At 50.7% G+C, this 60948-nt stretch overlaps 6 protein-coding genes and 1 pseudogene across 7 annotated transcripts; 5 read left to right on the forward strand and 2 right to left on the reverse strand.

Annotated features, from left to right (window-relative positions):
• Positions 1-8984: 8984 nt before the first annotated feature.
• On the reverse strand, positions 8985-9953 carry LOC116237105 (olfactory receptor 14J1-like; annotated as a pseudogene).
• A 4705-nt stretch (positions 9954-14658) lies between these two features.
• Positions 14659-15794, forward strand: LOC116237114 (olfactory receptor 14J1-like). The gene is made up of 2 exons (XM_090130317.1): positions 14659-14668; positions 14893-15794. Exons 1-2 carry the CDS (start codon positions 14659-14661, stop codon positions 15792-15794), a joined length of 912 nt encoding a protein of 303 aa, XP_089986443.1.
• Positions 15795-20688: 4894 nt separating this feature from the next.
• LOC116237102 (uncharacterized) lies at positions 20689-24161 on the forward strand. The gene is made up of 5 exons (XM_090130444.1): positions 20689-21991; positions 22091-22768; positions 22867-22938; positions 23038-23109; positions 23209-24161. Exons 2-5 carry the CDS (start codon positions 22180-22182, stop codon positions 24051-24053), a joined length of 1578 nt encoding a protein of 525 aa, XP_089986570.1. The 5' UTR covers positions 20689-21991; positions 22091-22179; the 3' UTR covers positions 24054-24161.
• Positions 24162-25981: 1820 nt separating this feature from the next.
• Positions 25982-31174, forward strand: LOC116237113 (uncharacterized). Of its 2 annotated transcripts, none has more exons than XM_090130446.1 (6): positions 25982-27243; positions 27534-27657; positions 27914-27976; positions 28227-28313; positions 28554-28613; positions 28717-31174. In XM_090130446.1, exons 1-6 carry the CDS (start codon positions 27202-27204, stop codon positions 29847-29849), a joined length of 1509 nt encoding a protein of 502 aa, XP_089986572.1. In that variant the 5' UTR covers positions 25982-27201; the 3' UTR covers positions 29850-31174. The 2 variants fall into 2 exon arrangements, with proteins under 2 accessions (XP_089986572.1, XP_089986573.1); XM_090130447.1 differs by having other exon boundaries at positions 28557-28613.
• A 255-nt stretch (positions 31175-31429) lies between these two features.
• Positions 31430-39883, forward strand: LOC149913204 (uncharacterized). The gene is made up of 4 exons (XM_090130480.1): positions 31430-31617; positions 32615-32746; positions 32885-33062; positions 33325-39883. Exons 2-4 carry the CDS (start codon positions 32652-32654, stop codon positions 33394-33396), a joined length of 345 nt encoding a protein of 114 aa, XP_089986606.1. The 5' UTR covers positions 31430-31617; positions 32615-32651; the 3' UTR covers positions 33397-39883.
• Positions 39884-47989: 8106 nt separating this feature from the next.
• Positions 47990-52092, reverse strand: LOC116237103 (olfactory receptor 14J1-like). Its single transcript, XM_090130468.1, has 4 exons — positions 51372-52092; positions 50880-51238; positions 49675-49794; positions 47990-49014 (listed from the first exon to the last, which is right to left on the reverse strand). The coding sequence occupies exon 4, from the start codon at positions 48989-48991 to the stop codon at positions 48056-48058; it is 936 nt and encodes a 311-aa protein (XP_089986594.1). The 5' UTR covers positions 48992-49014; positions 49675-49794; positions 50880-51238; positions 51372-52092; the 3' UTR covers positions 47990-48055.
• A 4305-nt stretch (positions 52093-56397) lies between these two features.
• LOC116237108 (olfactory receptor 14C36-like) lies at positions 56398-59630 on the forward strand. The gene is made up of 3 exons (XM_090130318.1): positions 56398-57133; positions 57267-57625; positions 58660-59630. Exon 3 carries the CDS (start codon positions 58674-58676, stop codon positions 59628-59630), a length of 957 nt encoding a protein of 318 aa, XP_089986444.1. The 5' UTR covers positions 56398-57133; positions 57267-57625; positions 58660-58673.
• The last annotated feature ends 1318 nt before the right edge of the window (positions 59631-60948 follow it).

Here is a 60948-nt window from a genome sequence, read left to right on the forward strand (position 1 = left end):
ACTGTGCCAAGGCAATGCTGTGGATCAGTTCTTCTGTGAAGTCTCCCATATCCTCAAGCTCTCCTGCTCAGAATCAGACTACCTCAGGGAAACTGTATTTACTGTTATACTGTATATATTGTAAACTGTATTTATTGTTGTATTTAGTGTTCTTGCCGTATTTGTCTGTTTTGTGTTTATTGTTTTGTCCTATGTGCAGGTCTTCAGAGCTGTGCTGAGGATGCCCTCTGAGCAGGGACGGCACAAAGCCTTCTCCACGTGCCTCCCTTACCTGGCCGTTGTCTCCCTCTTTCTCAGCACTGTGATGCTTGCCTACCTGAGATCCCCCTCCATCTCCTCCCCATTTATGGATCTGTTGGTTTCATTTCTGTACTCGGTGGTGCCCCCAACACTGAACCCCCTCATCTACAGCATGAGGAACCAGGAGATCAAGGATGCAGTGAGGAAAATGATGTCATGGTCACATTTCAGCAGGGATAAACTTCTCACCTGTGTGAGAATCAGTGTGTGCTTGTCCTAAAACTTCTGTGTTTAGCTTTGATTGGTGTGTGAACAGCCCTGTTTTTATCAACAATCCTGTTTCACAGAAGCACTGAAATCACAATGGACTGCTTTTTTCTTTGCCTGCACCAGGTGCAAAGATGTGTTCTTGGGTTTGGTATCAACTGTTTGCAGTTATAGTGCACCAAGATAGAAAGTTGCTGATTGTGGCAAAACAAGCAATGGAAGTTTGACAAATTGGGGGAAAAGAGCTAAAAGGTGAGCCAGGGTGCACCGTGATGAAGACGAAAAAGAAATAAAGGGGAGGAAGTAGGTGCTGTGAGAAGGAGGACGTGCGGTGTCAGGGGCTGTGCTGGGGGCACGTCTCTGTACCACTGCATGCATGCTGCCCCACACAGTGCCTGCACTGAGCTGCCAGGGGCTGCCTGTGGGGCGGTGGGGCCGGGCTGTCCTGCAGAGGGGAAGGCACATGGAGCCTCATGCTGCAGGGCTGGGACCCAAATCACCCTGGAACTCAGCACCCAGCTGTGCTGTGCTCACCTTGCCTGGCTCCCAGGTGCCCCCTGTGCTGCTCTGTCACTGCCCCTCCTCAACAGGATGGGGGAGAAAACACATCTCAACGATTCCTGGGTTGAGGCATACATGTGCTTTATTCTTTCCTTGCTTAAAACCCAATGACAACAAGTTGTGAGTGTTAGTGGCTACGTATTAAATGCAGTGGGTTTTTTTTTCTTTTTTTTTTTTTTCTTCACACTTTGGAACAGGTATTGCATTCAGCGTCCCTTTCACCTTAATATATTATTGGCAACTACACCTAACCCACAACACATTTGACTGATATTCTATCTATCTTATTTTATGGTTCATCTTCCTTTCTGTCCATGAAATACCCAGGCATATGCAGCTCTTCTTCTCTTCTGAGAACCAGGTGTCTGGAACGTTGTCGGTCCAGTGAACTTGAATATTAGCTCTTTAATTACCAGTGATTTACATGATGCTATGATGTATAATACCAATAAGAAAAGTATAAAGCCATGACACGGATGCAGCTAAAGGGTTGTGATCAGTGGTTCTGTGTCAGGGTGGAGGCGGTCACAAGCATTGTCCCTCAGGGGTCTGTCTTGGCTCTGCTGCTCTTCACCATCTTCATCAACAACATGAATGATGGCACTGAGTGCAGCCTCAGCAGGTTTGCCGATGACACCAAGCTGAGCGGTGCAGTTGATCCATTGGGGAGAAGGAAAGCCATCCAGAGGGACCTGGACAGGCTGGAGAAGTGGGCCCATGTGAAACTAAAGAGGTTCATCAAGCACAAGGTGATGAATTTGGCCCAGGACAATCCCAGGTGTTTATACAAATTGGGGGAGGATCTCCTTGAGATCAGCCCTGCGGAGAAGGACTTGGGGGTACTGGTGGACAAGAAGCTGGACATGAGCCAGCAGTGTGCGCTTGCAGTCAGGAAGGCCAACTGTGTTCTGGGCTGCATTAACAAAAGGAGTGGCCAGCAGGGAGAGGGAGGTGATTGTTCCCCTCTACTTGACTCTTGTGAGGCCCTATGTGCAGCACTGTGTCCAGCCTGGGGCCCCCAGTACAGAAAGGACATGGAGCTCTTGGAGCGGGTCCAGAGGAGGGCCACTAAAGTGATCAGGGGGCTGGGGCACCTCTCTAGTGAGGAAAGGTTGAGGGAACTGGGCTTGTTTAGCTTGGAGAAGAGAAGGCTGCAGGGAGACCTCATTGTGGCATTTTTCATTCAGAGGATCGTGAAGCACAGGGACTGGTTGTCCGAGGAGGTTGTGGATGCCCCAGTACTGGAGGCATTCAAGGCCAGGCTGGATGTGACTCTGGACAGCCTGGTCTGGTGGTTGGTGACCCTGCCTGTGGCAGTGGAGTTGAAACTAGATGATTGTTGTTGTCCTTTTCAACCCAGACTGATCTATGATTCTATGATTTGATGATAAACTGTGTGTAAACACGGAGTAAAGTGTGAGAACACCTGGAGTAGAGTGTGAGTAAAACCAGGAGAAAAGACTGAGTAAACCAGAAGAAAAGTGTGAGTAAACCCAAAACTGAGAGTAAGCCCAGAGTAAAGAATGAGTTAACCTGGGTTAAAATGTGAGAAAAACCTGGAGTAAAGTGTGAGTAAAATCCAAAGTAAGGTGTAGGAACACACAGTATGAAGTGTGAGTACAGCCGGAGTACAGTGTGGGTTAACGTGGAGTAAAGTTAGAATAAGATCCAATGTACGGTGTGACAACACACTGAGTAGTGTGTGAGTACACCTGGAGTAATGTGTGGGAAAATCCAAAGAAAAGTGTGAATAACCCTAAAGAAAAAAAACTTAAAGTAAAAACCAGAGGAAAGCAAGAGTAAACCCAAAGTAAAGTGTGAGTTTACCCAGAGTAAATTCAGAGTAAACCTGGAATAATGTTTGAGTAAACACAGAGAAAAGTGTGAATAAACTTGAAGAAATGTTTGAGTAAACCTGAAGTGTGTGTACACTGGGAGTGAAGTGTGAGTGATCCTGAAGTAACTGTGTAAACATGAAATCAAGTGTGAGAAAAACCATATTATGAATGCACCCAGTGCAGAGTGTGAGAAAACCAGAACTAAAGTGTGAGTAATCACAAAGAAGAGTGTGAGTAAATCTGGAGAAAAGCATGAGTAAACCTGGAGAAAAGTATGAGTAAAACTGGAGTAAAGTGTGAGTAAACCCAGAAAAAGAAAGTGTGAGTAAAAGCATTAAAATGGTGAGTAAAACCTGAACTAAAATGTAAATAAACACAGAGAAAGGTTTGAGTAAACCCAGAGTAAAGTGTGAACTTCACAACACTTGAAGAAAAATTCGAGTAAGCCTGGAGTAGAGTGTGAGAAAAAATGCAATAAAAAGTGTGAGTAAACCTGGATGAAAATGTGAGTAGACCAGGAGTGAAGTGCAAGTAAAGCCCAGAGTAAAGAGTCAGTAAACATTGTAAATTTTGGGTAAACACTGAGTAAAGTGTGAGTAAACATTAAGTAAAGTGTCAATAAAAACCAGAGTAAAGCGTAAAACTCAGAGTAAAGTGTGAGTAAACCTGAAATAAAGTGTGAGAAAACTTGGAGTGTGAGCATATCCAGTTTAAAGTGTGAGTAAAACCCAAAGTCAGAGAAAACATAGAGTAAAGAGTGAGTAAAATCCAGAGTAGAGAGTGAGTAAAATCTGCAGAAAGGTAAGAGAAAACCCTACACAAATTGAGAGTAAACCTGAGATAGTGTGAAATGTGTGAGTAAATGTGAGTAAAACCCAAATAAAAGTGTCAGTAACCTGCAGTAAAGTATAAGTAAACTTGGAGTAAAGTGTGAGAAAGACCTGGTGTAAAGTGTGATAAATCCTGGAGTAGAGTGTCAGTAAAATCCAGATAAAAGTTTGAGTAAACCCAGAGTAAAGTGTGAGTAAAATTGAAGAAAAGTTTCAGTAAACCTTGAATAAAGTGTGAGTAAAAGACAAAAATACGTGTGAATAAAACCAGAGTAAAGTGTGAGTAAACTTGGTGTAAAGAGTGTGGTAACCCAAATTAAAGTGTGAGTAAGCTCGGTGCAAAGTCTGCACAAACCCTGAGTAAAGTGTGAGTGAACATGGTGTAAACTGAGTAAAAAGCAGAGTAGATATGAATAAACCTGAGTAGGCTGTGAGTACACTCAGAGTAGAATGTGAATAAAAGTCAGTGTAGCATGTAAGTAGAACCTGGATTATATTGAGGGAAAACCTACAGTAAACCGTGAGTAAATCCTGGAGTAAAGGCTAAAAAAACCCTAAATGTAAGACTGTATAAACTGGGAGTAGTGAGTGAGGAAAACCCATAGAAAATTAAGAGAAAACTCGATGTGAATCGAGAGTGGGAGAAACACGCTCAAGATAAAAAATTCTCATCAGGCAAAGATCTCTGTGAAGGGCATTTTATAATTAATGCAATGATGGGTGCACACCCTCTAGTGACAAGGGAGAAATTGCACAACTACCCAGTGTAATCCTTTCTGTTATGTACCAAGGATCTGACACAGGTAAAGCCTCTCCTGGCACTCCAGGTATACTCAAACTTTACTTCAAGTTTTCTCACACTTTACTCCTTGTTTACTCCTACTTTTCTCCAGGTTTTACTCACACCATACTCCAGGTGTACTCTCACCTTCGTGTTTTACTTACAATTCACTCCAGGTTTACTCTTACTCTACAGTAGATGTGCTCAGACTTTACTCGGGGTTTTACTTGCAATTTCCTCTGGTTTTTACTCACTCTTTCTTCAAGTCTTACTCACACATTACTCTGGATTTACTCTTACTTTTCTCTTGGCTTTACTCCCAACTTACACTGGGATCACTCACACTTTACCCTGGGATCACTCACTATTCACTCCAAATTTAGTCACACCTTATTTTGGATTTATTCAGATCTTACTCATAGTTTACTCACTCTCTGTTCCAGTTGTGCTCACAATCTACTCCAGGATTACTCACACTTTCCTTCAGCTAATTTCAGATCTTACTCAGGGTTTACTCACTCTCTACTTTGTGTCTACCCAGAATTTACACTAAGTTTTACTCATACTTTTCTTCAGGTGATCTCAAACATTACTCTGGGTTTAACCTTACTTTTCTCCTGGTTTTACTCACATTTTACATCGGGTTTACAAACACTTAACACCTGGTTTAACTCTCACTTTACTCTGGGTTTACTCTTACTCTACTCCATGTGGACTCACCTCTTACTACTGGTTTTACTTCAACTTTGCTCAAGGTTTACTCTCACTTTACTTGTGGTTCACTCTGTCTTTTCTCTGGTTTTTACTCACTCTTCACTCCTGGTTCACTAACACTTCACAATGGGTTTACTCACACTTTACTTCAGGTTTACTCAGACCTTACTCAAGGTGTACTCACTGTCTACTCTATGTACTCACAATTTACTTACACTTCACTGAACATTTATGTACACTGGGTTTTCTCACTCTCTACTTCCAGGTTTACTCACACTTTTCATGGGGTTTACTCAAACCTTACTCAGAGCTTATTCATTCTCTACATCAGGTGTACTCACAATTTACTCTGTGTCTTCACACAGTTTACCCCACATTTACTATCACTTTCCTCTGGCTTTACTCATACTTTACTTTCGGTTGTCTCACACATTTCTCCATCTTTACCCTTACTTTTTCTCACACTTTGAACCAGGTTATGCACACTTTATCTTAGGTTTACTTTCCCTTTACACCAGGTTTACTCTTACTCTATTCAGGTTGTACTGACACCTCACTGCTGGTTTTGCTCACCCCTTACTTCTGGTTTTACTTACACTTTACTCAAGTTTTGCTCTCACTTACCTCGTCGTTTACTATGTCTTTTCTCCAGGTTTCACTTACACTTGACTCCAGGTTCACTCACAATTAACTTTGGGTTTAATCACACTTTATTTCGGGTTTACGCAGACTTTACTCAGGGTTTACTCTCTCTCTCTACTCCAGGTGTACTCACATTTTACTTCAAGTTTACATACAGTTTACTCCAAGTTTACTCACACTTTACTCGGGGTTTAGTCAGAATTTCCCCCAGGTTACCACATACATTACTTTTGCTTTACTCTGTCTTTTCTCTGGCTTTTACTCACACTTTACCCTGGGATCACTCACATTTGACTCCAGGTTCACTCACAATTGAAACCGCGTCTACTCAAACCTTACTCAAGGTTCACTCACTCTACTCCTGGTGCATTCACACTTCAGGTTTACTCACAGTTTACTCTTGCTGCACTTACATTTTACTTTGTGTCTTCCCACACTTTACTCAGGATTGTAGTTCCAATTTATTCTGGGTTCTACTCACACTTTACTCTGCGTTTACTCTTTCACTGGTTTTACTCATACTTTTCTCCAGGTTTGCTCACATTTTATTCCAGGTTTATTCACACTTTGGTTTTACTGACACTTGCACTGGTATTACTCACAATTTTATCTGGCTTTTACTCACATTTTACTCCAGGTATAATCATTCTTCAAGCTTACTCACAATTTACTCTGGGTTTACTCACAATTTACTCTGGCTTTTTCTCACACTGTACCGAAGTTTTCCTCACACTTTACCCCAGGTTTACACTCGTTTTACTCAGGGTTTATTCACATTTTAGACAACATTTATTCACACTTTTCTCTGGGTTTTCACTTTAGTCTGGGTTTTGTCACAGCTAACTCCATGTCTTCCCACACTTTACTCCGGTTCCATCCACACTTTACTCCATGTTTACACACACTTCACTACACGTTTACTCCTACTCTACACTGGGTGTACTCATGCCTTACTCCAGGTTTTTACCCACACTTCTCTCCAGGTTTACTCTGTACTATGGGTTTTACTATCACTTTACCCCAGGTTTACTTAATTATAGAAAACGATTTAGGTAAACGTTATTTGCCTTTATGGGTGTTGAATTGGCAGCTGCAGATTTGACTTGGCTAAGCCAGGTTTTCACTGCCAATAACAGATGCTTTTCTACAGCATCCTTTTCTACAGGCAATTAGCACTGACAGTGGTTCTCTCATTTTTCCAAGTAACATTGCTAACTATCCTATCTCTGGAATGCAAGGTAGCAGGCTCAGAAAGTAAAACCACAAATTAACGAAGAAGCAGCAGATTGGTGAACGGAGTTGTGGTCGATGAGATGACCAACTGGAAGAAGCCAAGCATCCTCCATCCTAACCCAAGCTTAAGAAAGTAACATGGTGGCTTTCATCACAAAGACAGATATTTAATGAAGTTTTGGGAAAATACTGATTTCTCATTTAGATCCTTAAAATATTGAGCTAAACAAAACATAGTAAATCTCAGGACTTAGGCTGTGTTATAGTAAAACACATCTTTTTACAGCACACACAACGAAATTGTTTATTAGATTGTTTCTTTGCTTACAACTGGCACCTGGTAGATAAGTGTGTTTCTGAAACTTAGCAACCTTCACTTTGGGATCCAAAGAGCTGTTATTGCAATGGTCAGCAAATGACCAAAGCATTCAGAAGTGAATCATTACCAGAGCCACAGTGACACAACAGACTGGGTCTGATAGCAAGAACAGAAACAACAACTTGTACACAGGGGTAATTTAGGAAGTTATCGTTAAATATTAGGAAAAAAGTTCAGGACAAGAGACAACAAAGATGAAATATAAACATAGCATATCACTTTAATTAGAGTAAATAGATAAGGAAGAAGAGGGATGTGAAACCCTAACTAACAGTGAGCAGATTTCTGTGTTGGAAATAATTTATATTAGATAGAACATGAGTCAAGTGTTGTGGGTTAGGTGTAGTTTCAATTAATATATTAAGGTGAAAGGGACGCTGAATGCCATACCCATTCCAGAGTGTGCAGAAAAACCTGTATTTGATATGTAGCCATTAATGCACAAAATCTGTTGTCATTGGGTTTTAAGCAAGGAAAGAATATAGCACCTTTTGTCTCAACCCAGGAATTGATGAGTTGTGTCTTCTTCCCTGTCCTGATGAGGGGCAGTGACAGAGCAGCATAGGGGACACCTGGGAGCCAGGCAAGGTGAGCACAGCACAGCTGGGTGCTGAGTTCCAGGGTGATTTGGGTCCCAGCCCTGCAGCATGAGGCTCCATGTGCCTTCCCCTCTGCAGGACAGCCCGGCCCCACCGCCCCACAGGCAGCCCCTGGCAGCTCAGTGCAGGCACTGTGTGGGGCAGCATGCATGCAGTGGTACAGAGACGTGCCCCCAGCACAGCCCCTGACACCGCACGTCCTCCTTCTCACAGCACCTACTTCCTCCCCTTTATTTCTTTTTCGTCTTCATCACGGTGCACCCTGGCTCACCTTTTAGCTCTTTTCCCCCAATTTGTCAAACTTCCATTGCTTGTTTTGCCACAATCAGCAACTTTCTATCTTGGTGCACTATAACTGCAAACAGTTGATACCAAACCCAAGAACACATCTTTGCACCTGGTGCAGGCAAAGAAAAAAGCAGTCCATTGTGATTTCAGTGCTTCTGTGAAACAGGATTGTTGATAAAAACAGGGCTGTTCACACACCAAGCAAGCTAAACTGGGAAATCTTACAATGATCACACACACTGATTCCTCTTGCTAACGTAGTTTACTGATTCATTAGCTAATTGATACCTTTTGCTAATCAGGCCTCTTTCAGCTCCACGGAGCCTGCTAGCATCTAATTTGCTTGCAGATACAGGAATGGAACATAGAGGCTGTGGGAGAGTCAGCACGGATCCAGAGTTCATACAGGCTCCAGGAGAAAGAGAGTGGAGTGAAGTCCTGCAGAAATGGAAGGAATCAAAACGTGTTTAGGAACATGATAATCACTAATGATAATTACACACATACATAGATAAATGAACAGCAAGGAAAAATGTAACTATTAATACAAATAAAGAATAATTATAAACAGTAAAAAACACAATGAAAGCCTGTAATGGAGTAGACTGTGAGTCATTTATAGAGACAGATGAGAAGTTTATCCCTGCTGAAATGTGACCATGACATCATTTTCCTCACTGCATCCTTGATCTCCTGGTTCCTCATGCTGTAGATGAGGGGGTTCAGTGTTGGAGGCACCACCGAGTACACAAATGCCACCACCAGGTCCATGGATGGGGAGGACATAGAGGGTGGCTTCAGGTAGGCAAACATAGCAGTGCTGAGAAACAGGGAGACCACGGCCAGGTGAGGGAGGCACGTGGAGAAGGCTTTGTGCCGTCCCTGCTCAGAGGGCATCCTCAGCACGGCCCTGAAGATCTGCACATAGGACACAACAATGAAAAGAAAGCACCCAAATTCTACAAGGACACTAGCCATGATAAGCCCATCTTCCCTTTGGTAGGAATGTGAGCAAGAGAGCTTGAGAATCTGGGTGATTTCACAAAAAAAACTGATCCACAGCATTGCCTTGGCAGAGAGGCAGAGAAAATGTATTGGCAGTGTGCAGCAGAGCGGTGAGAACCCCAGTGCCCCAGGCAGCTGCTGCCATGGTGGCACAAGCTCTGCTGTCCATCAAGGTCCCGTAGTGCAGGGGCTTGCAGATGGCAACATAGCGGTCATAGGACATGATGGTGAGAAGATAAATTTCTGTTGTGAACAATAAGACAAACAAGAACACCTGTGCAGCACATCCTGAGTAGATGGTCCTGGTGTCCCAGAGGGCATTGGCCATGGCTTTGGGCAGAGTGGTGGAGATGCAGCCCAGGTCGAGGAGGGCGAGGTTGAGGAGGAAGAAGTACATGGGGGTGTGCAGGCGGTGGTGGCAGGCTACGGCTGTGCTGATGAGGCCGTTGCCCAGGAGGGCAGCCAGGTAGATGCCCAGCAAGAGCCAGAAGTGCAGGAGCTGCAGCTGCCGCGTGTCTGCCAGCGCCAGCAGGAGGAACTCGCTGATGGAGCTGCTGTTGGGCATCTGCAGTTCCTGGGCATGCAGTCCTGTGCAGAGTGCAGAAGATAATGACAAGACCATTCTCAGAGGCACTCCATCTGCTACACCGTAAAAGTTTTTATTTCTTTTAAGGAAATGTTCATTTTACACCATAACTTGATTTTTTTTTTTTTTTAATCTTTTCTTTTCATGAGATTCAGCATCCCTTTAGAAGTAGAAGCTTAAGGAACTCTTACTTTCCTCTAATTTCCTTATCATATCTCAGCTGCCTGGATATTTTCCTCTTACCATCAGTTTCCACATTTCATATTTTTACCCTGTCTGCACCCAGAGTGCCCATCCCAACCTGTGTGCACATAAATTTCTCATACAGAGAGCTGTCTGTTTCAGGATGATGCACTAGTCATCTCTGCAGAGAACGATGATAATTACAGCTGGTGCTACCCTTTGGGAGGGAAGAGGCTGAAAACACATAAGAGTATTGTTCACATAACGGCAGACTGAGAAATGTACAGAATCAGAGAATCACAGAAACACTAAGATTGGAAAAGACCTACAAGACCATCCAGTCCAACTATCCACCTATCACCAATAGTTCTCATTAAAACATATGCCTCAACAAAAAATTCAAACGTACCTTGAACACCTCCACGGACAGTGATGAATTCAGGGCAATTCAGCACAATTCAGGATTCTCAGAGATGTGTTCATATTTCACAGCTCCTTTCATATTTCTGTCTACAACTCTTTCCCCTTCCCTAGGAAAAGGAAAATCCCTGCCTTGTCTCTCCTCTTGCACGGTGCCCTAGACAACACCTTATGGTGCAGTGTAGCTGTGATCCCCCTGCCCCAGGCAGCAGCTGTGTCAGCAGTAGCCCCCTGCCCTGCCATGCCGCGGGGCTCCTTCCCCCCACACGTCTCCCCACAGCGCCCTGAGCAGCTCCCCGGGCAAGCTGAGTGCTGAGTGCTGAGCCTGGCAGGCGGCAGAGTCCCTGCCCCGGCACACAGCCCCTGGGGCACAGCAGGGACCTGCTCTGCAGGACAGCCCTGGGCACCCGGCTGCAGCCCCAGCTGCACAGCCTGCAGCCATCCTGGGACACGCAGCCCTCAGTGCTGTGCTCTGATGCTGCAGCACGGAAAACCTCAGCTGGAGCAGGTCTTTTTCCATGATAAAGAAGCATGAAGTTTATACATCCTGATCTGCAATGGGATGTCCCAGATTTATTCATCCCATCAGTTAAAGCAGATGCATTGTCTGCAGCAACTTACCTTGTTGAGGTCTGGGAGAAATGCTACTTCAGTGAGCTCACAGCCTTCTCACACTGTTCAAATCCTGTAATCTCACTTCCATCTCTCCTCTCCCTCTCACCTGCAGATCATGCCAGCAGCCCAGCTGCATGGTGCATGGGAGCTGCTCCTGGGCACAGCTGTCTGCAGCTCTGCCCACTTGTACGAGCTCCCTGTGTCCCAGGAGCCCAGACTAACTCTAAATTTCTAAATTAATCTCAGTAGCTACACTAGGACAAACATTCTGCATTGCTCCCAGCTGACCACTTCTTGTTTCCAATTCCTATATATGCTTTCTTTCTGTACTGTACACCACAGACACTTGAAGAAGACAAGGTGTGCTCTCCTGAAGCCAAAAGATGTGAGCTCGTCTTTTGTCCTCCCATTCAGACTCCTCAGCTCCACCATCCCATGGCCACTGCAGACCAGGTTCTCTTTGATCTTCACATTCCACATCATCCCTGCCTTGTTGGTGAGTATGAGATCCAGCAGAGCACCTCTCCTCTTTGGTTCCTCCATGGCTTGGTCAAGAAGCTGCCAGCTGTGCCCTCCAGGGACCTTCTTGATGGTATATGTCCTGCTGTGCTGTCCCTGCTGCAGGTAGTGGAGAGAAAAAGGCCTCCGAAGGGGACAAGGGCCTGACAACATGAGGCTCCCATCTGTCTGCAGAGGGCACCTTCCACTTGCTCTTCCTGATCAGGCAGCCAGGAGCAGACACTTTTGGTCTCCTCTGTTTGTCACTGCCATTCGCTCTGACCTGGCTGCTCTGCCATCCCCATCAAGAGCTCAGTGCATTCTCATACTTCCTTGTCTCCTTGCCCATCCATCGTAAAGACTCTGTATCCCCCTTGTGCTACAGTCCAGTTGTGGATGTCATTTAACCATGTCCCTGTGATCCAAACAAAACCTCAGGCCTGCAACTGTACTAACATTTCTAGCCCAGTGAGTATTGGTGATCCATTAGTGTAAAAAGACATACAGAAACATCCTAATTGGGAAGCATCATTGCTCTTAGCCTAAGTGGATAGCTCATCTATGGTATTTTTGTCCAGAAGGAGGCATATGGGCGTTAGACCCACTGTGGGACTCAGAATTGTCCAAGCAGCCACGGACACTCCTGGGCATGGCTTTCCTAGAGGCTCTGTGCAGCATATGCAGCTGCATGTGAGTGTGCTGGACAGCCCAGGGAACTGGCATGACACTAGGCTGCTTCTGATGCCATTCACATGAGAGCACATAGAAAACTGAGGCTTCTTCAGGTGAAGAACACAGATGTGTGTCAGCTCTGTAGTGCCTGGAGCTCCAGAATAGGCAGCAGATGGAGAACAGAGGAAGATCTGCCTCTTCTTTTGTGAGCTCATCCATTTAGACAGCTGAACAACTCTGCATGCTCCATGGAGATGAGTAAAAAAGACAGTGCCCTAAATGCAGTGGTCTGTTGTCATTTAGGATGGCCAAGAATACCTCTGTTCCATCTCTTGCCCTCAGCTGATGCTCAGGAAGGAGGTGTCTATCTCAGGAATTTCCCACACACTTTACAAGCACTAGCACACATCCAGGAGCACCCCAGGCACCTTGGTCATCACCCAGGGTCTGTGTGTGAGCAACTGACTCTCCACTGGAGGACCAAGGACTCAGAGCAGGAGCTCACATGCAGGCAACTCTTTGTGCATATCTGAACTGAACCAGAGAAATCCCAAACCTATTTCCGCCATAGGGTTTCTATCCAGGGATGAGATGCCAGCACTGCCTCAGCTGGATCACTGCCCTGCCCAGTGGAAGTCTACCCCTCCCTGTCCTTGTCTGCATGCCCTTTTTGTTACAGCAAACACTCACTGAAGGACTAACTGTATGTCCGAAATTAGTTACTGTCCACTGGACATTTGGTGGTTAATGCAGCAGATTTCAGAGTACAATCATGACACTGTTGTCTTTCAGGAGCTGTTGGCCATGGAGACCCAGGCACATCTCCAGAGAGATCATTGGGAGGATAGAAATCACATCCTCTGCTGCTGAGCTGTTCTGGGCTCCTGGGACACAGGGTGCTCCTACAAGTGGGCAGCGCTGCAGAGAGAGAGCTCTAAGAGCAGCTCCCATGTACTGTGCATCAGTACTAGGGGCACATTCTGAGGTGACATGAAGATAGAAGAGAAAGGAGAGAGGGATTACAGGATGTGTGGGGTGTGAGCAGACTGCGACCTCACTGCAGGAGCATTGCTTTTAGCCACTGACACGGTAAGTCTCTCACTATAGGTAATGCAAACACTTTTCCAAGAGGGATCACCAAATCTGGCACATCCCAGTGCAGATCAGGCTGCATACACCCAGTGTTTCTTTATCATGGAATAAGAGCTGTTCCAGATGAGGGCATCCCTGCTGCAGCGTCAGAGCACAGCTCTGAGGGCACATCAAAGTGCATTTTACTTCTCAGATATATCAGAGATATATATATATCTCTGAGATATATCATATCTCAGAGATATGATCAGGGAATTACCCCCTTCAGTGCAGGGACCTTCTTCTGAACAAGCTCCCACCCACAAACGCCTCCGCCCTCATGACCATGGGGTCCGATGTGTGAACCACCTCCTGTGCAGGCAGAGCTCCAGCAGAGCAGAGCAGCATCTCCCCAGGCACGTGTCCATCACCCTCTGCAGTGCACAGGGGCTGAAAGCCACTGCATGGTGCTGCGGGCAATGCAGTCTGTGAGGCTGGGAAGGAGCTGGCTTTCCCTTAATGAGATGCCATCATTAGAACACATCTCCCTGAACTGTCCTTCAGAGCTGTGAGCTGACCTACAGGATGCAAATCTTTCCCATAGCCTGGAGATCAAAGTGCAGAGAAGAAGCAGAGAGATGCAATATGCAAGGAAATGCTGGTGAAATGAACATTAGGTTTCCTTTGCAAGACGTGTGGTGATGAGGCACTGCTGAAGTAAGTTGAGAAATGGTGAATGCACAGTGATGAACAGTGGACTCCAGTTTTCTGAGCTGGGTCTGACTTCATAATTTTATGGGAATGCAATTGTCTTACATTTGCAAAGTAATCAAGCTCAGAGCAATTGGAAAGAAACCCAGTCAGCTCTCTTTACCCTGCACTAAGCAGCAGTGAATCCCTTTGCCTTTCAGGTCTTACAGCTGTTCAGACTTCAGCAAACACTCCATAGGCATGGTGAGCAGGATGAGAATTTGTAGGAAAAAGCAATTCCTAGAACTTCTATTTTTGACCAACATATTTTTGGCACAGCTGCAGCAGAGCAGAGTAGGATCTCCAAAGGCACGTGTCCATTGCCCTGTGCAGTGCACAGGGGCTGAGAGTCACTGCCTGGGGATGTGGGCAATGCAGTCCCACATATTTTTGGCATTTATGTTCAGATGCTGACCAGCACTTCTACATTAGAAGTGATTTTATCTGATACTTTCTGAAATGGAAATCTGTCCACGCACAATCACCATGTTCCCAAGTACCCATAGGGACAAGTCTGCTTCATTGAGATAAAAAGTGCAGAGTCCCTCATGCCAAACTCAACCTCATGAAATGTAGATTACATCACGGAGCTGAATGAACACAGCCTACATACAAAGACTTGTCCTTGACTTTTTCCTCCTTGAACAGGTCCTGGTGCCAAGAAGTACCAGATGCCCAACAGCAGCTCCATCAGTGAGTTCCTCCTGCTGGCGTTGGCAGACACGCGGCAGCTGCAGCTCCTGCACTTCTGGCTCTTGCTGGGCATCTACCTGGCTGCCCTCCTGGGCAACGGCCTCATCAGCACAGCTGTAGCCTGCCACCACCGCCTGCACAGCCCCATGTACCTCTTCCTCCTCAACCTCGCCCTCCTCGACCTGGGCTGCATCCCCACCACTCTCCCCAAAGCCATGGCCAATGCCCTCTGGGACACCAGGACCATCTCCTATGCAGGATGTGCTGCACAGCTCTTTTTCTTTTCTTTTTTGCTTTCAGCAGAGTATTCCGTTCTCACCATCATGTCCTATGACCGCTACGTTGCCATCTGCAAGCCCCTGCACTACGGGACCGTGATGGACAGCAGAGCTTGTGCCATCATGGCAGCAGCTGCCTGGGGCGCTGGGGCTCTCCATGCTCTGCTGCACACTGCCAGTACATTTTCAATACCACTTTGCCAAAACAATACCGTGGACCAGTTCTTCTGTGAAGTAGCCCCGACCCTCAAGCTCTCCTGCTCAGAATCTGACTACCTCAGGGAAATTGTGAATGTCTATTTTAGTCTTTGTTTAATCATTGGTTGTTTTGTATTCATTGTTGTGTCCTATGTGCACATCTTCAGGGCCGTGCTGAGGATGCTCTCCAAGCAGGGACGGCACAAAGCCTTCTCCACGTGCCTCCCTCACCTGGCCGTGGTCTCCCTGTTTCTCAGCACTGCTATGTTTGCCTACCTGAAGCCACCCTCTATGTCCTCCCCATCCATGGACCTGGTGGTGGCATTTGTGTACTCGGTGGTGCCTCCAACACTGAACCCCCTCATCTACAGCATGAGGAACCAGGAGCTCAAAGATGCTCTGTGGAAACTGATGGACAAAGGCCATACAATGACTTTGTCTTCCTTCCTGTAAGACATTGCTGGAGCTTTCGGGGTCAGCTGTTCTCAGCACCCTATAATCCAGCAGGAAGCATACAGCTGTTAATCAAACTGTGTGGTGACTGCAGCCTGCAATAGCTGACGGGCCATCCCTTGGCGCCTGGCTGGGGTCTGTGCTTTCAGGCTCACATCTGTCAGTGCCTCTGACAGGCCAGCAGCAGCACCTGGTTTGCATGTTGGTTGTCAGATCCCCGCTTCCTCAGTTCCTATGAAGCCTTGCATAGGAAAATGTCTTGGTTATGGGTTCTCATCTCAGCGGCTCAACATATTACATGAAGTCTCCCTTCAGTGCATCTTTCCATTTGCCACACAGAGGTGGGCGCTGCCTCCACAATGCCCTAGGGTAGCTGAAGCACACATGAGAGCCCAGGAAAGGTTGCCCAGGTCTCTCATGAGACATTCTGGAGCATGAATTTGTAGGTAGGAAGTGCAACTCTGCGGTAGCGCAGAGCTGCTGGGCAGGTGGTGCAGGTCCTCCTGCAGTATTTTGTGTCCTTCTCCTTCCTGAGTCAGGTGCCACTTCCATCTCAGGAATGGAACAGCCAACAGAGGTGAGACAGAAACTTTTCAAGAAAAGGCTCAGTGTTGCACTGAGAGACAGAATTCAGTGGTGTGGTGGCACTGTGTTGAGCTGAAGCTCAATCCCATAGACCCTCAGCATTGCAGCTCCTGTGGCTTGGTGACAGTGCTGCTGTGTGGCTGCAAACACAAGCAAGGACACGCAGTGGGCACTTCTGTCACACAGTCTGTTTCCACCACAACAAGTCCATTGTTAACGGAGATCTCCTCATGGCAGTGCCTGAAGGCTCTGGGCTTCATTAAATGTTGCTGACAAGAACATTCCCAAGGATTGGACTGCACAGATTCCCAGTCTTACTCTCCCACTCATGCTAAAACCAAGTTTTAGTTGCTAGCATTACAAAATTGTATTTAACAATTGTTAAATACCCTCACTGCAGCCCAAAACAGAACGCTAATCCGTAATGCTTACCTGTACCCTTACACTGTCCTGAAAACCTTAGCAGAACACCAAGCCCTCTTACTACACATTTGCTTAAACTCTGCCTCAAAAGGTGAGTTCTAACCCTTAATCCCTATCCTGAACACACAACGGCCACAGACCCTGCTCCTCTGCTCTGCCTTCCTCACCTTCAACCCCTCCCCTAACGCTAAACTTTGGGTACTTGGCTCTGCAGGGCAGAGCAGGAATGGTGGAGTCTTAGTCCATTTAATGCAGTGATGAATGTGAGGTGATGTGTGTACAGGAGGTGACGTGTGACTGATCGGCTTGAGGCCATAAGGAGGAGGTGGGTAGGAATGCTGCCATGAGCTCAGCTCTACCTCAGGCCCTCATGGGCCTGCAGGTGGCACGAGGCTGTGAAGGTGGCTGTGAGATCACAGAGGAAGAAGGAGGTTTGTGTAAGGGATTGTGATGGCTCTTCTGTGTGAGTACACAACTCGATAGCAGGAGGGACACATGGCTTTGTGTTTCAAGGGACGTTCAGAGGGGCTTGAGAGACATCAGTGACATGATTGCAGTGCCAGGGTCAGAGCACGGCGGAGAGGAGAGGTGGGTTTCTGCAGACCACAGGGAAATAGGGGCTGGGCTGGAAAGCATTGGAAATCCTGCAGAGGAGAAGGCAGTGGGTGCTGGTGAGGATGGAGGGCCCCAAAGCAATAAGGTCTTTGTCCCCTTGGCTATGGTTTGTGAGGAGATTTATTATGCTTATGGTAATGGGTCCTCAATGCCTCCTTGCATCTCTTTGCAGAGACTGGGAGGTGTCACACCACTGTCCTTCACATGGAGTACACAATCCGCCCCACCACACCAACCCCAGGATAAACTCTGAGCTCATTCCCTCAGATACGATGGATCTCCCCTTCAGGGTCTGGATGTCAGGCCTTGTCTTTCTTCATCAAACAAACCAGGAGATTTCTCAGCACAATGCTTTAGCTAACTTTAATCATTACCTCCAATTCCCTGCTCTAACAAGTCCAAGGGGAGGCTGTGTTGGTAATGTCCCTCAGTGGGCCCCATTAGTACGCCAAGATCCCTCATCTTTTTCTTCCAACTTTACTTTCTCAAGTGCTTGCAACATTCTCCACTCAATACCTGAGGTTCTTAGACCTGACGTCAAATGTACCACGGGTCTCTCTGAAGTACAGCAAGTTGCAATGAGCCATGTCTGTTCCATAATGTGTTTGAAGTCAAGATTTATACAGACAGTTGGTGAGCTTTCATAATGTAGTAAAGAAAAAAGACTTCAAAGTGCACCCAATAAAAATGTTTTGTGATTTAAAGTAGTGCATCTTGTTGTTTTTGGAGCATCATTCTTTTGGAGAGGATCCAGAGGAGAGCCATGGAAATGATCAGGGTGTTGGAACACCTCCTCTACTAAGACAGGCTGAGGGAACTGGGCTTGTTCAGCCTGGAGAAAAAAAGGCTACGGGGTGACCTCATTGCAGCCTTTCAGTAACTAAAAGGAGCCTACAAACAGGAGGGGAAAATCATATCTTTGAATCTTTCTCTAGGTAACAGTAGGACAAGGGAAAATGGTTTGAAGTTGAGGGAGGGGAGATTTAGGTTGGATGTCAGGGGGAAGCTCTTTACTATGAGAGTGGCGAGGTGCTCGAGCAGCTGCCCAGAGAGGTTGTGGATGCCCCATCCACCCTTGGAGGTGTTCAAGGCCAGGTTGGATGGGGCCCTGGGCAGCCTGGACTGGTATTAAGTGTGGAGGTTGGTGGCCCTGCATGTGGCAGGAGGGTTGGAGATTCACAATCCTTGAGGTACCTTCCAACCCTGGCCATTTTGTGATTCTGTGATTCTCCAATTGATGTTAATCCAGAGAGTCTCCTAAGGAGATCTGCATAGGCAGGAAAAGCAATTGCTTGAGGCAGTACGGACAATCTGACTGCTCACCTCCCCAGGCCTGACGTATCTGCTGTATGCCACCTGGCACTTGCATCACTTTTCCCTACAGCAGAATTCTCCACTGAAGTCTGCAGCTGGATGTTACGGTTTCTTTACACCGTTCCTTCACCTGCTTTCCTTAGAGAACTGACTGCACACAGGCACAGGATGTTGCTTCCTACTTTGAAACAAACAACAGTAAAACAGTACAATTTCCCTGGAAAGAGAACATACTCATCAACCATATCCCAACAGCATGGTTCACCTTCCCAATAGGATAAGGTAGATAGGAAATGATAAACATTAATAGGAAAAACATTCAAATTGAAGGATAAATGATAAGGAGCAAAACCCCACTGTGTGATCACAAGCATCCCATGCCATCTCCAGGGGCCCCAGAGGTCCTGTCTGGGACAGGCAGCTTTCTAAGAGGACCTGCAGGAGACCCCTAGAACTGCAGATAGAACTTGGGAAGAAGGTCTCAGGCCAGTAACTGCCAACAATTGTCTTTGTCCCTGTAGCTGCAGCCCAACCCAGTGCACTCAATGCCCCCCGACAAGTCAGTGGAGCCCTGAGAGTGACCCAGCACTGAAATGGCCACTGGGAAGCCAAGAAACTCTGATTTATTCTCAATAAACACAAACATCCATGAACCATTGTGGGTCATTGGTGTCAAACTCAGCCTGAAAGACTCAAGTATAGGTCACAGTCACTGCGGTGAAACCCATCACATTCAAGGAGGAGAAGTTAAATAATTTAAAACATACAAATAGGCTACTAACAACTTATGTATAGCCAGCATTGAAAATAGATGTCACACACTGCAAGAGTATCCTGCCCAAATTAAAAGGACAATTTGTTACATGGCTCAGGGAGTGCCTGAAGAAGGTATTGAGGAAGATGGGGCACCTCCCCTCCGTACCCTTTGTTTAACAAGGACTCTGAAGAAAATCACCATATCAGTATGAACAAGAAGAGTGTTGAGACATCTTCAGGGCTGACACCCGATAACAAACAAAATAACAGTAATTAACAAATGTGAACCTTTGATACGATGGTGAACCTGGGGTACCCAGCCAGTGGGGAAACAGGGGAGGCAAGGGGGGAAGAACAGGGTATGCAGACTGTCATGTTGTGTCCATAGGTGCTCCTGCCTGTGGGACGCCCACCGTTGCAATTGCGACTAAAATCTGCTTTTCTCAGAGATCCCGTCCTGACAAAAATCACTGGGATGTTTCCAGCATCTGCAAGGGGTGCCTGTGTGTGTGTCTGTGTGAGCGTGCTGAACGAAACTGACAGGGCCGTGTGCTGCTCTGGGTGCGTGGTCTGCTCGCCTCTGCTCCTGAGACAGCCTGTCTGTCAGCTCCAAACGTACCCTGGGACGGAAAGACAGACAGACAGCTAAAGGCGGTGCAGAGCAGTGGGATCGCACACGTGCACGCGCACAAGGATATTTCCTCGACGGCATCTGTGTGTGAGCGTGCAAAAGGGCTGCGTTGCACACGTGTCTGCACGCGCGTGTGTGCCTGCATAACCACGGCTGGGAGCATCGGGGTCTTTGCACGTGGCTGCGTGGTTTTGCACACAGCTGCACGCTCGTGGGTGGTGCGTGCGCATGGGTGTGTGTGAATGCAGAGGGGTGTGTCCGAGTACCTCTTTGCACTCGTGTGCACGGTTCTGCACACACGCGCATTCCGACGCTCCCAGGGGCCGTGGAAGCGGAGCGGGCGCACGGCGACAGGCATCGCCGCGGGCAGCCGGGCCGGGGCCAGCCGAGACGCCCGCGGTGATGACGCAAAAACCTCGCGACCGCCCATGCAAAGGACCCCGCGCGAAGCGCCCACCCCGTTCCGCGACCCGACCAATGGCAGTGCGGCGGGGGCGGGCCGAGCACGGGCTCTCCGCCAATGGCTCTGCGCGTGCATCGATTAAACATCGAACTTACGTTTCCCGGCGGTTCTGCCCGCGGTCGTTTCTGCAGCTCCGATAACCCGCCCCGTCCCCGCGCCGGGTGAGGACGGGGCGGCGCGAACGGCTGTGTCATAGGATGCGAGCGCCGGCCCCGTCGCTGCCCCCGCATCCCCTGCCCTCCTCAGCACCGCGTGGGAAATGGCTGGGCTGGGATTCTGGGAGAGCCGGGGCGGCTCAGCCCGCAGAAGAGGAGGCTCGGGGGGATCCCGGGCACGGCCGTCGGTCCCCGCAGGGAGGCGCGGAGAGGACGGAGCTAGGCTGCGCCCGGCGGTGCCCAGCGGCAGGACCGGAGGCTCGCACTGCAGCACAGCGAGTTTCCCCGCGGCGCGGCCGCCGCCGCGCCGCTTCCCCCTGCTTGCACCAGGCAGGCTGCACAGCCCGTGCAGACGGCGCACAGTCAGAGGTGCCCGTGCCATAGAGCGCGTCCAGCAGCTGGGGGATGTTGGGGTGGTTGCAGCGGGCCGAGAGCTGCGGCTCCTCCAGCTCCTCCTCGCTGCTACCGTCAGTGCCCCCGTCGCCCTGCTTTGTGCCCGGGGAAGGAGATGGTCACGTACTGAGCATTGCGTGTGTTGGCATGGGGGCACTGGGCAGGACTGGTGGCCCTGGGAGGCTGCCAAGGGCCGCAGGAAGCGCTGGGCACGTGTGGAGCTCTAGGTCAGTTCTGGGCTCTGCAGCTCCAGGCAGCCTCTCCTGTGCAAGCGCTGCAGGGAAGCTGCTCAGGGGGAGGTTGTACTGCGCTCATCTCCAGAGGTCCCTTCGAGCCCCTGTGCTTCTGTGACAGGCGGATGTGTGAAGGGAGACGGCCAGCAGGTGGAAGTTTGGTGGCTTTGCAGAGTGAGAGCACCACAGCCCTGCGATGCCACCGCGTGTTTGAGCGTCATCAGCCACGTCCCTCCCTTTGTCTCCATTCACTGCAATGGGAGCTGAGTCGAGTGCACCTGCAGGGCTGGGGCACCCACGGCCTGTCTGGGCAGCAGTGCCAGGGCCTCGGCTGCCTCTGCGATGCACTTCCCTGACATCTAATCCAAATCTCCCCCCTTTACATTAAAACCATTCCCCTTTGTCCCATCACCATCTCGACACGTAAAAAGTTCATTTCCATCATGTTTATCATCTCCACTGAAACAATGGAAGGCCACAATGAGCAGCCACAGCAAGCGTTGGTGACGGGGCAGGCAGAGAGCAATGCCTGTGACAGTGTCACAGAGAATCCTTGTGAGCTCAGGGGAGAGGGGCTGACCTCAGCGGTCACGGAACCCCCCGCTGCCACTCTCGAGCTCCCGCAGCAGGTAAGGCAGCGGGCTGCTCTGTTCCTGGCACTGCAGCCCTCTGGGTGATCCCAGTGCCCCAGATCTCACCCCGGCGCCCATTTGGGCATTTCCCCACAGAGAGAATCCCTTCAGGGACTTTGACAGTGCTTCCAACACCCAACGCCGCTTTCTTTGGATCCTTTGTGCCACCACCGGCCACTGCTGCAATGCAGCCCAGCATTGGCAGAGCAATGCTGGTGTCACCGCAACCCCTCCCTGTCCCCAGTGTCACCCACGTGGCACCTCAGGCCTCTGTCTGGCCTGGGCTACCAGGCGTCCAGGGACAGGGAGCGCAGCTCCCACCTGGGGGGCTGCCTCCAGCTGTGGTTCAGCTGCCACCCGGGGGGCAGCACTTACCACTGCTGCAGCTGCTACCTTGGGAGCTGCACCCAGGCATGGCTCCCCCCATGGCCCCTGCCCACTGCTGGGGACATTCCCTGCTGGCAGGGACACCGCAGCCCCAGCAGCCGATGGGGCTGTGGCCTGGGGCTGTGTTCCATGGGGAGCCCCCGCAGTCCGCAGGCAGCTGCCTACTGCAGGCCTCCAGCAGCCCCGTCCTTCTGCCAGCACCTTCAGTGCAGCAGCAGGTGCTCCCCGTGCCCTGCACGCTGCCCACCAGCTGGGAGCAGGCGGTGGGGCCCTTTGGAGATGCTGTGGTGCTCACGGAGGACCAGGGGCACCCAGTGCCCACCGACGTGTGCCCCCATCCCACCACGGCTCCGCTCACCTGCAGCACCGCAGCGCTGGAATCAGGTGGTGAGTTTGGGGGCTGCAGAGTGGGCGGCAGGCTGTCCGCACCGGCTGGCTGTGGGAAAGCTGGCATTGCCCCACTGGGGGTTTTCTTGCTTTTCTAGCAGCGACAACAAGCGCAGACATCTCGCAGGACATCACGGACATTGATGAGCTCCTGACATGGATGAACAACGGTGAGTTTGGGGGCAGCAGAGCTGGCAGGGAGGTGTTCGCATTGAGTGGGCGTGGGAAAGCTGGCATTGCCCGTGTGGGGATTTTCTTCCCTTTTCCAGGAGTGGAATCCACCACAGAGATCCCAGATGACATCCCAGACATGGATGACCTCCTGTCGTGGGTCAACAATGGTGAGTCTGGGGACTGCACAGCTGGCCAGGGGGTGTCTGCATTGGGTGGCTGTGGGAATGATGTGATCATCATTCTGGGGGATGTTCTTGCTTTTTCAGAAGTGACGAGTCCTCTGGAGGTCCCCCAGCAGAACCAGGACCTGGTTGATGTCCTAGCAGAGGGAACAAAACACACTGAGACAGTGGAAAATGGTCACGATGAGCTGCTGCCAGAACTGAACGCCCAGGAAAGGGCAGAGCTGCTGCAGTGGATTGATGCCACGCAGCCACCGAGCCCAGCTGTCCCCAGCAGCCTCAACAGCTCTCCTTTCATCGCAGCGCTCCCTGACTTTCCCTGGGCCAGCACGGAGCTCAGCAGAGAGGCAGAGGCTGATGCCAGGCCCATCAGCGACCTGTTCTGGAGGCAGCCAGCATGCTGTGGGCAGCTCTCTGAGTTGCTGCCTTTTGGGCATCTGATGGAAGAGGCACGGCAGAGGCAGCCCCGGGTGGTTCTCACCCGCCTGGCGCTGCCACCCGGCTGTATCTCCTGCCACGTGCCAGACGACCCCCACGGGGATGGCACCGGGCCAGCCGAGTGCCCAGCGCCCGCCTGCACCACCGGGAAAGACAGGAGCAGAGGGCACGAGCAGCGCGCTGGCAGCGTCCCAACCAGAAAGAGGAAGCTGCCCCTGGGCCAGGACGCTCCAGGACAGAAACGCCGGCTCCAGGTGAAGCTGGGTGGGCTCAGCACGAGCGGGACCATCCACAGAAACCGGCCCACGTGGTGCAGCAGGAGGCACAGCCATAGCCAACAAACAAGGCTACCTGTAGCCCTGGGCTCCTCGCCGGCCCCAGTGGCACACAGAGAGCAGCAGCAGTGCTCCAGGGGCACCAGCACCGGCCCCAGCCCTACCCCTCCAAACCTGGGCTTTCCACAAATGCCATCTTGGACTAGGACGATGTAGGACTGTGTTAAATTACGTTGTGTTAAATCCTGTTAGATTCTGTTCAGTTATGATCAATTATGTTATTTTACATTATGTTATGTTATTAAATGTTTTGCATTCACTTTCCTACGCCTCCACCTGCAGTTGTTCATGCAGCACCAAAGCCCCCCCAGGGCCCCTGCAGGCACCTGTGGGCAGGATGGGGCAGCACAAAGGGCCGTGTACCAGGGCTGCCCCTGATGGCCCCATCCCGCCCCTCCAAAATCCCCTCTCCCCCTCAGTCAGCACTGCCTGGGAATGTAGGGATGGGGAATGGTTGGGGTGGGATTCTGGGAGAGCTGGGGCAGCTCAGCCTGCAGAAGAGGAGGCTCGGGGGATCCCGGGCACAGCCATCAGTCCCTGCAGGGAGGTGCAGAGAGGACGGAGCCAGGCTGCACCCAGCAGTGCCCAGCAGCAGGACTGGAGGCTCGCACTGCAGCACAGCAGGTTTCCCTGTATGTCACCACTGAGCCCCCAGCTTGGATCAGCACTGTTTGATATTTTTGCCCATGATCAGGATCACACAGAATCACATACAGAATTGCCAGGGTTGGAAGGGACCTCAAGGATCATGAATCTCCAATCCCTCTGCCACATGCAGGGACACCAACCTTCCCACCTAATGCTAGACCAGGCTGCCCAGGGCCCCATCCAATCTGGCCTTGAACACCTCCAGGGACGGGGCATCCGCAACCTCTCTGGGCAGCTGTTCCAGTACCTCACCACTCTCTCTGTAAAGAATTTCCCCCTGACGTCCAACCTAAATCTCCCTTCCCTCAGCTTAAAACCATTTCCCCTTGTCCTGCTGTCACTCACCCTTTCAAAGAGTTGATTCCCCTCCTGTTGTAGGCTCCCTTTAGGTGCTGAAATGCTGCAATGAGGTCACCCCGCAGCCTTCTTTTCTCCAGGTTGAACAAGCCCAGCTCCTTCAGCCTGTCCTCATAGGGGAGGTGCTCCAGTCCCCCGATCATCTCTGTGGTTCTCCTCTGGACCCTCTCCAACAGTTCCCTGTCTTTCTTGTACTGTGGGCTCCACACTTGGACGCAGTACTCCAGATGGGGCCTCACAAGAGCAGAGTAGAGGGGAACAATCACCTCCCTGTCCCTGCTGGCCACCCCTTTTTTGATGGAGGATGCAGGAGATGAGTGCATCCTCGTGAAATCCAGCGGGCATCCTAAGGCACGAGGTGCTGCTGGCACTCCCGAGGTTTTTAAGGGGTAGCAGGGAAGACTGGCGGGCTCAGGGCAGTAGCTGGGGGCTCTCGAAGGGACTTTGAGGTGCCGTGGGTTCAGAATCGCGGTTTTTCCTCCTGTTTCACACAGAAGGTGGCAGTTTGGCTCCGCACCTCGAGGTGGCAGCAGGACCCTCAGCAATGGAAACGTCCGCTGCCCAGAGCCCCGTGTCTGGCTGTGGGAAAGATGGAGGGTGGAATAAACGTAGAACGTGCACAGGAGGTTATCAGATGAATTCAGCGTTGGCACCAAGCTTCCCCCAGCAGCTCTTTGCAGGCAGCTCAGTCATCGTGTTTTATTCTCTCCTCACCTCTCCAAAGCATTATCCTCATCTGCCAGCAGCTGTTACCCCCGACCTTGTCACTGGGCAGTGCTTCAGCAGCACCAAGTTGCCTCTGTGGCTCTCATTCACCTCACTGCATTAGCACTCAAATGCTATTCTCATTAAACTACTTTCTTTCCTTCCTGTTCCAAATAAAATATTTGTCAGGCTAGAGAAATAGAAGGCTGAATTTGGCACACGACAGTTTGCAAAATATTGCACCACAGGGAAGCAATGCTGAAGGCCGAGAGGTCTGTGCTAAGGAGCGCATCTGCAAGACAAAAGGGAAATACCACCCTGCAGCCTTCTCCTTTAAAGCACAAGGGAACACCTTAGAAAGACAGCACACTTCATAAGCTCAAAATCCAGCATGTCAAGCTGGCAAGAGAGGATTCTGAACTGCCATCCTTTACGCTTCCCTCCACAGTGGGGTCTGGCACGCAGAGCTGGGTAGGAACTTACTGGCACTGGCAGGGCCCTTTCTTGCAGCACTCCTTCTGATATTTAGGATTAAAATCATAAAGAAATCATAACAGAAGTTCTCTGTGAAAACTACACGTAATGTTGTTCCTTCCACAAGCAAACAATCCCAATACATGCTAGTAAAAATTCCTGCACCAAAAATCAGCAAAGATGGCATGCAGGACAGAAATAGGTAGTGTGCGTGTTTAAAGGCATTTTAGAGCCTGATGGCTCTTGCTACAGCACACCTGGCTCACGTTAAAAGCTGAACAGTCACAAGAATACCTGTTTCCATCAGCAGCCATCATCTAGAACAGCCAGACTTCTGAGGTCGCCTGGCCCAAACGTTCCTTTTTCTCAGCACTTTATTCCTGCAAGAGGGATTTGATCACGGCACGTGCGTCAGTCTTCAAACAGCCCATCCTAGCAGCAAGGAGCAAGGAGTGGCACTAATCCTTCTTCACTGGTGGGAATCTCAACAGAAGCTGTTGTGCTAAAGGTGTGAGGTTAAGGGAACATCCCTATCAAGATACAAGTCTTAGCATGGAAGGTTTAGTTATGGCATGCTGACCAGGAGAAAAAAATATCACTGTTACCTCGTACTTTTTTCTTTTTCTCTCTCTCATCATGAAGATCTGAGGATGACCAAAGCCTGTTGCCGTGAGCTTTGCTGAACCCATCAATGCTGTGGCTTAGAGGTATGACATCAGCACATGGCATAGGAGAACTCTGTAAGCTAAGTGACAAGGGAAGACCCCAGGGCCTGAATCCACAGCCAGGGATGCTGACGGCGGCCATGGGGCCTGGAGCCGAGAAGAGCACTTGCTGACACAAGCCATGCAGTCAGACACAAGCTGGAGCTAGGGTTGGGCAGCTCTTGCAGCCAGCTGATTTCCAGACATTGCCCTCCTCAAGAGACTGAATTGCGTGGCAGAAGAAAGGTGGGAAAATGCTTCTTCCTCACAATTTGTCACTTGTCGATACTTTCTGCAGGGTTCCTGTCCAAAAGGCGAGTTTGGGGATCGAGGCAGTCTGAGGAAGAGTGAAGCCAGCTCTTTCCAAGAGCGGGGGTGCCCTCGGAACTTCAGCTTCCTCTGACACTTCACTGGTCATGTCTCAGCGAGGAGAGGACTGCTATTCCTATTTCTGCCTTGTGAGTGGAAAGATATGGCTGGATGTCTTTTTCTTGGTATTTTTTTTTTTTTTTCTCATTTGTAAGGGAAGGGCTGTGGCAGGAGGAGCCCTTCTGGTCCTTTGTGACCTCAATAAGTGTTTGGATTCTGCGCTCACTGGGCTAATGATGTGCACATGGCTCAGGCTGTATTTTCCCTTAGTGATAATTAACATCTCAGCACTCTGATATCCTATCTCCGGCACAATCTGGAAGCTCTCTGCAAACCTTGGCTGCTGTTCCCTCCAACATTTCTTCCTTTCTCTCTTCAGAAGCAGTGCTGCACGGTTCCCTGTGTTTGGGAACAGCAGCCAGCAGGCTGCCAGAGATCCAACTGCGCCTTGCAGCGCAGAGAGGGACGCGAAGGGGATGGACCGTCCTTCCTGCCATGCAAGAGTGAGTTTCTTCAGTCCTCTGTCATGAAGGATGGAAGGATGAATTTTGAGTATTGCTTCTGGGTGGGTGCAATGCTGCAGGAGGTGTCGAGCCACCTTCCATTTGGATGCAGGAAGGAGCAGTGAGAAGTGAACTATCAGTGTGTGTTTTGGCTGTCAAAGTAGCATCTTTCTGTTTTCTGGGGGGACGTGGGCTTACTGGACAATACTTCTGCTGCTTGCTGGTGTCTGTGAAATCAACACACAGTCTGTTGTAGGGACGGAGCCTGCGCGCCCATGGAATGGTGCAGGGCAAGGAGGGAAACAGAAAGCCTCCGCTGGTAAGAAGCTCTTGTGAGCTGTGATGTGGGTACCTGCCTTTAAATAGGGCTGCGTGAAGGGCAGTGTGTGTGAGGGAGGGGAGAGGAAAGGGCATGGCAGTTCTGTGCTGACTGCAGAACTGGCACAACATTGGAGCAGCGGAAAGGCAACTTGAAGAAGCTCTCGAAGACCTGAATTTTGTGGCTGGCTGGGCTCAAACCTTCCTCCACGGAGATGCCCTTCATGTCTTTGTTGTCTCCTTTCTGTCAGAAGCTGATGCAAACTGCCTTCCAGCAAAGCGCAGCCATGTGGAAAGCCAGGGGAGGAGCACAGAGTGTGGCACAGCACCCAAGAGAGGTACAGACACACAGCAGGCATCTGGGTTTGGTGCACTGCATTTCTAGTTAGGCTTTGTGCCTGTTCTTTCCTGGGACTGATCTCATTGCGTGTTGCTTTGGACCTTAATCCCTGGGCTTTGCAGTTACCTTTCCTGTCCTGATTTGTAATGGGAACCCAACGTTCACCCGAGATCCCTTACCGTGAACATGGTATGGGAGAGCTGGCATTGAGCCTTTGGGACTTTCTTGCTTTTCCCAGCAGTGACGGATGTGCCAGAGGACATCACAGACATTCAGGGTTTGCTCTCTTGGATCAATGGTGAGTTTGGGGGGCTGCAGAGCCTGCAGGCGCGTGTTTGCACCGAGTGGGTATGGGAAGGTTATCATCACATTCTGAGGGATTTTTGTTCTTGCTTTTCCAGAGGTGGCAAGAGCTGTTGAGGTCCCCCATGAGAAGCGCAGCAGCTCTGCCCCAGAACGCCTCATCGCTGAGCTTCCTGACGAGCCCAGGGACAGCAGAGAGCTCAGCACGGAGGCACAGGCTGCCACCGGAACCCCCACTGACCCCTTCTGGGGGCTTCCACCATCCCCTGGGTTCCTGCCTGAGCTGCAGTGTGGGTTGTCACAGCTGCACCCCGTCGTGCCACCAGCGAGTGCCCGGCTCAGCCCACGGCCGACCACCCTGGCTGTCAGGACACCTCCCAAAGCAGCCCAAAGCACACAGCCCATCAAGGAGGTGCAGAAAAGGCAGCCCCAGGAGGTTCCAGCAGAAAAGAAGAACAGGGGCAGCACCAAGCGGGCCAAGCGCCCTGTGCCTGCTGGCACCTCCCAGAAAGGGGAGAGCTCCCAGCAGGAGCAGCCCAGCAGCAGCGCCCCAGCCAAGAAAAGGAAGCTGCTGCCATGCAAAGAAAGAAGAGAAAGACAAGGCCGCAAACACCTGGGCCAAGCGAAGCTGTCTGGGGCCAGCGCAGGAGCCAGCAGCAGTGGGCAAGCGGGCACTGCCAGCGAGCTGCGCGTGCACTTGTGCGAATCCATCCGGGCCGTGCACCCGCTGGGGCAGAGGGTGACTGCGGTGGGGCCGGTGCGCCAGCCACCCTCTGTGCAGCCCCAGCCTATGACCAGCGCTAGCCCTGCTGCCCCCCAGCCCCAAGCTGGCGGCACGGACCGGGCAGCGCCGGCACCTCCAGGCGGCACAGCACGAGAGGAGGGCACCGCCAAGAAGACGGCGCCGAGCTGCCCGCGCCCATCCTTGCGGAGGAGCTCACCGCTGCCGAGGGACCCACCGTCACAGCAGCACAAACCTCAGCCTGGACCACGGCGCCCCGTGGAATTTGTGCCCTGCGTGGGGCCCCGGCTGCGTGGCGGCGCGGCACCCACAGCGCTGGAGGAGTCGCTGCCCATCACAGCCGAGCAGCGGCCCGAGCGGGAGCACTTGAAGAAGCTGGCCCAGGAGGAGCGGCAGCGGGCGGCCCGGCAGATGAAGATCGGCCCCGTGCAGTTCCTGCTGCAGCGGGAGATAGACATGGCCATAGCCGACCGGTACGGCTACCCGTAACCCTGCGCTCCTCACCGGCCCCGCAGCACCAGGTGGCAGCCGCAGCGTTCCAGGGGCACCACCAGCGGCCCCATCCCTCCCCTCCTGAACCCAGCCGTCCTCCACAGTCAGCAGTGCGGTGGGATGGGACGTTGTCTGGGCGCTCAGCTGTGGTGGGATGGGAATTGTAGGATTTCTGTCGTTTCTGTTTCTCGTTGTATTCTCAGATAGGTTATTAAAAGCTCTGTGTTTGTGTTTTGCTACGTCCCTCTGCCTGCAGTCATTTCTGCTGTGTCACAGCCCCCCCAGCTCCCCACGCCCACCTCCGGGGCACCACAGATGGCCACGGTGTCCCTCAGCTGCCACCAGCAGCCCCAGCCCTCCTCTCTCCCTGCAGTCCTTTGTGCAGCGGGATGCAGAGGGCGTTTCACACAGCTCACCTGCGCTGCCCAGTGCTGTGAATTGCCGTGGGGATGGGCAGCAGGCAGGGCACAGGTGGATGGAGGGGAATCGCATCAGGTCACCGTGGCCAGCAGAGACTCCGGCAGTGGCAGCAGGGGCAGTTCCCATGGAGGGGGGAAGCAGGGGCAGCTGGGCCTGCCGTGCAGACGGACAGACAGGCATCAAGATGCCTCCCACGTCACGGCTCTTCTGCCCCCACGCTGTTTGGCTCCTGGCAGTTTTGTCTGCAGATGGGGACCCGGCCAAGTCTGTACACCCAGACCAGGATTTTCCAGCTGGCGGCCGCTCACGAGTGCTGTCCCCCAGGGCTGGGGACTGGGGCCACTCCTACTGAACACCTTTATCAATGACTTTGAGCAGGGCATTGAGTGCACCCTCAGTGCATTCACAGACAGCACCGAGTTCAGAGGGAGCACTGCTCTGCCAACCTGAGCAGTTCTGTGCTTCTACGCTTCTACGCTGCCATATCCATTCCAAGTCCATCCCGTATCCAGAGCCCAGCCCATATATATCCCATTTCCCGATATCCCATCCTGTATCCACCCCATATCCATATTCCCACACCCCACATCCCAATCCCACATTCAACATACCAACCCCACACCCCAATCCCACATCCTATATCCCATATCCCAACCCCACATCCTATATCCCACATCCTATATCCCACATCCCAATCCCACATCCAACATCCCAACCCCACATCCCAACCCCATTTCCTATATCCCACATTCCAACCCCACATCCTATATCTAACATCCCAACCCCACATCCTATATCCCACATCCCAATCCCAATTCCAAATCTCATTCCCCATCCCTCATTCCATCCCCTTCTCACACCTGTCAATCCCAATCCCGAATCCCAATCCCAATCCCAATCCCATCCCCTACAGCAATAGGGAACACTCCGAGCCCCGCCCCCACCGCAGCTCCGTCCCGCCCCCGGCCTCTCATTGGTCAGGGGCAGTTCCGGCTTGTCGCAGCATCTCATTGGTCAACGGCAGCTCCGTCCCGCCCCGGGCTCTCATTGGTCAGGGGCATTCCGGCTCATTCGTGCCTCTCATTGGTCAACGGCAGCGCCGCCGGCTCCGATTGGCTAAGGCGCAGCGCGCGGGAACGGCCGTCGGCAGCCGGCTCTCCCCTCAGACGGTGCAGGTCCCACAGCTGCTGCGCGCCGGAGCTGTCCGGGCAGCACCGAGACGGAACTGCGGCACGACGGGAGCGGTGCTGAGGACAGCGGCGCCGGAGGTGCGCGGGAGAACGGCTCCGGGCCGGGGCCGGGGAGAGGAGCCGGCAGCGCTGCTCGCGGTGCCCCCGGGGCTGAGGTGGGCTGTGGGTGCAGGGGACGGTGGGGGAGATCCGGAGGGATGTGGGAGTTTAGGGGCTGTGGGGATATTGGGGGGTGTTGGGGGATGTGGGGTACTGTGGGGCTACAGGGGGGGGCATGGAGTAATGTGGGGATATTGGGGGCTGCGGGGGGTCTGTAGGGGTGGATATGGGAGGATATCAGGGGCTGTGAGGAAACAGGAAGTTCTGAGCGGAATATTGGGGATGATGGGGGCTGTCGAGGGCTCTGGGGGATATGGGAGTATAGAAAGCTGTGGGGGACTATAGAAGGGGTATAAGAGGATATGGAACAAGAGGGGGCTGTAGGGGTGATATAGGGGACTGTGGGGAGGCGTGGGGAGTATAGGGCCGATGTGGGGCTGTGGGTGGCTATAAGGGCTGGGGGGGCTGTAGGGAGGTTTTAGGGCTATAGGGGGCTGTTGGGATCTCAGGGGGCTATAGGGGCGAAATGGGGCTGTAAGGGGCTATACAATTCTATTGGGGAGGTACAGGGAGTTGTGGAGGGATATAGGGAGATATGGGGGAATAGGGGAGGTGTTAGAGGGGGATATAGAGTTATAAGGGGTTGTGGTGGGCTGTGGGAGAGTTTGGGGTGATAGGAGGCTGGGGGCAATAGAGAGGGATGTTGTGCTATAAGGGGTTGTGAGAGGGGCTGTGGGGGGGATATAGGGTGGCAGTGGGAGGCTATTGGTGGATATAGGGAGAATGGGGCTATAGGAGGTATATGGGGGATATGGATCTCTACGGGGTTGTGTGGGTCCGTAGGGTGATACGGGGCTATAGGGTGGGCTATAAGGGGATGTGGGGCTAAAAGGCTCTCCCTTCCTTTGCCCCCTTCCTTTCCTCCCTCCCTTTTCCCTTTCCATAGTAGGTGGGTGAAGTGCTGGTCATGAAACTTAAATCAGAATTGAAGTTGTATTGGAATGGAATATGATTGTTTTGTGGTCTTAAATCTGAAACGTGTTTTCTCCTTAGATGCAGGTATTGTTTAATAAGGACTGAAGGTTTCAGTATGAAGTCTCCTTATCAGGAAGAAAGAGGAATGTTTTTGGAGGACTTAATCACGAATGGAGCTGCTGCTGAACCTCACTTGCAACCAGCAAGCAGGTGAGGACGTTGTGCATCTCAGCCTTTCCTCGCTGCAAGGTACCAGCGATTCAGTCTGTGCTGTGCGGTGATTTTCCACCAGCACTTCTGCTCGTCTGTGAGCACCAGGCATCCGCTGATGTTGTCTGATGGCTTTAGGCTGGGCAGACACGGGAAGCACTGCCTGCAGCAGCAGCAGCTGAGCTCCGTGTGCCAGAGGAAGGAACGCGGCATCTGGAGGAGCAGGAAGAGGAGACCCCGCGTGACTCTGTGTGTTCTGCAGGGCCGTTCCTCACAGACTGCCGCTGACAGACGCTGGGGCACTGCAGAGGAGGAGGTAAAGCAGTGTTGGTGTGTAATGCCGTTTGATCTGTGTGCATGCAGAATGTCCCCGTGTTTGTATTTCTCAGTGTTTGTGGCCCTGCTTTTGTTCAGAGGTGTCAGACCTCTATGCGTCTGCTCGGTTGCTCCCCCTCCAGCCAGTTTGAAGAAGTCTCTTATTGGAAGTGTTTAAGATGGTGAATTTTGCTAGACTAATGTCTAGCTTTCTAATTTTGCTTGTCTAATGCAACCTGTTATGTGCAAGGTTTGTTCTGCAGGTCCTGATGATGGCACAGGCAGTAAACAGCCCGGAGCTCATCGCTGGGGAGAGGCTGCGCATTGCGTTGTGAAGGGAGAGATGGAGGAGGGGTTTGAACAGCGTCGTGCAGGAATGGAAAGCTAGTAAGAGAAGAGGGCTGTTCTGAGAGCAAGGGCTGTCCGGCTCATCTCTGTGTTCTCCCAGGAAATGCAAGGCAGAGCTCTCTGCTCTCTGTTTTTCTTGCAAGGCTGCGGCCCTTCAAAGTGCGCTGTGGATGGGTAGCGCGATGACAGCCCAAGGATGGCAGCAGGAGATGCAGCGCAGCCCTCTCCAGCAACAAGGTGCATTGGTTTGTCTTGCTTATTCTTGAAGTAGAAGGTGTGTTTAGCTTCCAGTCGGTGGCTCGATAGCATGTTTTGAAGGCTTTGGAGCCCTTCCTCCGTGTTACTCACATCCTAAGGCAGTGAAGTACTTCCCTTGCTCTGTAGGAATGGTTCCTGTGCAAGGGCATGGTCGTCTGCCTGTACAAGATACTGAAGGTGATGGTTTTGTGACTGATATTATGGAGTTGGCATTTTGATGACAGTTGCACCTGCTAACGTGCAGCTCTTTCTGACACAGGCAGGAGGCGGGCAGCGGTACTGCAGCTCCTCTGGCAGCTTTGCAGCGGAGTTGGGAAGCAGAAGATGTGCATTTGAAAGAAGAACTCAGTTCCTGGGACATTCCCCTGTTCTTCCCCTAGCTGTCCCCTTGCCTCAGCCCAAATTCCCTTTGCATTCCTGTAGGTTTCCCTTTCATGCCCCTGGCTGCCACTTGTTTTCCCCAAGTTTGCCCTTTCCTTTCCCATGAAGCTCACCCATAATTCCCTCAGAGCCCCAATAACCCACTCAGTATTTCCCCAGCAAGATCCCTGTAGGCACTCCGCAGCCCCCCACAGACCCCCATAGCCCCTTCAGGACCTCCTCAGTCCTGGCACACCTCCCCCATAGCTGCCTGGAAACATCCCATACCTCCACAGACCCAGCAGCACTCCTTGTCCCTTACTGGACTCCCACTGAGCCCTCTTATTTCCTCCCTCTGTCCTCCCTTGCCACTTCCAGGATCCCCCTGGGATCTCACAGACCCCCACAGTCCCTGACAGGACCCAGGTCACCATTCCAGGAATCCCGTAGACCACCTGGGGCCCCTCCTCACCCCCATGTCTCCCCAGATCCCATACAATCGCACAATGATGGGTCAGGGCTGCCTGCTGCAGGAGAGGAATTTGGAGCTGGAGAAGGGGTAGGGTACAGATGTGGGTAAAAGTGATGTGTGGGGCATTGGAGATATGGGGGCACAGGAACATGGGAGGACATGGGGATATAGGAGTGCTGCACAGCAGAAGGCAACGTGTGAGGTAAAGGTGGGACTTGTGGGCACGGGGACATGGGGTGGCATGGGGACGTAGCGGGTCTGGGGGCATGTGGGGAAGGGTTTGGGGTCAGAATGAGGGATGTGGGGCAGTGTTGGAGTGCACGTATTGATTTCTTCCTGAGAGGGGGTTGGGGTCCCCTGTGGCCCAAAGGTGGAGCCCTGATCCATAACCCCACATGACCCCATAACCCCATAGAACTCGGCATGACCCCAAGGCTCCACATGACCCATAGCCCTGTGAGCACCATCAGCCCATATGAGGCTGTGGACAGTGATGGGTCTGTTCTTGGGTTCTTCAGGGGGTACTGTAGGGTGGCTGTTGGGCTGTTGTCTCTATCTGCTCCTGTGCCTCATCTTGCCCACATCTTGGGGAGCATGATGGGGGTCAAAAGTGCAATGGGGGGCTATGGGGTAGGTCCCACGATGGGAGCAGATTCACCACCAGCTGCGTGTGAGGGAACAACAGCCCCACTGAGCTGTGGGTATGTCCCATAGCTGCCCCATAGCAGCCCCAGAGCCATCCTAGAGCAGCCCCAGAACAGCCCCATCGCTGCCCACAGCCTGTGGCCAGCAGCAGTTCCACCACAACGGTGTGTTGGGTAAAGGCAGCTCCTAGGTGTGGCTCTGCCCCATAGCTGCCCCAGAGTGCCCCTATAGCCCTCCCATAGGTGTCCTTTAACTGCCCCACAACCCTGTACGACTTACCCACATCCCAGCAGATCCCCCCAGGTGCCTTTGGGATGTGCAAGAAACACTCTCATCTGATGTTCCATTAGGCACAGTTCTCGGTGCAGCAGCAAAGCTCATTTCTTATTGCTCAGATGATTTCCAGCAGCACACAGGTGACACACAGGGCCATGCTGACCACGGCAGGGTGCAGCTTCTTGTTGCAGAGTCCTGTAGTGGTGGGTGACCGTGCAAAAGGGGAATCCCACTGCTGATGTTCTCCATCCTTCTCCTTCTGCACCACCATGCATTCCTTCCTCCTCGTGCTGCGCTGCCATCAGAGTTCTTCCTGCTCCAACAGCCCCAATCTGGGATACCTTTTTTGTAAGGAGTTCTGCTGTTTGTTCTGCAGCTGACTTGGATTTCTTCTCCCGCTGTCTTGTGAAGGAGTTGATTTGCTTCAGTCCATCCCAGCTCCATTCCTGGTTCAAGTCTCCCTCACTGCCATGCAGCACTGCAGCAGCCAAGCTCCAGTCCCTTCCCCAGCCTCAGTGGGATCAGTTTGTTCTGTTCTCGTCCACTTAGAGGAACAGAAGCTACCAACCCACCAACCCTTGTGACAGGTATTTCCCTGCAGAAGCATTCCTGTCCTTCTTGTGGCCCCTTTGTCCAGTTCCCAGCTCTCCATACTGTGGAGTATGGCTGCAGCCCACCTCATGGCTTCTTTGGGGCAGCTCTGGGGCAGCCACACCCCGAGGAAGGAGGAGATGCCTTTTCCTCATACACAGCTGGTTCTATGGCCACATGGGGGGAGGACATGGGGTCGTGGGTCACATAGGGGTTTGTGCAGGGTCAAAGAGCTGTAGGTTTATGTGGGGTTATGGGGTGGCTCAGTGTTATGGGGTCAGATGGGGTTATGGATCACAGTGATGGGGTCATATGGGATGGTAGGGTCGTGGGGTGACATGGAGTTATGGGCCACATGGGTTATATAGTCAAGGTGAGGTGGGGGCAAGGATCCCAGAGTTCTGGGGCCACATGTTTTGGGGTTGCAGTGTGATGGGGGCAGGCAGGGTCAGGGAGTCACAGGGACACGTAGGGGTATGGTTCACACAGGGCTGTGGGTCACGTGCAGCCATGGGGTCACACACATACAGGGTTATGTGGTCACCTTGGGTTATGGCTCATGTGGGGTTATGGCTCAGGGCCCAACCTCTGGGCCACAGGGACCCCCAGTCCAGTCTCACAAAGAAAGAAATGCGCTCCAACACCGCCCCACACCCCCTTTTTTACCCCAAAATGCTCCCCACATCCCCCCGTTCCCCCTGTGTCCTCATACAACTCCATACCCCGTGTCCTACCTCCAGCCAACATCCTGCCTTCTCAAGAGCAGCATTCTGCCCCCACAGGCTGTGTTTTCATATCCAGCCCATGTCCCTATATTCCCCATAGCACCCCACAGAGCCCCAGATCTCCTCAAGGACTTTCTCAGACTCAGTACGCCTCCCCCAAAGTCTGCCTGGTACCTCACAGAGCCCCACAGTCCCCAGCAGCACCCCATGTCCCCCACTGGGCTCCCTTTCAACCCCATATTTCCTCCCTCGGACCCCCCTGACCCATTCCAGGCCCCCCCTGGGATCTCACAGCCCCCCACAGTCCCTGACAGGACCCCCATCACCGTCCCAGGCCCCCCATAGCCCACCCGGGGCTCTGGTGCTGAACCCGGCGTCCTCAGGGAGCTGTGCCGCAGTGCTTCACCCTGAGCCCTTGTGCAGTGCTGCAGATCCCAGGGCAGTGGGTGCTGCTCTGCATGTCCCCGCCCGGCCCAGGAACGCCACCCCTGCGCTGTCTGTGAAAGTCTTGTCTTGGCTCCTGGCACATCTTCCATCTGCAGAGCACATGAGGAGTGTCCCTCAGACTGTGGCTCCGGGTTAACCCTGCAGTGTCCAAACGAGGAATCCCGCAGCAACCCGCATCTCAGGATGGGGCTGCAGCTGTGCCCCAGTGCCTTCATTAAAGGTGTCCTTGCACACGTGCATGTGTTTGCACACAGGGTGTGTGGATACACGTGCGTGTGCATGCACAGGGGTGCAGCAGCTCTGCCTCCGAGCCTCGTGGGCCCGCAGGAGACACATGGCTGTGGAGGTGGCTGGGAGCGCACTGCTGGCTGCAGAGCTGCTGGGTGGTGACAGTTTGAAGGGTGAGCGGGGAAGGGGGCCCCTTCCATAGCATCACAGAATCACTCAGGCTGGAAAAGACCTTCAAGATCATCAAGTCCAACCACAACCTAACCATCCTACCCTAACTCTAACAACCCTCAGCTAAATCACGTCCCTGAGCACCACATCCAAACTGTTTTTAAACACATCCAGGGATGGTGACTCAACCACCTCCCTGCGAGCCCATTCCAGTGCTTCACAACCCTTTCTGTAAAGAAGTGTTTCCTGATATCCAGCCTAAACCTCCCCTGGTGCAACTTGAGGCCATTTCCCCTTGTCCTGTCACCTGTCAGCAGTGAGAAGAGACCAGCCCCGCTCTGCTGTAAGCACCTTTCAGCTACTGGAAGAGAGCAATAAGGTCTGCCCTCAGCCTCCTTTTCCCCACATTGAACAGCCCCAGTTCCTTCAGTCTCTCCTCGTAGGCCATATTCTCCAAGCCCTTCCCCAGCCTTGTTGCCCTTCTTTGGACCTGCTCCAGCACCTCCATGTCCTTTCTGTACTGAGGTGCCCACAACTGAACACAGCACTCGAGGCGAGGCCTCACCAATGCCGAGTACAGGGGCAGGATCACTTCCCTGGTCCTGCTCACCACTGCATTCCTGATGCAAGCCAGGATGCCATTGGCCTTCTTGGCCACCCAGGCACACTGCTGGCTCACATTCAGCCAACTGTCCACTGACCACAACTCTTTAGGCCTGGCCATCCAGCCAGTGTTTCACCAGCAGAGCGTGCGCCCATGCAAACAGTGGGCAGCGAGCTTCTCCATGGGAATGTTGTGGGGGACAGTGCAAAGGCTTTCCTGAAGTCCAGGTAGACCACATCAGCAGCCTTACCTTCATCCACTAAGCGGGTCACCTTGTCACAGAATGACATCATTCTATGTGGAAGGAAAAGTGATGCAAGTCCCATGGGGCCAATGTGAGTAGAAATGGGGTGGGGAGGTTGAGGAGGACATTTGTCCACACATGACAGAGCAAAGCTCATTAGCGGACATCCTGGGTCAATATCAATTCCAAAGTGCTGGTTTAGATTTTTGTTTAAACTGAACTATTAATAAATAAATAAATAGAATTCTTAAATGCCCGTTGTTCTCTTCCCCTTTTAGCTCCCTCCAGATACCTGTCCAGTTTGCTGCACAAGTTCTGAACACCTGAAGAAGATGACAGGAAGGCACAAGGCTCAGGAGGGCTCTTCAGGTTGTAATGGGTCCCACGGGGCATTTGCTGCTGAGTCCATCAACCTCCAGTGCAGAGAGAAGATTGCACAAAATGCCCAAGAAGACAAAGTCAGAAGGAACAGTGAAGTTTCCTGGAGTCTTAATGGGCTCCACTGAGGGCCATTGACAAGCAAGCTTCCCCAGGGACTTGTTAGAGCAGATAATTGGAAGCCATGATTGCAGGCAGACCAAGGCACTGGGATGGTGGCTGTGATGCTGAGCAAAGCCTCCTTTGTCTTGTGAAGCAGAAAGGCCAAGGCCTGATCCCCAGAGCCTTGGCAGGGAGATCGTGTCCCTCATGCTGGCTCAGGGCCCTTCCTGGGGCAGTGGGATGGAGGTTTGTCTGATGTCAAATGAAAGACCAGGGGACAGCAGTTCCTAGACTCTGCATGGGGTGCAAGGATGCTGTGAGGCCCAAGGTCCATGTGGGCAGTATCTCATCCCCAGGATGTGGGATGTGAGAAGGGCCCAGTCTGAAGAAATTATTCAATCACAATGGAACTTTGAACTACAGATCTCTCAGGCCCAAGGTGGAGGCACCATTTCTTCATTGGTAGCATTTGGTTCTGGGGATGCCGTGTTTGATGCTCACCCACATGCAGAGCTCCTGTCTGACTGCAACACCACTGTGCTCATATCAGCTGTGATGATACAGTGGAGCTGAGATCACTGAGCTTGTCTCCCCTTTACAGCACAGTGACTCTGACATCACTGCAATACTGACCACTGCCACAACTCAGTAATTCTGACATCACTGCTCTCCACATTTCTGAGACAACACCGTGACTGTGGTGTCACTGAACTCCTACCCACTGTGACAGCACAGTGATCCAACATCACCGTGCTTGTACCCACTGTCATAGAATCCTAGGGCAACCCGCAATGGAAAGGACCCATAGTGATCATCAGGTCCAACATTTGGTTCCACACGCCCGTCCTAAAAGGAGAGCATATGACTGAATGTGTTGTCTTGTTACAGATTTACCTAGATCAGTGTGTGTCCATGACAGAGGGCAGAAGGCTTGGCAGTTCCAGTGGCCAATAATAAATAACATCAAATCAAATCAAATCAAATCAAAATATTATAATAATAAATAAAGTAATAAAATAATAATAAAATAATTTTAAAAAGCAGCAAAGATCTAAAGAGGAAACTTATTTTTACTAAATATGATATTGGAACGTAGATAACACAATGTTTTAAAATAAAATTGGAATTTAGGGTAATAAATCAAATATAATGAGAGAGTAAGTGTCTGAAACCAAAAGCCTTACACTGAACTGAAGGCGCACGGCTGGGGCGCGCAGCCACACACTGCCAGGCAGCAAGCAAGGGAGAGATCCCGGGACTTCCTCCCATGGCTTATCTTCCCCTCTGAACTCAGAGTCCTCGGGAAAGGCAGTTCTTCTCTTCTGAGAACCAGGTATCTAGAACAGTCAGTACACAGAACTGAAGTATTATCTCTAATACCTAATTTCCAGTGCTTTACATGATGTTATGATATGGAATACTGATACCAAGAGTCATAAAACCTTGACACCAGATGGGGCATTTGCAACTTGGCAAGGCGAACATGATCTGTTATGTTGTTGAACCATGCTTCTGGAATCAGCCTGTCTACTGGTGATTAATTCATCTGACTTCAAAGTACGTTTTGTAGAGACGACCCTGTTGTCTATCATGAGCTGTCAGCCCCAGAGCCCCAAGATCATCACCAGGGAGAGCAGTGAGGAAGAGAAAATGACATCCTCTGCTGCTGAGCTGGGCCGGGCTCCTGGGACACAGGGAGCTCCTACAAGTGGGCAGTGCTGCAGAGAGACAGCTGTGCCCAGGAGCAGCTCTTCTGCACAGCACAGCCTGCAGGTGACAGGAGGAGAGGAGAGAAAGGAGAGAGGGATTGTAGGATGTGTATGGTGTGAGGAGGTGTTGAGCTCACTGCAGGAGCACTGCTCACAGCCTTTGACAAGGTAAGTCTCATTGCAAGCTTTGACTCTGCTGCCTGCCAGGCTCAGCACTCAGCACTCAGTCTGCCTGGGGAGCTGCCCAGGGCATTGCAGGGAGACGTGTGGGGGGAAGAAGCCCCCAGCAGGGCAGGGCAGAGGTCTTCTGCTGCTACAGCTGCAGCCTGGGGCAGGGGGATAACAGCTACACTGCACCACTGGCTGTTTTTTTTCCAAGGGTGCTTTGCAGGAGGAGAGACAAGATAGGGATTTTCCAACACCTGTTCTTAGGGAAGGAGAATGAGTTGGAGGCAGAATTCTGAAAGGAGATGTGAAATATGAACACATCTCTGAGAATCCTGAATTGTACCATTCACAATCTGCCCTTATATGAACAATCTCCTGAAGTGCTTTCAGCTGAAATTGCTATTGTTTTCTGCTGACATGAATAATGCGCTTATCCTGCAAACAGGCAGCTTTCTCTAACAGAAATTTAATTGCAGAGGTAGGGATGGGCACTGTGAGTGCAGACAGCATAAAGATATGAGGGATGGAAATTGATTGTAAGAGGAAATTATCTAGGAAGCTGAGATATGATTAGGAAATGAGAGGAAAGTAAGAGCTCTTTCAGCTTCTACTTCTTAAGGTACACTAAAACTCATGCAAGTAAATTGAAGATATGGAGTTAAATGAACATTTTTCAAAAAGAAAGAAACATTTCTATAGTACAGCAGGAGGAGAGTGTCTGCAAGTTATCTTGACTTCTGTCATTATTTTCTGCACTGTGAACAGGACTCCATGCCCAGGAACTACAGATGCCCAACAGCAGCTCCATCAGCGAGTTCCTCCTGCTGGCGTTGGCAGACACGCGGCAGCTGCAGCTCCTGCACTTCTGGCTCTTGCTGGGCATCTGCCTGGCTGCCCTCCTGGGCAACGGCCTCATCAGCACAGCCGTAGCCTGCCACCACTGCCTGCACACCCCCATGTACTTTTTCCTCCTCAACCTCGCCCTCCTCGACCTGGGCTGCACTCTGCCCAAAGCCATGGCCAATGCCCTCTGGGACACCAGGCACAACTCCTATGCAGGGTGTGCTGCACAGCTCTTTTTCTTTCTCTTCTTCATCTCAGCAGAGTATTGCATTCTCACCATCATGTCCTATGACCGCTACGTTGCCCTCTGCAAGCCGCTTCATTATGGGACCTTGATGGACAGCAGAGCTTGTGCCACCATGGCAACTTCTGCCTGGGGCACTGGGGCCCTTAATTCTCTTCTGCACACTGCCAGTACATTTTCACTGCCTCTCTGCAAAGGCAATGCTGCACAGGTGTTCTTTGTATTATTCTTATTTTCTGCAGAGATTTTTCTTCTCACCATCATGTCCTATGACCGCTACGTTGCCATCTGCAAGCCCCTGCACTACGGGACCTTGATGGACAGCAGAGCTTGTGCCACCATGGCAGCAGCTGCCTGGGGCACTGGAGCTCTCTATTCCCTGCTTCACACTGCCAACACATTTTCAATACCACTTTGCCAAGACAATACCGTGGACCAGTTTTTTTTGTGAAATCCCCGAGATTCTGAAGCTCTCCTGCTCAGAATCAGACTACCTCAGGGAAATTTTGAATATCTATTTTAGTCTTTGCTTAATCTTCGGTTGTTTTGTATTCATTGTGCTCTCCTATGTGCAGATCTTCAGGTCTGTGCTTAGGATGGCCTCTGAGCAGGAACGGCACAAAGCCTTCTCCACATGCCTCCCTCACATGGCCGTGGTCTCCCTGTTAGTCAGCACTCTCTTGTTTGCCTACCTGAAGCCACACTCCCTTTCTTCTCCATCCCTGGACCTGGTGGTGTCATTTCTGTACTCGGTGATACCTCCCACAGTGAATCCTCTCATCTACGGTGTGAGGAACCAGGAGCTCAGGGATACCCTGAGGAAACTTTGGGAAATCCCAAAGTGTTTGTTACTTCCTAAAATGTGCATTTTCTTTTAAATATAGTTATTCTTATAATGCTATTATAGTCAATTATGTATTTTTACCCAGTCATCTCATGTGCCTACAGCACTCGGCTTCCCATGCCCATAAACACAATGAAGAGGACAGCAGAAATTCATTTCTCTCAGCTCACTTTTCTTCCCTTCTCCTCTAGAGCTGGAGGAGAAACCCCCTTACGCAGGGGGGATCCAGGAGTCAAGAGCCTAAACAGCAGCCCAAAATTCCTTGGAGGCTGCCCCCACTACTCAGTGAGCTTCTGCTCCTGAAGTTCTTTACTATGAGAGTGGTGAGGTGCTGGAACAGCTGCCCAGAGAGATTGTGGATGCCCCCATCCCTAGAGGCATTCAAGGCCAGATTGGATGGGCAGACTGGTCTAGTATGAAACTGGGAGGTTGGTGGCCCTGCATGTGGAGTGGGAATTGGAGATTCATGATCCTTGAGGTCCCTTCCAACCCTGGTCATTCTGTGATTCTGTGGTTCTGTGATTCTGCTCCTTCAAGTCATGGCTGCTGCTTTCCTGGGGCCATGACGATGGACAAGGGCAAGATGTGGTCGTTTGAGTGCTGCTCTCTTTCCACTTCCATGCTTTCCTATTGTACCTCTTCACTCCTGGTAACCCTCGGGTCTCACATGAATTGACAGCAGTCCGGTTGTCTCCACAGTGGCATCCAGTGGCACCCAGTGTCAGTGAGGTAGCAGGCAGGAACAGGCAATATGTACCAATGTGTCAGAGTTTGTCTCGCTGCTGCCAGCACCATAAGACAAGGGGCTGCTTGTCACAGACTAGGAACACGACACAGGGTTCTTGTGCAAAAATTCTCCTTTATTTTCCCATGCAAGGTTTTTATAGTCTAACACATGTATTCAGGACATTTCCACTAACAATCCATTGGCTAGAAAACAAATAAGTTTCAAAACAGATCTTCATAGCAGCAAGCTTATCTTACGCTTAGATACTGTAAGAAACATGCTCAATGTCAACAATTTCTAATCAGGCAAAGATCTCTGTGAAGAGCAGTTTGTTCATTACTGCAATAATGGGCGCACAGCTCCTACTGACCAGCAAGAAATAGCACAACTAGTAAGCAAAATCCATCCCGTTACATACCCTGGGTCTGACGCAGGTAAAGCCTCTCCTGGCACTCATTGGTTGAGCATCTCAGGCTCACAATCTTCTAACACTATGGCTATGTTACACTTCCATAGCTATGTTACACTTCCATAGTTATGTATACACTTCAACACGTCTGCTACCAATCCATTGTATTTTGGTATGTTCTGGACATTTTATTGTGATAGGAGGACAGTATTTTCACTTGTTCTGTCTCTCCTTTACTCTACTGCTTGTACCAATTCTACCTAGGTCGAAACGCCCCAGTCTCAACTTGACTCTGTTCAGGAGTTTTCTTTGTTAAAGGTTTCTTATCCTATGCTATATATAGAAAATGCTGAAATTTCCACTGCAAAAATACAATCTACATCTCAGAGGCCCATGGCCATTCTGGGCCCTTCTGGACAGAAATGAAAGGGGATTGCATTTGCACCATGATAAAACATAGTATCATTATTATGATTATTAATATCATTATTCAACCTGCTGGGTCATCCTGAAACCAAGGTCCATCTGTCCACGTGTGGGTCATTCAAGACTCCTGTAGACACAAAAGGAAAGAAAATGCACTCAGTCACGTTTGATTGCAAGCATTAAGAAGGTGACATCTATCCAGAATAACTTAACCAAACAATTTTTTGCAACTCACACTTAGGGAGTTTTGGGAATAGGTAGTACCACTGATATTGCTCCAATCTGAGGTGTTCTCAGCAGTACAGGTTGCTACAAAATCCCATAAGATTTTTTCCTAGCTTGTTATGAACTTCTAGGATGGTTGCATTCACAGATAGACAAATGGCTTTCATGTTGAGGCAGCCACCCCCACTTCATCTACTAGTTAATTGGTTGGCAGCATTATACAATTGCAAACACCACCCAGAATCAAGTATTTCTTAAAAACAAACAAACAAACAAACAAACAAACTTAACTGACCAGTTGGTGAGTTCAGCGATGCCCTTAGCATGAGAATAAAAGGGAGTGTGGCATACCCAACAAACCCCTTCCTACTTGGCCCAGTCTTAGAATCGTAGAATCATAGAGTCCTTAGAGTTGGAAGGGACCTCTGAAGGTCAACTATCCCAACTCCCCTGCAGTGCACAAGGTCACCACAGCTCCATCAGGCTGCCCAGGGCCTGATCCAGCCTCACTTGGAAAATCTCCAGGGACAGGGCATCAACCACATCAGTGGCCCATCTGTGCCTGTGCCTCACCAGCCTCACTGTAAAATTCTTCTTCATTATATCTCACCTAAATCTACCCTCTCTGAGCTTGAAGCCATTTCCCTTTGTCCTTGCCACAGACTTTGCTAACGATTCTGTCCCCTTCTTTCCTGTTGCTCCCCTTTAGATACTAACAGGCTGCTCACAGGTTACCTTGCAGCCTTCTCTTCTCCAGGCTGCACAGCCCCACCTCATGCCTGTCCTCGTAAGAGTCATGTTCCATTCTGTGGATCACTTTTGTGGCCCTTCTTTATACGTGCTCCAACAGCTCCATGTCTCCTGTACTGAGGACTCCACATCTGGACACAGTACTCCAGGTGAATTCTCACCAGCGCGCAGTAGAGGAGCAGGATCACCTCTCTCACCCTGCTGGTCACACTTCTTCTGAAGCAACCCAGAGTACGGCTGGCTTTCTGGGCTGTGAGGGCACATTGCTGGCTCACGTCCAGCTTCCCATCCATGGGAAAAAAAAAAAAAAAAAGGAAAGCACAAATGGTATTGGAACTGTGCAGAGTGTCATTCGCCCCACGCTTCAAGGTAACAGCCATGTACCATCCTGTGGTTTTACGTGTGTGACCATGGAGAGGGTACGAGGATGTGGGATGGCAAAACTCACCTCAGCCCTACAGGCATGGGTACGTGAGGTGCAAGGGAAAACAATCACAAGAAAGGGTCCTTCCAGGAAAATGGCAGCTCATCAGGTCCACAGAAATAGGAGGCTCTAGCTGACACTGATGCACAATGTACTCTAATGCCATCCAGTTATAAAGGGACAAAACCAATTTGTATTTCAGGAGTGACAGGGGAACACAAGAGTGAACTCAGCTAGAGGCCAAAGTGAGCCTAACTAAATGAGTGGCAAAGGAACGTTTGTGATTACCATTGTGACTGGCCTAGAGGCTCTGTGCATCCCTGCTACAGATTGCTTTGGGAGAGAGCACTCCAAGGACCCAAAAAGGGTACTGGTGGGCTTTCAGTACAGCTGCCTTGGAGATGGAGGGCATTAAACAGCTGTATACCTTGTCTGGTCTCTCAGAGGACCCTTCTGTTGCAGGATTGCTAAGAGCAGGGCTACTGAAGAACAGCAAAATAACCATCAGGTAGACTGAGCTGCCAAAATTGAGGTGGCTCAGATAGACCTGGACTGGCAGAAAACAAGGGTGAATTATTTCCAGCTCGGTGGGCCCATGAGACCTCGGGCCATCAAGGGAGAGATGCAACATACGAGTGGGCTAGAGACCGAGGGGTGGACTTAACTGTGGATGCAATTGCACAGGTTATTCATGACTGTGAAACATGTGCCACAATTAAACAAGACTGGACAATGAAACCTCTTTTGGGGGAAGGGCGATGGCAAAAGTATAAATATGGGGAGGCATGGTAGGTAGATTCAATCACCTTGGCACGATCTCGCAGTGGTGTTATGTGCTCACCATGGTGGAGGGAACCACTGGGTGGCTTGAAACATATGCAGTACCCCATGCTACCGCCCAAAACACCATATTAGGTCTTGTGAAACAAGTCCTTTGGCAACATGGCACCCCAGAAAGAATTGAGTCAGATAACATGACTCATTTCAATAATTCTCTTGTAAATACTTGGGCCAAAGATCATGGCATTGAGTGGATTTACCATATTCCCTACCATGCACCAGCCTCTCATAAAATTGAATGATAGAATGGGTTGTTAAAAACTGTGCTGAAAGCAATGGGTGGCGGAACATTTAAGCACTGGGAGAAGTATTTGGCAGAAGACACCTGGTTGGACAGTGTCAGAGGAGCTATCAATCATGATGGTCCTATCCAATCCAGCTCCATAAATACTGTAGAGGGAGATAAAATCCCTGTTGTACATGTAAAGAGCATGTTGGGAAAAGCAGTTTTCTTCCAGCCTCTGGAAAGGGCAAACCACTCTCCTCTGGAGATGTTTTTGCACAGGGCCCGTTGATGTTATAAGAAATCAAAGAATGCCGTGTGTTACTTAACATCTCTATGTGAGGAAGAGAAAAAGAGAGAGACTGAGTTGGGGGAGAGAGAGAGAGAGGAACAGAGAAAGAGATCACAAGTCCGGGTTCCAGCTTTGATCCTGCAGAGAGAGGTGTGGGGTCCTTGGCTTGTGGGTGTGCTTGTCCCATAGTTTTGAAGCATGGAAGTCTCAAAACAGAACCTCAAAGATCTCTCTGGCATCCTTCTGTGGCTCCTAGGTTTACAGCTGTGAGTGAGTTGGCAATAAACAAGTCCATCAAAAACAAGTTTGCAGTCAGAACTTCCTACAGCACAATGGGAACTTTTTGGACAGAGCAAGGCTGTCTCATTTTTCACAGGATTCCCTCCTCCCCCAAGACTCCAACCTTTGTCTGTTGACATGGCAATGCTCTTCCAAGCCTTTGAGACAACTCCAGGCACACCGCAGGCAAAGTGTTTTTTGTTGGTCTGCTACGTAATGCAGGACCTGAGGGCTGACACAAGTGCAAGGAGAAAGGAGAACAGCGTGCAAAGGTGGTGCAAAGAGAGCAGCACTGAAAAGAGCACGTCCTGCTGCTGCCCATGGCCGTGGCTCCAAGGAAGCAGCAGCACAACTCCAAGGCAGCAGAGAGGGAGCGCCCAGCAGGTGGTGAGGGGCAGCCCCACAGACACCAGGGCTGCTGCAACGTGTGGCATTGGGCTCTTGGTTCCTGCACTCCTCTTGTGTGCAGGGCTGCTCTCTGCGATCCAGAGCAGGTAGGAGCTGATATAAATGAGTTTCTGATGAATTCTTTATCTATTCAAAGAGCCCAGCTACTTTTGTACTTTGGTAGGATTTCCAGCCAGAAACAAAGAAGAAAATAAAGAAGAAATGTGATGAACAGCATTGCTTTATTGCAACTAAAATTATCATAGGAACAATAAAAAGGGAGGGACGGTGAAAGAGATGAAATAAAGGCATTCTGAGCTTTTCCTGAATTTCTGATAGTCATACGATAAACATGTTATTGATGCCGAAGCAAGATATCTCCAAACAGTTTTCTGAGAGCATCCTTGAGCTCCTGGTTCCTCATGCTGTAGATGACGGGGTTCATTACTGGAGGTACCACCGTGTATATCACTGCCACCACCAGATCCAGGAATGGGGAGGAGATGGAAAGTGGCTTCAGGTGGGCAAACATCACAGTGCTGAGAAACAGGGAGAGCACAGCCAGGTGAGGGAGGCACGTGGAGAAGGCTTTGTGCCGTCCCTGCTCAGAGGGCATCCTCTGCACAGCCCTGAAGATCTGCACATAGGACAGCACAATGAATATGAAACAAGCATAAAAGATTAAGGCACTAAATATGATAAGTCCAACTTCTCTCAGGTAAAAAGCAGAACAGGAGAGCTTGAGGATCTGGGGGATTTCACAGAAGAACTGATCCACAGCATTGCCTTTGCAGAGAGGCAGTGAAAATGTACTGGCAGTGTGCAGAAGAGAATTAAGGGCCCCAGTGCCCCAGGCAGCTGCTGCCATGGTGGCACAAGCTCTGCTGTCCATCAAGGTCCCATAATGAAGCGGCTTGCAGATGGCAACGTAGCGGTCATAGGACATGATGGTGAGAATGCAATATTCTGCTGAGATGAAGAAGAGAAAGAAAAAGAGCTGTGCAGCACATCCTGCATAGGAGATGGTCCTGGTGTCCCAGAGGGCATTGGCCATGGCTTTGGGGAGAGTGGTGGAGATGCAGCCCAGGTCGAGGAGGGCGAGGTTGAGGAGGAAGAAGTACATGGGGGTGTGCAGGCGGTGGTGGCAGGCTACGGCTGTGCTGATGAGGCCGTTGCCCAGGAGGGCAGCCAGGTAGATGCCCAGCAAGAGCCAGAAGTGCAGGAGCTGCAGCTGCCGCGTGTCTGCCAATGCCAGCAGGAGGAACTCGCTGATGGAGCTGTTGTTGGGCATCTGGTACTTCTGTGGATGTGGTTCTGTGCACAGAGAAGAAGACAAGAAAAGATCTCAGAGGAGTCAGCCCTGCTCTAAGCCTTTGGGGAAATGGAAGTTTCCATCAGTAACTCTTAGATTTTAAATGGAAAGTTTCCTGCACTTGGATCCCCGCTTTAAATTATTCAGATTCTGTCCTCAGGCTTTTTGGGAATATTAGCATTTTATCACAATGAGCCATGAAACTGGCACTCTGTCCATCGGTCTGGGTAAGGGAAGATGATGGCATTCATCTCGTCCTACTTTTCTATACTTCAGAGATGGGTATGAACCCATCTCAATCACAGAACTCATGTTCCCACGCTGGGCAAGAGAGAAAGAGATGCTCATGAGATCAGCACTGAACCAAACTTCTACACAGTTTGTCATTTTGGTAGGGGAGAGCCTGACTTCAAATCAATTTGCAGAATGCTCTGTTTCTTCAGATGAAAAAGCTTTGCTTTATGCAGTCTCCCACTGATTAAAATAATCATTATATCTTGCTTTCAATGAGATGAGAAGGAAAAAATTTTCTATGAATTGGGTTTGGATTTCCCCTTAAAAAGTGTGACTCTAAAAAATCTTCAGGTTTGCTTTCCTGGCGTAAGCACAAGTCAGTCCTCAGAGAAGAGTCAAGCTGCTCTGTCCATCAGGCTTGTACCTACCTGCCCCGTGCTGCCCCTTGCTCAGCTGGAGGACAGCTGCACACACAGGTTGCTCCGGAGAAGAGCCCAGGCTGTGCAGAGGGCCAATGTCCAACAGCTGTCTCTCAGCCCAGCTCAGCTCTGTGGGGGAGGAGGAAAGGGACATGGTGAGGCTAATGATTCACATCATAGGAGCAAAGGCTCTCAGATTGGAGGATGGGCGCACAGGAGCTGTGCCCATCTTGGGGCTTGTGGCAGCCTTCCAGGGCACCGCCACAGTGGTAGCCTCGAGCTGATGTCTCCTGCGGAGAACAAGCTCATTCCTTAATCAGAAAAAATCTCACTGCACCAATCGTCAGAAGTGTTAAGGAGAGGGACAACATGGTCTTAAGAAAACTCCCCTACGACAGGATCAGTAGCAGAACTGGAGCTTATCATCCCCCATCAGCACTGCGGTTGCAAGGGGCACTCCAGGAAGCCTTCTCCTTCCCCAGCTGCACACACACCTCCCAAGCAGCACAGTCCAAAACCACATTGCAGAGCCTTACTGTCAAAAGTTCCCTATCTGTCTGTGCCCATACTTACATTCTAAAGCTGTTCCTTACAGGAGCTGCTTCAAATATCTCCTTGATGCAAGAGTCTCTGTGATTAATTCAAACACATTTGTGCTTTCATTTAGGTGAAAAATAAAAGCTCATGCTCTGCAAGGTCCTTATGTGAAAGATGGATACATGGGAAATATCCACAGAAGCGTCAAGAGCCCCTACCCCAGGCAGCAGCTGTGGCAGCAGAAGGCCCCTGCCCTGCCCTGCCCTGCCCTGCTGGAGGGCTCCTTCCCCCCACACATCTCCCCGCAGCGCCCTGGGCAGCTCCCCGGGCAGGCTGAGTGCTGAGTGCTGAGTGCTGAGTGCTGAGTGCTGAGTGCTGAGCCTGGCAGGCAGCAGAGTCCCTGCCCTGGCACACAGCCCCTGGGGCACAGCAGGGACCTGCTCTGCCGGACAGCCCTGGGCACCCGGCTGCAGCCCCGGCTGCACAGCCTGCAGCCGTCCTGGGACACGCAGCCCTCAGTGCTGTGCTCTGATGCTGCAGCACAGAAGCCTTCAGCTGGAGCAGGTCCTGCTCTGCAAAAAAGAAGCATGGAGTGCCTCCTGACTGATACGCTGGTCTAACAAGACCAAGAGCGATTGGATGGTCTTGTGTACTTTGCCCTGCCAATGTCGACTTACTGTGTTAAGGTCTGCAAGCACTGATCCTTCCGTGAACTCAGCCTTCTCCCTTCTACACAGCGTGTTGCATTTCTCTCCCTTCTGTCTCCTCATTGTCACCTACAGGCCATGTCTTCGGAGTCCTGCACTGTGCAGAGAAGCTGCTCCTGTACCAGCAGCTGTATGAGCTCCCTGTGTCCCAGAAGCACAGCCCAGCTCAGCAGCAGAGGCACAAGGGATCCCTTTCTCCATCCCTTTGTGCTCCCTGCAGATGTCCCCAGGGCTTGACAGGATGATACGTGGAAAAATACTCAAGGAGTCCTTGATGTTCCTTCCCTCTGTGTGGAAAAGCACTTTGCTTCCCAGCAGTGTCATTGCTCCTGTCAGAGACAAAGTTAAGTAGAAAAACCACCCTCCCTTGTCCCAACACCAACAGGACACCTGGGCAGTGACAGGCAGGGATCACAGGTGCCCAAGCAGAAGAAAATTACTCAGATGAGTTGATTGAGGTACCTCGTTCTGGATCTGGAGATATTCTTTTGGTGGGAAATCTCTCTAAGTGAAGTGAAAGATACCTATGTGGAGTCAATTGAACCTCTTCTCTACTCATTTTGTGCAAAACAGCACCCAGAAATACAGAGCTGAGAAAGTGGATTCATGTGCCATAGGGAGAACTACGTCTCTCTTCAGCCCAAGCTGTACTCCCCAGCTGCCCTAAGAGCAAAATGGTCTCTGTCTCATGTACACCCTTCATTGCCTAGCCATGTTCAGGGTGGCTGAGTATAACACACATGCCCAAATACTCTTCTATATTGCTCCTCCGTCTAAAAGCCAAATATGGCCTGCACTCTGCTGCCAGACGGGTGGAGAAAAATGCGCTGCCATTGTCATTGTGACATATCCCTTGTCAGCCTTTGACTCCAGTTCATATTGGAGTTCTAGCATGCCTGGCGCAGCAGTGCTTAGCAGTGGCGTGACTTCATTCCGGCCATGATAGTCCTCTCATCCTCTATTCCCCATTAGACTATTGGGCCAAATAGGACATTAGTGAGTCTAGACGACCAAATGGGTGAGTGAATCTTGCTGATTACTCCTTGATTCTGCAGGTGGTGAATCAGATGATGAATGAGAAACAGGGAGTCCCTGCTGATGCAATATTGATGTCAACATGCCATTTCAGCAGCGATCGGCACCTGCTGCCTTTCTGCTCTTAGCAATCCTGCAACAGAAGGGTCCTCTGAGAGACCAGACAAGGTATACAGCTGTTTAATGTCCTCCGTCTCCAAGGCAGCTGTACTGAAAGCCCACCAGTACCCTTTTTGGGTCCTTGAAGTGCTCTCTCCCAAAGCAATCTGTAGCAGGGATGCACAGAGCCTCTGGGCCAGTCACAATGGTAATCACAAACGTTCCTTTGCCACTCATTTAGTTAGGCTCACTTTGGCCTCTAGCAGAGTTAACTCTTGGATTCCCCTGTCACTCCTGACATACAAGTCGGTTTTGTCCCTTTATAACTGGATGGCATTAGAGTTGTGCAGCAGTGTCAGCTAGAGCCTCCTATTTCTTTAGTCCTGATGTGCCAGGCCATTGAATCCATGCAGTCCAATAAACCCAATTGCCCCTTTCCTCTACCTAGCTGCAGGCATGGCCCCTTGAGTTCTGATTTGTGTATGCATAACTCATCTTTTGTGTGTAAAAACCAGAAGGCTCACTGACAACCTCAGGGATAAGATCAGACCATCAGGCTCACTGGAAACCGTCACTTTCCTGGAAGAACCCTTTCTTGTGTTTGTTTTCCCTTGCACCTCACGTACCCATGCCTGTAGGGCTGAGGTGAGTTTTGCCATCCCACTTCCTCATACCCTCTTCATGGTCACACAGGTAGAATCACAGGATGGTACATGGCTGTTACCTTGAAGCGTGGGACGAGTGACACTGCAGAGTTCCAATACCATTTGTACCTTACTTCCCTTTCTTTTTTTTTTTCTTTCTTTTTTCTTTCTGTTTTTTTTTTTTTTGCCAGTCATGAAACCCCAAGCTGTGAGGTGTGGTTGACACGACCATGGATGGGAAGCTGGACGTGAGCCAGCAATGTGCTCTCACAGCCCAGAAAGCCAGCCGTACTCTGGGTTGCTTCAGAAGAAGCGTGGCCAGCAGGATGAGAGAGGTGATCCTGCTCCTCTACTGCGCGCTGGTGAGAATTCACCTGGAGTACTGCGTCCAGATGTGGAGTCCTCAGTACAGGGGAGACATGGAGCTGTTGGAGCACGTATAAAGTGGGCCACAAAGAAGGGCCACAAAAGTGATCCGCAGAACGGAGTACCTCTCTTGACGAGGACAGGCAGAGAGGTGGGGCTGTGCAGCCTGGAGAAGAGAAGGCTGCAAGGTAACCTGAGAGCAGCCTGTCAGTATCTAAAGGGGAGCTACAGGAAAGAAGGGGACAGAATCTTTAGCAAAGACTGTGGCAAGGACAAAGGGAAATGGCTTCAAGCTCAGAGAGGGTAGATTTAGATTAGATGTAAGCAAAAAGTATTTTACAGTGAGGCTGGTGAGGCACAGGCACAAATGGACCACTGATGTGGTTGATACCCTGTCCCTGGAGACTTTGCAAGTGAGGCTGGAAAAGGCGCTGGGCAGCCTGATGGAGCTGTGGTGACCTTGTGCACCCTGCAGTGTGGAGTTGGGCTAGATGACCTTCAGAGGTCCCTTCCAACTCTAAGGATTCTATGATTCTACGATTCTAAGACTGGGCCATGTAGGAAGGGGTTTGTTGGGTATGCCACACTCCCTCCTATTCTCAGGCTAAGGGAATCGCTGAACACACCAACTGGTTGGTTAAGTTTCTTTCAGAAATACTTGAATCTGGGTGGTGTTTCCTGATATAGCTGGGGATTTCCCAAAGTTTCCTCAGGGCATCCCTGAGCTCCTGGTTCCTCACACTGTAGATGAAAGGATTCACTGTGGGAGGTATCACCGAGTACAGAAATGACACCACCAGGTCCAGGGATGGGGTAGAAAGGGAGTGTGGCTTCAGGTAGGCAAACAAGAGAGTGCTGACTAACAGGGAGACCACGGCCATGTGAGGGAGGCACGTGGAGAAGGCTTTGTGCCGTCCCTGCTCAGAGGCCATCCTCAGCACAGACCTGAAGATCTGCACATAGGAGAGCACAATGAATACAAAACAACCAAAGATTAAACAAAGACTAAAATAGATATTCACAGTTTCCCTGAGGTAGTCTGATTCTGAGCAGGAGAGCTTGAGGATCTGGGCTACTTCACAGAAGTTCTGGTCCACAGTATTGTTTTGGCAGAGAGGCAGGGAAAATGTGTTGGCAGTGTGCAGCAGAGCATGGAGAGCCCCAGCGCCCCAGGCAGCTGCTGCCATGGTGGCACAAGCTCTGCTGTCCATCAAGGTCCCGTAGTGCAGGGGCTTGCAGATGGCAACGTAGCGGTCATAGGACATGATAGTGAGAATGCAATATTCTGCTGACATGAGAAAGACAAAAAGGAAGGGATGTGACGAGGTAGGCTAAAGCCCACCTGGAATTGAATCTAGCAAAGGTGGTAAAGGATAATAAAAAAGGCTTTTTTAAGTATGTTAACAGTAAAAGGAAGACTAGGGAGAATGTAGGTCCCCTACTAAGTGAGGGGGGTGTTCTGGTAACGGGGGATGCTGAGAAGGCGGAGATACTGAACGCCTTCTTTGCTTCTGTCTTCAGTGAAAAAGCTCCCCCTTGGGTATCCCAGGCCCTGGTGGTTAGTGAGAAGGTCTGGGGAATGGAAGACTTCCCTTTAGTCAGGGAAGAGGCGGTCCGAGAGCACCTAGGCAACACCAATGTTCATAAATCCATGGGACCCAATGGGGTGCATCCACGGGTGCTGAGGGAGCTGGCAGAGGTGATTGCTGAACCGCTCTCTATCATCTTTGAGAGGTCTTGGAGAACGGGGGAGGTGCCTGAAGACTGGAGGATAGCCAGTGTCACTCCGGTCTTCAAAAAGGGCAAGAAGGAAGATCGAGGTAATTACAGGCCAGTCAGCCTCACCTCTGTCCCTGGAAAGGTGATGGAACAGATTGTGCTGGATGCCATCTCCAGACAACTGGAAGAAAAGGAGGTTATCAGGAGTAGACAGCATGGGTTCACCAGGGGGAGGTCGTGCTTGACCAACCTGGTAGCCTTCTATGATGTTGTCACTGGCTGGGTGGATGGGGGGAGAGCAAGGGATGAAGTCTACCTTGATTTCAGCAAGGCATTTGACACTGTCTCCCACGACATCCTTATAACAAAGCTGAGGAAGTGCGAGATAGATGAGTGGACACTGAGGTGGGTTGAGAACTGGCTGACTGGCAGAGCGCAGAGGGTTGTCGTTGGCGGTGCAGAGTCTGGTTGGAGGCCTGTAACCAGCGGTGTTCCCCAGGGGTCGGTGCTGGGTCCGGTCTTGTTCAACATCTTCATCAATGACCTTGATGAGGGGATAGTGGCCACCCTCAGCAAGTTTGCTGATGATATGAAGTTGGGAAGATTGGCTGACACACCCGAAGGCTGTGCTGCCATTCAGCAAGACCTGGACAGGCTGGAGAGCTGGGCAGTAAGAAACCAGATGAGGTTTAACAAAAGCAAGTGTAGAGTCTTGCACCTAGGGAGGAATAATCGCATGCACCGGTACAGGTTGGGGGATGAGCTGCTGGAGAGGAGCTCTGCGGAGAGGGACCTGGGTGTCCTGGTGGACAACAGGTTGGCCATGAGCCAGCAGTGTGCCCTTGTGGCCAAAAAGGCCAATGGCATTCTGGGGTGCATTGAAAAGAGTGTGGCCAGCAGGTCGAGGGAGGTGATCCTCCCCCTCTCCTCTGCCCTGGTGAGGCCTCATCTGGAGTACTGTGTCCAGTTCTGGGCTCCCCAGTACAAAAAAGACAGGGATCTCCTGGAAAGAGTCCAGCGGAGAGCCACAAAGATGGTGAAGGGCCTGGAGCATCTCCCCTATGAAGAAAGGCTGAGTGATCTGGGTCTGTTTAGCCTTGAGAAGAGAAGACTGAGAGGGGACCTGATCCAGGTCTGTAAATATCTAAGGTGTTGGGGGCAAAGTGGCGAGGCCAGACTGTTTTCAGCAGATTGTGGAGACAGGACAAGGGGAAATGGCCAGAAGCTGGAGCATAGGAAGTTCCGCACCAATGTGCGCAAGAACTTCTTTAGGTGAGGTGACGGAGCACTGGAACAGGCTGCCCAGGGAGGTGGTGGAGTCTCCTTCTCTGCAGATATTCACGACCCGCCTGGACACCAACCTGTGCAACCTGGTGTAGGGAACCTGCTTTGGCAGGGGGGTTGGACTCGATGATCTCTGGAGGTCCCTTCCAACCCCTACGATTCGGTGATTCTGTGATTCTGTGAATGTTTGTGATTACCACTGTGACTGGCCCAGAGGCTCTGTGCATCCCTGCTACAGATTGCTTTGGGAGAGAGCACTTCAAGGACCCAAAAAGGGTACTGGTGGGCTTTCAGTACAGCTGCCTTGGAGATGGAGGGCATTAAACAGCTGTATAGCTCAGCTGGTCTCTCAGAGGACCCTTCTGTTGCAGGATTGCTAAGAGCAGAAAGGCAGCAGGTGCCGATCGCTGCTGAAATGGCATGTTGACATCAATATTGCATCAGCAGGGACTCCCTGTTTCTCATTCATCATCTGATTCACCACCTGCAGAATCAAGGAGTAATCAGCAAGATTCACTCACCCATTTGGTCGTCTAGACTCACTAATGTCCTATTTGGCCCAATAGTCTAATGGGGAATAGAGGATGAGAGGACTATCATGGCCGGAATGAAGTCACGCCACTGCTAAGCACTGCTGCGCCAGGCATGCTAGAACTCCAATATGAACTGGAGTCAAAGGCTGACAAGGGATATGTCACAATGACAATGGCAGCGCATTTTTCTCCACCCGTCTGGCAGCAGAGTGCAGGCCATATTTGGCTTTTAGACGGAGGAGCAATATAGAAGAGTATTTGGGCATGTGTGTTATACTCAGCCACCCTGAACATGGCTAGGCAATGAAGGGTGTACATGAGACAGAGACCATTTTGCTCTTAGGGCAGCTGGGGAGTACAGCTTGGGCTGAAGAGAGACGTAGTTCTCCCTATGGCACATGAATCCACTTTCTCAGCTCTGTATTTCTGGGTGCTGTTTTGCACAAAATGAGTAGAGAAGAGGTTCAATTGACTCCACATAGGTATCTTTCACTTCACTTAGAGAGATTTCCCACCAAAAGAATATCTCCAGATCCAGAACGAGGTACCTCAATCAACTCATCTGAGTAATTTTCTTCTGCTTGGGCACCTGTGATCCCTGCCTGTCACTGCCCAGGTGTCCTGTTGGTGTTGGGACAAGGGAGGGTGGTTTTTCTACTTAACTTTGTCTCTGACAGGAGCAATGACACTGCTGGGAAGCAAAGTGCTTTTCCACACAGAGGGAAGGAACATCAAGGACTCCTTGAGTATTTTTCCACGTATCATCCTGTCAAGCCCTGGGGACATCTGCAGGGAGCACAAAGGGATGGAGAAAGGGATCCCTTGTGCCTCTGCTGCTGAGCTGGGCTGTGCTTCTGGGACACAGGGAGCTCATACAGCTGCTGGTACAGGAGCAGCTTCTCTGCACAGTGCAGGACTCCGAAGACATGGCCTGTAGGTGACAATGAGGAGACAGAAGGGAGAGAAATGCAACACGCTGTGTAGAAGGGAGAAGGCTGAGTTCACGGAAGGATCAGTGCTTGCAGACCTTAACACAGTAAGTCGACATTGGCAGGGCAAAGTACACAAGACCATCCAATCGCTCTTGGTCTTGTTAGACCAGCGTATCAGTCAGGAGGCACTCCATGCTTCTTTTTTGCAGAGCAGGACCTGCTCCAGCTGAAGGCTTCTGTGCTGCAGCATCAGAGCACAGCACTGAGGGCTGCGTGTCCCAGGACGGCTGCAGGCTGTGCAGCCGGGGCTGCAGCCGGGTGCCCAGGGCTGTCCGGCAGAGCAGGTCCCTGCTGTGCCCCAGGGGCTGTGTGCCAGGGCAGGGACTCTGCTGCCTGCCAGGCTCAGCACTCAGCACTCAGCACTCAGCACTCAGCACTCAGCACTCAGCCTGCCCGGGGTGCTGCCCAGGGCGCTGTGGGGAGATGTGTGGGGGGAAGGAGCCCCCTGGCCGGACAGAGCAGGACAGGGACCTTCTGCTGCCACAGCTGCTGCCTGGGGCAGGGGCATCACAGCTACACTGCATGCCAGAGTGTGTCCAGGGGCACTTTGAAGAGGAGAGATAAGGAAGGGATTTTCCTTTTCCTATTCTGAGAAAAGGGAAACAGGTTGTAGGCAGAAATCTAAATCAGGCTGTCAACTTTGAACACAGCTCTGAGACTCCTGAATGGTACTTTAATCAATCATCTTTTTTGCGTACAGCCACACAGAATGTATTTTCGGCCTATCCTTCATTTTCTGCATACATGAATAATGCACTTATTCTGCAAATAGGCAGCTTTCTCTATCAGAAATTTAAGGGCACAGAGGTAGTTGCTGGAGACTTGAAGAGGAGTTGGGCTAAAGATATGAGACATGGAAACAGATGGAAATATCCATGAAGATAGGGTAAGAACAGAAAATGAGAGGAAGGCAAAAGCTCCATAAGCTTCTTCTGCTTATGGAATGCTGAGCTTCATGAAATTTATTTCAAGTAATGGAGCGAATGAGCAATGCAATAACAGAAAGAAAAAGTTCTGCAGTATAGCAGGGGAGTGACTCTGAGAATGGTATTGTCATTATCTTCTGTATTCTGAGCAGGACTCCATGCCCAGATGCCCAACAGCAGCTCCATCAGCGAGTTCCTCCTGCTGGCATTGGCAGACACGCGGCAGCTGCAGCTCCTGCACTTCTGGCTCTTGCTGGGCATCTACCTGGCTGCCCTCCTGGGCAACGGCCTCATCAGCACAGCCGTAGCCTGCCACCACCGCCTGCACACCCCCATGTACTTCTTCCTCCTCAACCTCGCCCTCCTCGACCTGGGCTGCATCCCCACCACTCTGCCCAAAGCCATGGCCAATGCCCTCTGGGACACCAGGACCATCTCCTATGCAGGATGTGCTGCACAGCTCTTTTTCTTTTTCTTTTTGTTTTCAGCAGAGTATTCCATTCTCACCATCATGTCCTATGACCACTATGTTGCCATCTGCAAGCCCCTGCACTATGGGACCTTGATGGACAGCAGAGCTTGTGCCACCATGGCAGCAGCAGCTTGGGGCAGTGGGGTTCTCTATTCCCTGCTGTACACTGCCAACATATTTTCACTGCCTCTCTGCCAAGGCAATGCTGTGGATCAGTTCTTGTGTGAAATCCCCCAGATCCTCAAGCTCTCATGCTCAGATGCCTACCTCAGGGAATTTGGACTTACTGTGCTTAGTGCCCTTCTGTTTTTTGGGTGCTTTGATTTCATTGTTGTGTCCTACATGCTGATTTTCAGGACTGTGCAGAGGATGCCCTCTGAGCAGGGACGGCACAAAGCCTTCCCCACGTGCCTCCCTCACCTGGCCGTGGTCTCCCTGTTTCTCAGCACTGCCATGGTTGCCTATTTGAAGCCACCCTCCATCTCCTCCCCATTTCTGGACCTGTTGGTCTCATTTCTGTACTCAGTGGTGCCTCCAGCAGTGAACCCGCTCATCTACAGCATGAGGAACCGGGAGCTCAAAGATGATCTGTGGAAAGTGATGACCAAATGCATATTGAAAACAGTGAACTGCCCACCTTTTTCTATGTAAGAGTTGTAATACAGATTGTAACAGAATCAAACTGTCTTACGTGGTTTATGTATTCATTTTCTAAGTGTAATTTACTGAATGTTTTATTCTGTGTTTTTTTATTCTAATGTTTTTCACTTAAATGTCATTATCCACATCAAATAGTACTCAGTTTGTACCTATGCAGTGTTGCCCAGTCACAGTGTACATAAGGAACCAGGATCTCTGTGAAGCTTATCCAAACAACGGGAATGCAATGACTTTGTCTGTCTTCCTTCTTGTGGGACATTTATGGAGCTGCCAGGGTCAGCTGTTCTCAGCACCCCATAATCCAGCAGGAAGCATACAGCTGTTCATCAAACATGCTAATGGGGCTTCAATGCCTCCTTGCATCCCTGTGCAGAGCTTGAGAGGTCACACCATTGTCCTTCACATGGAGTACAATCTGCCCCACCACACCAAGCCCAGGACCAGCCCTGAGCTCATTCCCTCAGATACTGTCACATAGTTAACTAGATCAATCTATGCCCGTGACAGGGAGATGGATCTCTCCTCCAATGTGTGGATGTCAGACCTTGGCCCTTCTCCTTCATCAAACAAACCAAGAGATTTCTCAGCACAATGCTTTCCCTAACTGTAATCATTGCCTCCAATTCCCTGCTCTAACAAGTGCAAGGGGAGGCTGTGTTGGTAATGTCCCTCAGTGGGCCCCATTAGTATGCCAAGATCCATCATCTTTTTCTTCCAACTTTACTTTCTCAAGTGCTTGCAACATTCTCCACTCAATACCTGAGGTTCATAGACATGGCATCAAATGTCTCTCTGAAGTGTAGAAAGTTGCAGTGAGCCATGTCTGTTCCACAATGTGCTTGGAGTCCAGATTTATACAGCTAGGTGGAGAGGCTTCATAATGTAGTAAAGGAGGAAGATTTCAAAGGTTACCCAATAAAAATGTTTTCAAATTTAAAGTAGTGCATTTTGTTACTTTTAGAGCATCATTCACCAACTGATGTTGATCTAGAGAGTCTCCTAAGGAAAAGCAATTGCTTGAGGTCTGACGCAGTACGGACAACCTGACTGCTCACCTCCCCAGGCCTGACGTGTCTGCTGTATGCCACCTGGCACTTGCATCACTTTTCTCTACAGCAGAATTCTCCACTGAAATCTGCAGCTGGATGTTACAGTTCCTTTACACCATTCCTTTACCTGCTTTCCTTAGAGAACTGTCTGCACAGAAGCACAGGATGTTGTTTCCTACTTTAAAACAAACAACAGTAAAGCACGATACAATTTCCCTAAAAACAGAGCATGCTCCGCAGCCATATCCCAACAGCATGGT

This window comes from Phasianus colchicus, chromosome 40 (genome assembly GCF_987193195.1).
Source record: "Phasianus colchicus chromosome 40, bPhaCol1.hap1.1, whole genome shotgun sequence".
Lineage (NCBI taxonomy): Eukaryota > Metazoa > Chordata > Aves > Galliformes > Phasianidae > Phasianus > Phasianus colchicus.

Coding starts and splice junctions, on each gene's coding strand:
- LOC116237113 (XM_090130446.1), top strand. CDS start 27,202: ATGTCTCAGCGAGGAGAGGACTGCTATTCCTATTTCTGCCTT. Junction 27,658..27,913: donor GTCCTTCCTGCCATGCAAGA/GTGAGTTTCTTC, acceptor AGTCTGTTGTAG/GGACGGAGCCTGCGCGCCCA. Junction 28,614..28,716: donor TTTGCTCTCTTGGATCAATG/GTGAGTTTGGGG, acceptor TTGCTTTTCCAG/AGGTGGCAAGAGCTGTTGAG.
- LOC116237103 (XM_090130468.1), bottom strand. CDS start 48,991: ATGCCCAACAACAGCTCCATCAGCGAGTTCCTCCTGCTGGCATTGGCA.
- LOC116237102 (XM_090130444.1), top strand. CDS start 22,180: ATGCAGCCCAGCATTGGCAGAGCAATGCTGGTGTCACCGCAACCCCTC. Junction 22,939..23,037: donor CCTGACATGGATGAACAACG/GTGAGTTTGGGG, acceptor TCCCTTTTCCAG/GAGTGGAATCCACCACAGAG. Junction 23,110..23,208: donor CCTGTCGTGGGTCAACAATG/GTGAGTCTGGGG, acceptor TTGCTTTTTCAG/AAGTGACGAGTCCTCTGGAG.
- LOC149913204 (XM_090130480.1), top strand. CDS start 32,652: ATGAAGTCTCCTTATCAGGAAGAAAGAGGAATGTTTTTGGAGGACTTA. Junction 32,747..32,884: donor CACTTGCAACCAGCAAGCAG/GTGAGGACGTTG, acceptor TGATGGCTTTAG/GCTGGGCAGACACGGGAAGC. Junction 33,063..33,324: donor GGGGCACTGCAGAGGAGGAG/GTAAAGCAGTGT, acceptor TTTGTTCTGCAG/GTCCTGATGATGGCACAGGC.
- LOC116237108 (XM_090130318.1), top strand. CDS start 58,674: ATGCCCAACAGCAGCTCCATCAGCGAGTTCCTCCTGCTGGCATTGGCA.